The sequence below is a fragment of the Erigeron canadensis genome, chromosome 8, assembly GCF_010389155.1.
Source record: "Erigeron canadensis isolate Cc75 chromosome 8, C_canadensis_v1, whole genome shotgun sequence".
Taxonomy (NCBI): domain Eukaryota; kingdom Viridiplantae; phylum Streptophyta; class Magnoliopsida; order Asterales; family Asteraceae; genus Erigeron; species Erigeron canadensis.
In genome coordinates this window covers 48,765,642-48,837,730 of record NC_057768.1, presented here as the reverse complement: position 1 = coordinate 48,837,730, position 72,089 = coordinate 48,765,642, and the positions used below count along the sequence as shown (strand labels likewise).

The 72,089-nt window shown below is 31.6% G+C and overlaps 5 protein-coding genes, 1 non-coding gene and 1 pseudogene across 9 annotated transcripts; 5 read left to right on the top strand and 2 right to left on the bottom strand.

The window, feature by feature from the left end:
• Positions 1-8,607: 8,607 nt before the first annotated feature.
• LOC122580286 (DET1- and DDB1-associated protein 1) lies at positions 8,608-12,822 on the bottom strand. Of its 2 annotated transcripts, XM_043752563.1 has the most exons (5): positions 12,577-12,822; positions 10,594-10,654; positions 10,375-10,473; positions 9,274-9,335; positions 8,608-9,015 (listed from the first exon to the last, which is right to left on the bottom strand). In XM_043752563.1, exons 1-5 carry the CDS (start codon positions 12,667-12,669, stop codon positions 8,917-8,919), a joined length of 414 nt encoding a protein of 137 aa, XP_043608498.1. In that variant the 5' UTR covers positions 12,670-12,822; the 3' UTR covers positions 8,608-8,916. The 2 variants fall into 2 exon arrangements, with proteins under 2 accessions (XP_043608498.1, XP_043608499.1); XM_043752564.1 differs by lacking the exon at positions 10,375-10,473 and having other exon boundaries at positions 12,577-12,812.
• Positions 12,823-13,924: 1,102 nt separating this feature from the next.
• On the top strand, positions 13,925-17,574 carry LOC122578850 (annotated as a pseudogene).
• Positions 17,575-30,645: 13,071 nt separating this feature from the next.
• On the top strand, positions 30,646-32,584 carry LOC122579781 (probable WRKY transcription factor 27). The gene is made up of 3 exons (XM_043752016.1): positions 30,646-31,195; positions 31,436-31,549; positions 31,934-32,584. Exons 1-3 carry the CDS (start codon positions 30,714-30,716, stop codon positions 32,454-32,456), a joined length of 1,119 nt encoding a protein of 372 aa, XP_043607951.1. The 5' UTR covers positions 30,646-30,713; the 3' UTR covers positions 32,457-32,584.
• A 13,034-nt stretch (positions 32,585-45,618) lies between these two features.
• LOC122611034 (probable WRKY transcription factor 56) lies at positions 45,619-48,616 on the top strand. The gene is made up of 2 exons (XM_043783986.1): positions 45,619-46,133; positions 48,382-48,616. The coding sequence occupies exons 1-2, from the start codon at positions 45,619-45,621 to the stop codon at positions 48,557-48,559; spliced, it is 693 nt and encodes a 230-aa protein (XP_043639921.1). The 3' UTR covers positions 48,560-48,616.
• Positions 48,617-49,324: 708 nt separating this feature from the next.
• Positions 49,325-57,745, bottom strand: LOC122579849 (E4 SUMO-protein ligase PIAL2). 2 transcript variants are annotated; one of them, XM_043752100.1, is made up of 17 exons: positions 57,457-57,745; positions 56,771-56,843; positions 55,242-55,307; positions 55,089-55,154; positions 54,909-55,009; positions 54,708-54,759; positions 54,554-54,625; positions 54,267-54,334; positions 54,119-54,167; positions 53,948-54,032; positions 53,759-53,860; positions 53,595-53,646; positions 53,470-53,521; positions 53,273-53,389; positions 51,193-51,780; positions 50,762-51,125; positions 49,325-49,942 (listed from the first exon to the last, which is right to left on the bottom strand). In XM_043752100.1, the coding sequence occupies exons 1-17, from the start codon at positions 57,654-57,656 to the stop codon at positions 49,659-49,661; spliced, it is 2,391 nt and encodes a 796-aa protein (XP_043608035.1). In that variant the 5' UTR covers positions 57,657-57,745; the 3' UTR covers positions 49,325-49,658. The 2 variants fall into 2 exon arrangements, with proteins under 2 accessions (XP_043608035.1, XP_043608036.1); XM_043752101.1 differs by having other exon boundaries at positions 50,762-51,119.
• A 3,669-nt stretch (positions 57,746-61,414) lies between these two features.
• Positions 61,415-66,453, top strand: LOC122579647. Of its 2 annotated transcripts, none has more exons than XM_043751856.1 (7): positions 61,415-61,611; positions 62,825-63,112; positions 63,254-63,394; positions 63,487-63,815; positions 64,297-64,456; positions 64,544-64,888; positions 65,691-66,453. In XM_043751856.1, exons 1-7 carry the CDS (start codon positions 61,521-61,523, stop codon positions 66,200-66,202), a joined length of 1,866 nt encoding a protein of 621 aa, XP_043607791.1. In that variant the 5' UTR covers positions 61,415-61,520; the 3' UTR covers positions 66,203-66,453. The 2 variants fall into 2 exon arrangements, with proteins under 2 accessions (XP_043607791.1, XP_043607790.1); XM_043751855.1 differs by having other exon boundaries at positions 64,541-64,888.
• Positions 66,454-66,961: 508 nt separating this feature from the next.
• TRNAA-AGC lies at positions 66,962-67,034 on the top strand. Its single transcript has one exon. It is a non-coding gene; the product is annotated as a tRNA-Ala (tRNA).
• The last annotated feature ends 5,055 nt before the right edge of the window (positions 67,035-72,089 follow it).

Here is a 72,089-nt window from a genome sequence, read left to right as displayed (position 1 = left end):
TTTAATTTATAGTTATTACAATTTGTAGTCATCAACTTGAAAATATCTTTTTAAATTTTTCATTATTTAATTAATTATAATTAAAAAGTATCAACATATATTATAACTCTTCTTTTCCTAAAATATTATAACTAAATATATATGTTAACTTACAATATATATATATATATAGTACTCAGGCTCGTCTATTGTACGGGTAGTCTCAAGCTATATAAATTTTATAGTAATTGTAAAACAAAAAGTGTATGTCCAATATCATAACTTAATGAATACGAAAACTAAAGAATAAACATATGAAAATTAACTCTATATAAATATTGATTCCAGTTTATCTTTTTTTTCAACTTTTAGTTAAATGAAAAGAGAAACAAAAAATGTATAACCAATATCACAACTTAATCAATACGAAAGCTAAAGAAGAAACATACGAAAATTAACTCCATATAAATATTGATTCCAGTTTACCCTTTTTTTTCAACTTTAGGTAAATAAAATGAGAAACAAAAAGTGTATGACCAATATAACAACTTAATCAATACGAAAACTAAAGAAGAAACATATGAAAATTAACTCCACATAAATATTGATTTCAGTTTACCTTTTTTTTTTCAACTTTAGTTAAATAAAAAGAGAAACAAAAAGTGTATGACTAATATCACAACTTAATCAATACGAAAGCTAAAGAAGAAACATATGAAAATTAACTCCATATAAATATTGATTTCAGTTTACCTTTTTTTTCAACTTTAGTTAAATAAAAAAAGAAACAAAAAACCTTTTTGGTAGTCGATTATACCTTCTTATTTTTGCCGTAGGTTTTTTAATAATAAAGATTTTTTTATAAGATTTTTATTAAAGATCGGACGTTTTTTATTAAATATATATTAAAAAATAGAGGATTAATAAGGATGTAATATTAGGCTAAATGAGAGAGATTAGGGGTGCCAAGTGTACCCCCAACTATGGATGTGCAAATGGCCCGACCAGCGAAAACCCGGCCCGGCCCGCGACCCGCCAATGCATGAAAATAGGAACCGTGACCCGGCCTGTGAAGGTTCGGGTCAGGTTTGGGCGGGTCACGGGTTTCCTTCACCTTTTTTTCTGTTTTTGGCTTGACCCGACCTGACCCGACCCGCGCAACCCATGACCCGACCCGTTAGCCCTACGGGTAGGTCAGTTCCGAGTCGGGTCGCGGGTCACGAATCTTTTCTCATCCCTACCCTCAACCCCCTCTTTTAGTTATATTATATATATACAGCTATAGGAAACTTAATTTGAGTACACATTAAAAATAGAGTATAAAAGTACACTCCACAGCCGTTGGATCAAAGTTTTAGACAGATTAGATCAAGTCTTCTTCCTCATTCTCCGTCCAACAGTCTGCTTCTTCTCCAGCGAGACTGTCGCCGCCAACCACCACCTCCTTCTCCGGCGAGACAACTACCACCAACCACCATCATCTCCGACCACCCCAACCACGGCGCCGACACCAAGGGCTTCGCCCTTACAGTAGGAAACCGTCACAATCTCTTGGATCGTCGTCCATCAAATCCATACGATTCCCATATGCGTCCCTTGACAACCAGTTTAGAACTGATGAGGGCCACTGGCCCGTACCGTATTTACCCGAAAACGAACCTGATTCTCGTCGGAGATGTCATCGGAGGTGGTGGCAGTGGTTGTTCGCCGGAGAAAATGGAAGAAGGAGGAGGTGTGGCGGTGGCCGGAGAAGAAGGAAGAAAGTTGTACTTTGTGTACCTTTTTTTCCTCTTGTACTTAAAATAACTCACCCCTATATATATAAATATTAAGATCTAATAACTAAATTAAATAAATAATTGTATAACACTGTTTACAGTCATTTGAATATATAGTACATTAAAAAATGTAAAATATTCATCTAGTTCATATGAATTTTAAAATGAAATATCAACTTTTATAATGTTTTTAAAATATAATATTTTATATATGTACACCATACAAAAATCTAGTATCACTCTTAAGATTCAAAAATACTAACCATTATCCTATGACTCCTATCAAATATCGTTATGCTGTTTTCTTCAACCAATATTTTTGTAATGGTATTGTTACCACACTAAAGTGGTAGTGACATATCATCTCCACACCATTACCACACTACAACCACATCACTTTTATAACAATAACCTCTAAAATTATATTTTACAATACCTCAATAAGCAATAAAAAAAATGAAAAACAATTAAAAAATACACTTATATCAAACCACACCATATATATCTTAAGGTGGATACAACCACCTTGTTCACCTCCAACTTGTCCACCCCACCACCACACCATCCACCTAAATGGTTAACACTACAATATGGTCTTTCACCTTATCTACACAACCACCATTACACACCCTCTTAACAATTTTAATTTTATAACTTACAATATTAATATTCATTTAACTACATTATATGGACATCATGCTAGAATGTTCATGCTAATAATGATTTTCGCATGGAATGTGAGAAAATATATTATACTCGTACAAATGTATATCGTATATATATATAATATATATATATATATATATATAGTTTTATTAGTGGAGAATAAGAGTCGGATTAAATAATCATATATAACGTTAAAAAGAGTTGTACAAACAAAAAGTTGAGATACGACTTTGTGAACTTGTGATTTGGATATGATCGAGATAAAAAATGTATGATGCATGCACATGCAATGTAACAATATCAACTGCTGCCAACCTCTGTTTTTATATTAATTTTATTTATGTTTTGCAAACGTGTTATACATTACAAAAGGGCTCATACAAACGTTTTTGATATGGTGAAATCTAAGTACTTTTAACTTTGTAAAATTCTTCTAATCTAAATCTACATATAATATAAAATGCATCAATGATTTATATATTGGATATAACCGACTTTTTACATATACACATTGTGATACAATGTATAATCTTCTATACATATAATAATTTATACATAACTTTAAAAGCTATATTTATCATTTCTATAAAATAGATTAAGCAATGTAGAAACATTTGTATATGTTAATATAAAATTAAAAAAATAGTAATTTTAAATGAGGTCCACGAACATATTTTGAACATCTGACTCAAAAAACTTTGATTTTAAAAGGTACAAAGATACTACACCAAAAAAATACAATTAAATAAAGGTTATAGTAAAATAAAACAGCTATTAAACTAAAACAAATAAAACAATAGATTTCTCTTTATTGAAAATCACCGTACATCATGAAAATCTTTATGCATCCATATATATATATATATATATATATTTGTGTTTTGTGAATATTCGTGCATCAATTTTATCATGATCTAAAGGTCAAGATTTTGTCTTATTTGTTTTACTTTTATACTTATTTCATACTAACCAACCCCATTAAATAAATATTCAATTATGATACAACGAAGTTATTAGACATATATATAATTTGAATCATATTAAAACATTATTAAAATATAAATAGCATAAAAACATTTAAAAACTTTATATTTTTATGCATTTTTAGTTCATTAAATTAATATGGTGCAAAATTATATTAATTATTCCAGTTGTTTAATGTTTAACAATATATCGATCTATTAAATCGAAAAAATCATAATTTTTTTGTTTTGTATAATCTATAATATAACTAAAAGAGGAGGTTGGGGGTACATTTGACACCCCTAATCCCTCTCCTTTAGCCTAATACCCCTTCCTTATTTAATCTTCTATTTTTTTTAACATATATTTAACAAATGGCCGACCTTTAATAAAAAAATTTATAAAAAAAATCTTTATTATTATTATTATATACCACTTAGAAAAAAACTTTCACATATTCTCAACAAAAAAAAAACCTACGCCAAAAAAAACACACCTACGATCGACTACCAAAAATGTTTTTTTATTTATATACTTTGTTCATATTTAATCATTATTATTATCAATTAGCATTGAATTCTTATATTATTGTTATTATTATCTCTTTTAATTTAGTTTGTTGTTCATTATGACTTATTCTTCAACAACAATAAATAAGACCACATTAGTCCATCTTGAAGATTTAAGCCAACACATGTTAACAATCATCCACGACTCTGTGTTGTGCATGTATGGACTGTTTCAGAGTGGAATACCCCGAAGAAAATCAAAAGGTTTGAGATGGTCTTTGTTGATGAATTGGTATGTATTTTTCAAATTATATACTGTACACTTTTTGTTTCTCTTTTTATTTAACAAAAGTTGAAAAAAAAATGGTAAACTGGAATCCATATTTATATGGAGTTAATTTTCATATGTTTCTTCTTTAGCTTTCGTATTGATTAAGTTGTGATATTGGTCATATTGATGGTTGCTCGAATCATACCGTTACTGTGTAAATTTTTAATTCATCTATATTTGATGGAAACCAAAAGAAATTATTGTTTGTTCGCTAGCTTTTCGTTGCATAAGAAAAGCACTCTTGAATTAGCTTTCACTAAAGGAACATCAAAAATTGTCATCAAGAATCAATTTACTAAGAATATATATAGAGATTTATGAAGCAGAAACTTGTCCATCAAGAATTAGTATTTGATCTTCGTGCACAATGCAACTTCATTATTTATTAATTTTTAATATATGTTTATGTTGGGGTTGGGTATTATAAAACAACTATTAAAGTAAAACAAATAAGATAAGATCTTGACCCTTAGATCATAGTTAATTTGATGCACGAAGATTCACGAATCAATTGATGTACGATGATTTTTATGATGCACGGTGATTTTCACTTATGTAAAGCCTATTATTTTATTTGTTTTACTTTAATACTTGTTTTATTTTACCTCAAACCTGTTTATGTTTATTGATTGATATATAGTTTAATATAAAAGCAAGCTTTGTTTCGACGATAGGTTCATTATTAATAATACATAGAAACTTTATAAGAGAACTTACCAGATTTTTCCTTTTTTTTTTTTTTGCTATTTGCAGGACATGACCATACATGGCTTGGTCAATGGTGAATGAGCGGAACATTTTAGGAGTATTTTTGACCGGTGGAGTAGCTATTTAGCTAGCAAATTTCCAAGTTGATAGAAGCGTTGGAACCTGCCGTTACTCAGATCATACATATAAGATCACCTTTCAACCCGACACTCTGGTCAAAGTTCTTGACAACTATTTCGGTCTTATGCACCATTTTGATTTCAGAACTTTGAAGAAATCATTGAGCACACCCTATCAAACAATCAGATCATTGGTATGCTAACCATGTATATTTGACATGTATTCTTGGACATTATTGGTTTGGTTGCCGCTGTCGGATTTGAGATCCCAAGTTTTACACCCACAAACAAGGCTAACAAACGAAGATTTCTTTGCTTGGAGGATACAAACTACCTGTCTTCTTTTAACCTATATACGTATTCAATGTTTTTACCTGTATACGTACATTAACATGATATTAATAATTTGTTTACTTTTTCTCTTATTTTCTATAGGGGAAGGCAAATTGATTGCACTTTATGGGATGCCTTTGTTGAACAATTTAACAAATTTTTGGAAGCTCAAAATGGCGATAAACTCATTGTCATAATTGTTCAGTTCGGGAAGGTAAAAGGCTATAATAAAGGTACATTATCGTTTGGGACATCCTTGTATGCAACTAAGTTGTACATCAACGACGACATCCCGACTATTTAAGATTTTATGGATAGGTATTTGTATATTATAAATATAAATCATTTTACATTTTCTCATCTCTATTTTAAAAATTAGTGTTAACAGTATTTGTTTTTAATCATTGACTCAATAGGATGAAAGAAAACAGGAAAATGGATCCTCTTCTTTAAAGGTGTCTACCGTTTCAACTAACACAACATTGAGTTCCCCCGTCTGCGTTTTATAAAGAATGTTTTCCTATAAATTTGAATGAGCTGCCTCGAATTCTGATAATGTGTATGATCCCGATATGTATGATAGGTCTTCCCCGAAAGATTAGTTTATCACGTATTACTTCTTCAACTTTTTGCCTTATTTAAATCGTTTTATGTTTTATTTTTAGGTATTTTAACTTTATTCGGTATCTATTTAGTATACTTTAATTTCAATTTTTTAGCTTTTATTAATATATTTTGAGACTAGCCGTCCATTGGACATGAACACTAGTTTAGTATATAAGTTTGGTTTATATCTTGTTAACATAACTTTTAATCATTGTGTATAACTGCTACCTAATTAATCCCTTAAGAGTTATACATAACAAAACGTTTCGAATAAATATAAAAGATCACGAATGGCAACCGTCTGGATAACCTTCGATTATGTTTTGGCCTTTTGGGGTATAGTTGGATGACCAATTAAAGACAAATATAGCTTTGACTAAGATTTGCTCATCTGTAACTTCTTCTACTTTCAACTTTATTCCCCAAAGTAATGGCCTTAAACACTTTCGTCCCCTCCCACCAAGTTTTATACAACTCAAAGTCTCAAACCAAGTTACCGAATCACTTTGTTTCACGTAAAATAGACTAAACATCATCCAAAAAGTTTAGTTCCTAAGGTGTTTACGTCAAAGATGAACTACTTTATAGGATTATTTATGGAATTAAAAATAATAATCAAACATAACAAAACAACATCAAAGATGAACTAAACATCATCCACAAAGTTTTAATACATCCTATGAAATTGATCAATTGAAAAGATTCATCATTTTACTAAACTAAAATATACATTTGTCTCGTCTTCTAAACAACCAAACATTCGGCACCTATAATAGTGATCATTATGTCAAGAGTAAAATTAGGTCCGGAGGGACCAGAGTTTAGTATAGCAAGTCAAAGTGATATTAATACTTAGAATAAAACGAAGGTTGCCCTGTTATTCCATGTGCCAAAATACAGTTTGAATTTAAGTCAACAGGCTGCTAAGTGGAAGGATTTTATTTCATGTCACATGTCGGGGTTGCGGGAGGTTTTGGATAATAAGAGAAAAGTAAAGGGTCAAAGATGTAAGTTGGTCAGAGATGTCATTGTATAATTTTCAAGGTCAAATAGTCTTCATATATTTTAGACCGTTGAATATCCTAATTAGTAATTAGCCTTAAAAATATCAATGGAATGTTTTATTTGATTTGAAGTGGTCCAATGTATAAATTATCACTGGTGGCTTTCTGTACACATATATAAATCTCAGGACTAAAATATTTAAATTAGAGCTTTCAATAGTAGAAACAAACTTTTCTATGAACCTATATAAGTATATATATATATTAATGAACTAGAAGAAATCATCTTTTGCATAGATTAAAGTTAAGCTGTTCAACAAGTCTTCCATATGTGAACAATAATATCATGTATTCCTGGTCCAACTAGTGATAGATATAATAAACCTCTTCCAATGTACAAATTTTACTAGTCACAAACTTATTTATTTTTTTATTCATAAACCCGAAAACTTTGATTTATAGTGATTGTTATTGGAAATGATAAAGTTGTCACAAGGTTTAATTCGTATAGCGCAACAATGGATTAATAGGTTGTACATAGTGAAAACCGATGGCTCGACCTCTGTTTGGTGAGGGTTTTTCTCGTATCTCGGTAATTCGTGCGAGTTTTTTTTACTCTTTTTGTAACCCTCGCAATTCTAGTCTCAAGATGTATCTAGGATCAAGTGGTTTATTTGTTACATCCTAAATATTGTAATTGTACTTGTATTGTATATGTTTTGTACCCGTTTTTAAGGTCTTCTAATACTTTGCTAGAAGCCGTTTGTTATTTTTTGAAATTTATCATCACCCGATTGGTAAGCTTGGAATTGATGTAGCGGCGGACATATATCACTGATGTGGAATGGGATGATGGATCGATGTAACATCTCAATCTCCTAACATTAAATTTATTTATTTATTATAATTTTTTTTTAAACGGCAATTTAGCACATGCCAATCGGGTCAGTTTGATGTCGTTGACTACTCGGTCGCTATCTCCAATGCCTTAGACCACCCATATCTCCAACCTTTTTGATAGATGGGTCACTGAAAATATTTTTTTAAAAATGAAAAAGTCACTTAAAATAACAACTTGGTTTAAGGAGTCACCTAACTTTTACCACTTGTCATTATACGATTAGTTAAGATTTATTTATAAACCTTATTGGTTTGTCTTTTAATTGAGTTGTGAATGTGAGTAAAAGGTTGAGTTAGGTTAGGTTCTTTAGGTGGAAGAAAGATAAATTAATTTTTTATTAAAGGTTTGATTGATGTAGGTTGGAAGCGTGGATGGTCTTATGACTATGATCAATGGTAACCAACAATAGAACTACTTAAATATAACATAAAGTATATATGAAAAAAGTGAAAAAAATGTGACTTTGTTAGATATAGTAAAATGAATTTCAAAGAAGGCTTATCAACAAAAAGAAACTGTGTTTATCTAAAAACCGGCGATACACCCAAGGGATTAAACTATTCCAAAATAAAAATTACCCTTCGTAATTTCGGCCCACAAGAGTAATCCCGGTCCCGCCTCTTCTGGTATCTCAATACATTAGTTAAGAAACTTCTCGTATTTTATATGCTAGAATTAGAATCAATGTTTTATAAAAATAAACTCCAAGATTCACAGAACATTGTGTTTTACTAAATCCAATGTTCCACGTTCCAACACATAACAAAATATAGTAGAACATTAACCCAACGCCTGCTGACCTACAGCATATCAATGAAAACACAAGCCGAGCATTTTGTTTTCCATATGCAACTATCTGGCTATATATAAATGCAAGTGTACATGTCTGTATGTAGCTGAATTGCACACCAGGAAGCAAACAATTTGCTCTACCATAACTTACACAATGCCACAGAACATAAAATGATATTTACATCAATATGCAGAAATCTCAAGGAAGGGTGCCTACCCAAGAAGCCTCATAGTGGAGGTTCCGAGGACGAGGGATCAGAAGCTCTTGGATGCTTGTACTCTTGTTTGGGTGCCAAATTCTCCGAGGCAGCTCTCTTTGGTCTCAACTGCAAATAGATTCGCCTAATCATTGGTGTGCGTTTGCTAATAAACAAAAGAACTGGTCTTTGTGCATTGGTTTATGTATTTGTGGCATAAATATACCAACACATCATGTCTTATGAATTGGTGAATGTACTCATAGTCTAAATGGTAAATTAAAGGAATGCGCATTTTGGGGTTATCAACTTCTTAGTTGAAAAAAATGGTGGGAATAAATGCTTTATATATAGATATAGATATCGATATATATAATAGAATCTTACCTTCTCGTCACCACGCTGATAGAATTGCCTCAGTAGTATGTTTTTGGCTTCCGAGGAAATAACTGCAAAACAGCTTTCATATCAAGAACACACTGACGGCAGGCTTCTTGAACAAAATTAATTGTGGTCTTTTTTCATAAAAGTGATTATTAGCAACTTTTGCCTAACTAGTAAACTAGATAAACTTTAGGTCATCCAACCAACTTTTATTGACCCCTAAGATATTGATAAACCCCCATAATAAAAAATAATCTGAATTTTAAACTCAAAGTTACTAATTTACAAATTAAAATTTAGAAAGTTTTTGATAACTTTCCACATGTCCAATTGTTGTCCCCTGAAACTTAAAATACATCTCATCTCCAGATACATTTTCACATACATGTTGATGTCTTCATGTTCATATTAGGTGGTCTTCATGATTATAATTACAAATCCTTTGTCATACTAACGCTTTCGATTTGTGTCGAGTACATTTAAAGTTTCTTCCTTAACAACAAACCGAGTAAAAGATTCCATATGAGTACGGAATGAAGCAAGTACCTACGAACAGCCACCTGATTATGCACACACACACACACATGCACACATAAAACTTTCACATTAAATTTACGTGGAAAACATGATATGCTCTTGAATCATACAGCTTCAAAGGTCATTCGAAGATGTGGCAATTTCAACAAAAATTAGATAAATTGGGCTGATTTGGGTTCTATTTAACCTCTAGCAGGTTAAACTAGATATTTTTTCAACTAAAAAATAAAATTGGTCAGATGGGCTCAAAGTTGCCCAAAGTGTACTGAAATACGTAAATCTCCCAATCCATGACTACTATTGTAATGATAGTATTTTTATACAACGCCAAACTCACAAATGACAACCCCATCTATTCTACACCTTTATCCCAGTTGGAATTTGAACTCTCCACCACTTGGCTGAGGATACATAAAATTGAAACATTGTAAAAATTTTATCGTGTGTTTGATACGCACAAAGCTCATGTGCAATTTCATAAGAAATATAGCTTTAAAGAGGCTAATTCTTGAGACGTAGATTATGAGAAAAAACAGGTAAGGTTAGATAAGAAGCAGGATACCGCACCATGAGGCAGCGGTGGTAATGAAGAGAGCGATGATGGTACTTTCTGGTGGTTTTTGACAATTTCCTGTTTTTGGCATTTCCAGCTGTTATAAGCATTTTCTGGTAGCGGTGGTGGTGAGGGTGTCACATTTAATTAGATCTCCTAAATCTTAAAATGAGGAAAAAAGGAGGGAGGGGTAATGCTTTATATAAGAATATAAAGAAGCATAGATTATTTACCTTGGTCAGGTGGTGGAAGAGTTCGGTCATGAGTTGGATGATATGTAATTGGTGCCTTCTTCTGTATAACAAAAAAATAAAAATCCAGTAATAGATGAAAAGATTGTATTCATGTAAAAACAGTATGACATAAAAAACTTATTGTTAATTCAGAGTGTGCTCAATGAGGTTCATAAATTAAAAACGAATTACAACTCTACCTAAAAAAAATGAAACCCTGATACTGCTTAAAGACCAAAAGGATACCTTAACACAAACATCTAATTAAGGATGGAAAAATTTAGTAACCAGTCCTAAACCAGCGTAACCTCTGTAACCTACAGAAAACTGATTGTAAACCACTTCCCCCCAAAATGAAATGCTAACTAAGACATACATGAAATCATCATGAAATTATTCTTGTGAACCTCTTCAACATGTGTTATGGACCGTTAATGAGATTTTATGCCAGCTAATACAGTTGTAATAATAGTTTGGCTGTCTGCCTGTCTTATTGTTTTTCTGTCTGAGTGTTACTTTTATGCAATAATTTGTATGTAATTACAATACTAAGCAATTTTAAAAAGATCCGCAAGATATATAAAATAGACTATGACTAAAATACTATAACGACCTATCAATTGCACTATGACGACTCAACCTAGTATCTCTACTCTCGATCAACAAAATGAAACAAACTACCTAGTTCTTTGTATGTATGATTCATCAATAATCCTAGCAACAATGACAAACGTAAGCATATTTTTTAGCCATATAAATACTCAGTTTAGTTTTTTGGTTCCTGCAGCTGTACTTGTGTGTGTTATGTGATTACCAATATGGACAAAAATAGAAAGAAAAAAACATCAACTGAATAACAATATGTATCAAAGAGGGACTTTAAAGACATCGCCTGAATGTGAAATGTAGCAGAATTGCCTTATTATACAAATTTCTGTAAATTAAGAGGTTTTAAAAAGTAAACTTTATTTATTATCTAAGACCATCTCCAATGGTTTGGTTAAGGATATCCTAAGAAATCTTTAGATATCCATACCATTGAAGTAAAGCCTTTATCAAATATATCCTTAGAAATCCTTACGCCTGCTTTTTGTTTGTATATGAGATATGTGTTGTGATGTGAGAATGTAAGGATATTTAAGAATGTTTGTCTACTTGGAGGTAAATTTAAGGATTTGTAAGAATTTTAAGGTTTTGTAAGGATATGACGTGGTAGCAGAAGGATGCCTAAAAATGGCCACACCATCGGAGATGGTCTAACAATATAAAAACTGTTCATCTCACCGCAGGGTATACATATATTTTCACAGCGCCTTGTTCCCCTAAGTAGAAGACTAGAAGCTTGCATTTGATAATCATAATCACCCTTTTCTAAGCTATGGTCTCCTCCTAATAATTACATATTCATCAGCGTTGTTTGTGCATCGGGCAAGGTAATAGAGACAAGTTATACTGTACAATTTACTTAAAGAGTGGATCCAAAGCCCGAAGAATCTCACATAACATGACTAGCTTGAAGGGAAATTGAAAATAAATAAACTGAGGAGCTGGTTCAAGCTAGATGAGCAAATGGGCCTGGCTTGAGGACTAGGCATCAGTGCCGGCTTAAGGTTTTCGGAGGCCTTAAATGAGATCAACTTTGCAGGCCAAGTTCATTAGCCTGTAAATTGAGGTAAACAAAAAAAGCAAAAAAATCTCCCGAAAGTATAGTATACAAATTATTTAGGGCTAGATCTTTAGGGGCCTGAAGCGATCGCCTAGTCCCATAATACCTAGACTAAAGTGAATGGCAATTTAAGACTTATTCTTTAGCATATAAATCTCCGGAAAATTCCAAAACGAAATCCGAAATTTCAAAAGAGAAAAAAAAAAAGGGGAACTTAAATAGTATATGAATCTTGATGATAAGAATAAATTTAGAGCAAATATGAAGAAAAGAGATAGGGATATGGAGGGAGGGAGGGAATGTGATGATTAACTTACGGAAGGAGCAGAAGGATCGTTGGGACGAAGTTGGGTGAAGTTGTGGGGGTCATAAGATGGCCACCGATTCCCAACGCTACTCCACGAATCCATTCACTCCCAATCCCAATCCGATCGCTGAGATATATATAAATATTTAATTGATTGATTGATGATTTCTTTGCGGGTTGTTCCTCCTCTTCTCTTCTGTGAGTGTGTGTTCTGTATGTTTCCGGGGGTGTTAAATGACACCCACCGACACCGACACATTTACACTATTTGCCCTTTGCTACATACACATTCTATTTGAGAAAAAAAAAAAAAATTTAAACAAAGCCATAAGTATTTCACTTAACGTGTATAAAAAGATTGTACATTTTTATATTAAAAGTCCACCTCTGAATTTTATGTTAAGTGGCAAAACTCTAATTAGAAATACAATCACTTAACTGCACTTCGTGTTAAATAATCATTTTAAATAATAAATATTCAATCTAAGAAAATTAGAAAATGATAAACATATAACCCGAAGGTTATATTTAACTGCTAGGACATGCTTTAAAATATTGTACATTGAATATAATCACCTCCTATAAATATGCATATATGTTGATGTACAACAAATTAATGCACGTCTAAACATATAAGTCATAACATCCAGACTACGTTTATCATTTCCTTCAATTTAAACCTTTCGATAACAAATTTTTATCACCCAAATATCTAAAAGACAAAACTTACTCAAAACCACCATATATTGAAATTAAATACTTTGGAAATTTAGGATAAAGATATAGGAATAAAATAAATATTTTACGAGGCTCTGATTATATTTTATAAGAAAGACAATTAGGATTTGTGAGGGTAGGAGGTTTAGGGTAGTTTCCTTAGTAGGCGGCTTAGGTTACTTTTGTATAAGCCTAAAACCGCCATTTAATTTGATTTAATTTTAATAAATTGAACTAATTTGTTGTACATTGATATATATGCATGTTTAAGCCTACAACCGACATTTAATTTGATAATTTAGAGAAATTAGGAATTTTGATTGATCAATAAAAGTCTGTTCAGTTATCTTTAATATATATAAAGATAAAGATTACGTTCTTTCTTGGACTTTATGTTTATTATGTTCGTACTCCGTATTTACTTAAAAGTATGTATGGTTAGATGATGTGATACTTATATATTCATTTGACATACTTGTGAGTTGTGACTTTAGTCATATGACTTACATGCTTAATAATGCTATTTTATGTTTATGTTTTAATATGCGTCTACGTTTTGTATTCTATTATGATGTGATACTCTTTTAACATGTTTTGGTTGGAGGTTCTATTAAAAACAACATTCCTACCTTTATAGTAATAGAGATGAGCCATATCCTATACTTGAACCTCTTAAGTGGATATCGTTGTTGCCTCTTTTCTTCCAAATAATGGACCATATATATTGATAATTGACAATGTTGGGTAAACCTAAAGGGTTATTAGTAAAACTATCAAAGTAAAGGTGTGAAAAGGGAAAATATTGGTTTGGTGAAACCAAAACGGCGCGTGTTGTTCACACCAATACTTTTCGCTGGTTGTTCTGCAGAGAGAGTAAACAAGTGATATTCGCCGGAATCACATACCGGTGGAATCATGGCCTCCACTCCTCTATGCTATTTCGACGTTTTCAAGAAATCAGGATATCCTTGGTAAATAACTCTTCTTTTCTACTTTACTTTGTGGGTGTATATATATATATTTCGATCGTTTGAAGTTATAGTGGTAGTAATTATTACATTGATATTTGATATGAAGTGATGTATGTCGATATATGGTTTAACTTGAAAATGCCAAAAAAATAAAAATAAAAATAAAACAGGTGTTGGTTTGGAGAAGCCCAACGTGTGGGCATTTGATACTACACAGTTTGATAATATTTTCAAGAAATTGAAAGTCGTAAGGGTGCCTTTAGTTGGGGAAACACCTCTTGTTTTCCATTTTTGTTTTCCAACAAAACATGGAAACCAAAATGTGCATCACAAACTGGTTTCGTGCATTGAGTAACTTATTATAAATATATGATTTAATGAAAAGATTTTGTAATGCACCAAGCCAGCAACGGCACTTTTGAGACCTTCTCATCATGTTCGGGGACTTTTTATAGTAGTGTAACACTATATAATACGTATATTATTGATCAAATTTTACTATCAATACTTTAACAGCAAGCAGCAGAGATAAAAGTAGATGAAGGTAAGGCCGAAGGTAACTATTTTGTTATGAAAATGATGATGTAGTGTTTTTGTTAACTTGTGATTCTTTGATTTTCTGCTGATCTTATAGTTGCTGAAGAGGATGGAGATGAAAAAATGAGTTCCCTAAAGGTCGAGGGTGGAACAACCATCAAAGCCACACGACCTCAAGGAAAGTCTGTCTTTTTTCACAATCAAGTTCAATTATCATGATACTTGAGTATTGATACCTATTTGCGATATATAATATTTGATTATCAGATACAAAAGAAGAGAGAAAGAAAAAGCTTGTCAATGGATACTTGGCGCAGGATCTTGAAGGAATCCTTGTATGTTTTCTTGTTTCTGACTTTCTGTGTGCTAACCGTTACTCTTCCTTTTTATGGGTGCTTATACATAATTAGAAATCTGGATACTTAAAAGCTGTTTTGAGATGGGATTCATTTGTAAGGTTTTATTTTTAAATACATCTGTGGATTCACGAAATCTGGATACTAAAAATCTGGATACTAGAAATCTGGTACTTGAATCATCTTATCTCGTATAAACCCCTAATTAAAGTTGTTTTTAGTATTGTTTTATGTTTAATGTTTTGGTTCATGCTTTCAACACAACATAACTTATTTGATGTTCAAATTACAAGAATTTTGACCTAAACTGGCCTTAAGTTTTGACCGGTTCATCTTGGACCATCAATCCGGCTTATTTTTAACCTTTCATATTTTGAATTCTATATGGAGGCAACAGAAATATAGATCATTTTCAAACGTTCTTGTCGATTCTAGATTTCTTACCTGATTCTGTTGTACTTTTCTATATCTTCCCTTCAATTTTTGTTTTGATATTCTGCAGGTCAAAAGGTTGATGATAGTCCAGAGTGTTTTCTGTCAGGATGGAGACCTAGAGCGGGTAGAAGCATCTGATAATTCCAAAGCAGAAGGTAATTTTTTAGATCCAAATATATATGCAATATATCATTATGCACCGTTTGAGAATTATCTTATGGGGTAAAGTTGGATTGTTGACACCTTTTTGTTGCAGATATATAGTCTGACTTTCTCAGGTATTTTATCAAGCTATTGCATAAAGTAGTAGCTTGCTTACCTGTATGCTTTCTTGGTATCAACTATTAAAACAACGCCTCTGTTTGCAGTTGAATATGAGAAAGAAGTTTCCCCAGAGTGGCGGGGAAACAAATATGGATTTGTATCTGGAGGATTACTTGGAGCTCAATCCCAAAGAAACAAGTCTCGCAAAGTGGATGTTGCTATATATTTTAACGAGAGAACTGCATTTTATGAGAATGATCAAGAGAACCTTTACAAACTTGTACAAGTATGTACCTAATAGGTTGTAAATTACATCTCAGTTCTTAGGTTTGCTTGTACTTCAAATATCAATGTTAAAAGTGTTTTTTATTCAAAGGTCACAGTTCCATTATTAGTATTTGTTATAAATTAGGTTTTTGTAGGATAAAGCGACGTCTTTGAAACAGGGTCTTGGTATTAAGGATCGTCCAAGGAAAGTAGCTGGGGTGCACTTCCAAGGTAAAAAAACGTCTTTCATTGATAGTGAGATGGAGACATCCAAGTCTGAAGACGATAATTCTTCAGCAAAGCGTAGATTCATTAATATATCAGAATCAGGAAAGCACAATGAATCAAAAGTCAAGCTAAAAAAGCCGTGCAGAAGACTTCTTCACCAAGTATCGATCAGTCACTGAAGAAGAGGTCCAATGACACTTTCTTTGTGCTAAACCGCTAATCAACTTTTTTATGGCAGGCACCTGAAAAGTCGTTGAAGCCTAAACAACTTAAAGTTCTTGTCAATGAACATTCATCGGTATTTTTCAGCTTCTCTCAAAACATGAGTCTCTTTCATATTTGAAAAAGAAGGTACGAGCTTATACATAATACTTTTAAATTTATCTGCAAATGAAATTAGTCAAACGGGTTAGTTATATCTTTAAAAACCAGTTTAAATGGTATTAATATTTTTAAGTTGGCTTAAGATGCATTAATTTTAAATTTTTCATATTGATATTGATATGGATGTCGATATTGATAATTGTGTTAAACGGGGATAAGTTATGTCCACATTTCGTTTCACTGTGGGTTCAGTAAGCATACATTTAAAAAGGCAAAGGAAAAAGTGTGGTAAAATGTTTAGGACAAGGTATAAAAATTATTCAAAGCTCGCACGCGTGAAAGAATGTTTTAATTTGAGAGGGTTCACCTTAATCTGGCCCCCTCTATCGCATGGGGACGATCCCGTTTATGAACAGTAAAACTCTCTTGCCTACTGTATACCTATCACTTGTGGGGAAAACCTGCTTGTAAGCAATAAAAGTCCCTGGCCTAATGTATATAGACAATGTGTATAAAGTTCAATAAAAGTAGAATTATGGACAACTGCAGACAGATCAATTCACCCCATCTTGACCTAGTTTATCGCGAACCGTTTTTGGTGTTCTCTCCGATCTGTGCATATCTAATATGTGTTTCTCACTGCAGCTTGAAAATAGAGAAAAGTTCACGGTAGAAGGAAAGAGAGTCCGCCTCTCACGGAAGTAGTTTAAGATCTTTTTGACCAAGTTGAGTGTAGAGTTTGCAGGATACATGAGAGTTTGTCTCTTATCAAGAAGAACGGGTGGGAATTTGTTATAAATTTAGAGATTACATGATTTGAAGGTAACTAACTTTCTTTATGATTAGTTGATCTGAATAAATATATTAAAATTCTATAAAGACATGCCAAAGATTTGAGTGATGCCATGATAATTCGCCGCCTTTGCCATTAATAGTATCCCTATACTTAACACTACTGCTGGGGTGTGTATTATTTTTATGAGACATTGGTTTCTATGCTAGTCATTGTTTAGGTGTATCGTCGTCTGCTTGTTTCTTGGTAACTGTCCGATCGAGTGATGTTGCAATGGGGTGTTTTGTGTTCAGTCTAACAATAGCAGACTTTGTTTTGCTGTTGTGGATTTAAGGTTATGCAAGTAGGAGGTAGGATACCAAAAAAAAATTAAAAAAATTTCTCAGAAATTATTGATGAACACCCTAAATTCCAATTCACTGCACAAACGGTATCTTGTGTCATATGTTTCATTCTATATCATAATAAAATGATTAATTTAAAAACAAATCATTTCGAAAATAATTGAAATCAACTTTATCTAATGTTTTCTGATACTCTGATGAATTCATTTCTAATGGAAGGGTGGCATTGGCGTAACAAGAAATGCTGCCACAAGCAAATGTGTAATGTCATCATAAGCAAGCCCAATGTAAGTATTAAACCAGGATTAGTAAATAATTAAAGTTTGCTGGTATGGGTCGCTAAAACTGACAAACTTGTGCGGGTAAAAGATTGAGATATAAAAGAGCTTAAGACAATATGGCAAACAGTTGTTACCAAATCCAATAGCAAAGAAAGGTAACTTGTTCTCCAGTTGTAAAGGACAACTTTGGGGTGGGTTGAGTAATCATCGGTATCAATATTCCAATGCTGATCCCATTTGGATGATGTTCAAGGTAACTTAGTCCAATACTTATTCTAATAAGCTTTATAGATAATGTTTCGGCTAACAGCTTGATAATTTTTTACTCTTTCATACAAAGCTAAGGCTCTATTTTCTCTTAGTAAAAATAGTTTGTAAGGTAATATTGCTATCATGTTTTTCAGCCAAATGTTAGTCACGGATTCAAAACCTTTGAAAGGCGTATTGGGAAGTCTTTGCCAATGAGGTAGAGCATGGGTTTTTTTTTTTTCTAGCATTAGCTAGTTTCCTCCAGGACGGTAGTGAGACTTCCACCGCCAGTCATGCCCTCGGATTAACTTTGCTTGTGACGTGGTCGATCTCTACCGGACGATGAAAAGGCATGTCGCCGAGTCCAATCACCACTGTTGTTCAAATATATATCTATATATCTATATAATTATTAAAACAATAACAAACCGAACGATTCTAAAGCATCTAAAAACTCAAACCTATTTTATAATATTGACACATAGGAATATAACCTATGTGGCATTCTCATACATTTTTTTCAATATTTTAGTTATAATTATATATTAGAAAAACTAAAAAAACTTAAACAAACCATGGAATATAGTACAAAACGGCAAAAAATTGTTCCGCATTGTTAGACATTATAGGTATCTTCTTTTTTAATTTTACCAATAATAATAATCATAAAATATTAATATAAATAATATAATTCTAATTACATAGATACATATTCATATATACGAGTATGGTACCCACACAATGCGGCGACAGTAGTGGGAAAGGCGGTCTGTTTTATTAGAGATTTTGGGTAGTTACGGAAAGAAAAAAAACAAAAAAGTCTAAGGGCAAATCCGGTAATTTAAAGGTAGAATTACCTAATATAAAAATAAGTCATTTTTTTTGTAAGATATTATAGATATAGATAAATATGGATGAAAAAGAATATCGGTTTTTTTTATGTCAATAATTGTCTACTTTGGCAATAGCAGATTTTTCTATGTCACTCAATGCTTTAGTTCATATGTGTTTCACATAGTTGTTTCTTACATGAAGCTGATATAACTATTGCCAGCGGTGATTGTGGACTAATCGACGTGATTTCAATAAGACAATAAATGTTATTTTTTCTTGGTCTATCACTCTAAAAGAGAGAGGAGTCATGACTCCCAAATTTTCATTCTTTTCAAATTTCACCAATCAAATACTTTCAACACAAAATATATTACTTTAATTTGCATAAGTGGTTGAAAAATGAATAAGTGTTCCTTGGAGTTATCTTTTGTGTCTTGCAATTACTCATTATATATGGCACGTGTTATATGTGATATTGATTAACCTTTACGTACGGTATATATAATTCTTATAGTGTAAATGACTTATACATCATCACTATGACCTTGATAATTTTGTATATTCTTCCATTCCAGTTTAATTGTATACATATGATATTTGAGTGACCTTTACCATTTGGTTTATAGTTGGTTTCATTTGATAATCGTTGTCCAGGATCAATGGTAGCTGCTCATGAATAGGTTCACCGTTCATGTTGATTTTAGTAGTTGCTCATGAGGTCAATATTTTGTTGTCTTCTCATTCATGGTTCTTCCTAATTAAAACTGCTCTAATTTTGTTTTGCTATTGTAAATAATTAATCTTAATTACTTAGGGTTTAATTAAAATCAAATTAACTTTGGGTATGCATGACTCATTGTAAAGATAAAAAAAAAAAAAAAAAAAAAAAAAAGCCTACAATCGACTATCAAAAAGGGTTTTTTTTTTATTTATATACAGTGTTCATATTTAATCATATTATTATTATTATTTAACTTAATTCTTATGTTATTGACATATTATCTCTTTTAATTTAGTTTGTTTCTCATTATAGGTTCGTTATAGCTTCTTCTTCAATAAGAAAAAATAATACCATATTAGTTCACTTGAAGATCTTAAGCCAACATATGTTAGCATCATCTACGACTACGTGTTGTGTATGTATGGACTATTTCGGAGTGGAACAAACCGAAGAAAATCAAAACGTTCGAAATGGTCTTTGTTTATGAATTAGTATGTATTTTTCAAATTATATACTTCGCTGCAAATTTTCTATTCAACTAAATTTGAAAAAAAATAGTAAACTTGAATCAATATTTATATGAAGTTAATTTTCATATGTTTCTTCTTTAGTTTTCGTATTGATTAAGTTGTGATATTGGTCATATTGATGGTTGCTCGAATCATATTAGCTTTGATTAATATATTTTAAAACTACCCGTCCATTAGACGGGTCTGAACACTAGTACATAATAAAACAGTAGTAATCCTAGCTTTATAAATCTATCAACGTCAACTCAAACCTATCTTTAAACTTTGCCACGTAGGATTTAGTCTACGTGTCATCCCACGTCAACTCAAACCTATCTTTAAACTTTGCCACGTAGGATTTAGTCTACGTGTCATCTGCAGGTTTTTTTCACAATATTTATCTATCTTATTTATAATAAAATTAAGTTAAGAAAATAATAAAGATTTCCAATTGATTTTGTTTCTATGTTATCTATTTCGTCATATGGATATCATATGATCATATTTATTGTTCCAAAACAATAAAATTCTTAATTAACTACATAATATCTAATATGTATTTTTGTACGTTCAAAAAAAATATGTACTTCTATATGTGATTTTGAGTTTTAAAAATTTATGTAAGTTGATTTTGTTAATTGTTTTTTTATATTTAATTTTCAAGACATGAGTTTAAAATAGCTTCAACTATTTCAAAAATTTTGATATTTTTCTCAAGATTGGATTCAACATTAATTTGATTATAAGGATGTTCTCTTTAAATTATTGTAATATTAATTTGGTTTCTGGTTATGTAACCTATTATATTTTAATTCTTATTCCATTAAATAAGGATTTATTGTTTTTTTTTTTACATGATACATCTTTTTATATATGCATGATAAGTTATTTCTTACTTACTGTGAATATTATTGTAACCATATGACGTGTAGCTGTAATTATCTTCTTAACTATCTGTTTTCGTTATGTACGATTATATATTCAAGGTTACAATAATTTCATAAAAATTATGCCTTTGTTTCATTTGAAGTTTTTCTTATACTGGCTTTTGTTGACTTATTTGTTATAAATTAATATTAGTGCGTGCAACGCACTATAAAAATATATAAATAATAAGATTAGATTGCTATAAATAATACTCCATATCAAATCTTATAAAGTTTGGCAATATATACACAAATATCTAGATATAAAAATAAAATAAAACTATCTTAACTAAGTTAAATATTAAAACATGAAAAAAAAATTACTATCATAGTAGATAGATGAAATCATAAGTCTCATGATTATATGATTTCAAATATCCTCTACATAATATGTTACCTTTTACGTTTTTTACAATTATTATGGTGTTTATTTATATTATATTTCGGTTTATATTATTGCTTTTTTATAGCTTTATTAGTAATTTAGGATGTTATTTCTTTCAACAATTTCTATCATATTTATAAAATGTGTTTTGACAGGTAATGTAAAAATTTTTGTAAGATGATTTTTTTTTGGGAGATGGGTTCAAAATTAACTTGAATAGCGGTTTCTTTTTATTAATTTATTTTATACTTTATTATATTCAAAGCTTCTTACCTATTTACAAATTTTATTTTCTAGATGAAGTTAAATCTTTTATGCAATGAATATGGTGAAATTATAGAGATCATATATAAGTTTGCATAAACAATGTTAATAGTAAATTATTTAGAAGTTGTCATGTTCTTAATGCAATTACTAATTATAACAATCCGCACATCGCGTGGGTAAAAGATCCTAGTATATATATATATATATATATATATTGCTATCGATTGGAGTAAAAAACTTTAATAAATACAGAAATAAAAGAAACTAATGGTTGAGTATTTGTTGAGGGAATGCTAAGAGTGTTAGGTGAGGGTTAGATAAAGTAAAATTTTTTTATTTGGTTTTTCTGTTTATTATTATTATTATTATTATTATTATTATTAATATTATTGTTATTATAAAATTGTCACTTTCATTAAAAATTAATAGGATTTACAAGAATTTAGTGGGAACCTGAAATACTATCTGGGTCCCCACTCCTCTAGCTATAACAAAATTAATCCTACTAAATATATGTGGAGCAATACGTGCTCCAATGTCCTGTGTAGCGGAGAACTTCTTGATTCGCTTGAGTAGGGCCACTGCATCTTTCTCAAGTTCTCCAAAGGAAGAGAATGATAAAACCATATCCAATATTTGCACACTTAGCCTTATACTTATCCCGTTTGCGTAGTGCAGTCTCAATCACTGCACGATCAGGCACAAAGTCAGTCATACCAGTCTGCGTCAAAGGCGATGACTCTGTCAAATCAATACATACATCAAGCCTTTCATCCCATGAGTAAAGCAATATATCAGCTAGATGTAAGGGGTTGTCTTTATCTCCAATAAGCCCAATATCAACTTCTTTTATCTCCAATAAACCCAATATTATTATTATTATTATTATTATTATTATTATTATTATTATTATTATTATTATGTTTGATATATATATATATATTATATATATATATATATATATATATATATTGCAGTGATAGATCTCTCACCCAAAGCTACTGAATTTAATTTGTTCGTTGTCAAAGATGCCCGGTAACGGACTCTATATTGGGAGAAAGCTAGTAAACTGAAAACATATATAAGCCCAATCCAGAAAATAAAAAGAAATCATCAAAATCATAATTTGTTATTTTGTTGTCTAATCCATCCATTAGATAGATAAGAAACCCATACCAGAGATAGAAAACTAGGCACGGAAACAAGTGGTTGGTGGTCCATGGCGTCACGCCAAGTACACTACACCTTATTTTCCATCATCTTTGAAAAAAACTTCATTCCACCGTCACCACCGTCATCTTGACTAGATTTCTTATTTTATTTGATTTTTTACTCTTATTAATAGTCTGAATTTTATATGTATAAAAAGTACAGTTATATCGCAAGTAAATAGGTTGTTCCTACAGCTATCTTTTGGATTAGGGGGTTCGAGCTGTTTTAATTTCACTTTTTGTCTAATAACTCGCTTTAGTTTATGTTATGACTTTTGACTTGATTCATTTACTAGGAACAAGCTGGCATAACCGTATATATATTGTATATATTTTATAGCGTAAAACAATTAGCTAGGATAGTGGTATGATATGGACTACCAATAGTAGTGCTCCGTATGTGAAGGCAGGCAAGTTGTAAGTAGGAATAGGATAGAATAGAATCGGTCAATATACTATGTATGTAGGATGGGGCTTATTGGGCAACAAGCAAGAAAAACATAAAGTGGTTATTTGGAGTTATATGAATTTTTAGTTCGATACCGACTAAACTTTCAATACGAACTCAACAAGTTGCTCATAGTCTTCGTGAGGCTGCAAAACACGTCAATCTTGTTATTTTGATCATTTATAGTTCTGTATATGATGTTACAACGTTCTTTGGGTGGCCATTTCTTCTAATGATCCGTTTACTATTGTGTTTTCTATGTTTTTTAGTTACACAAAAGTGAAAATTAAATAATGTAGTGTATATATGTCAGTAACACAATCACTTTTACACATTTATCACTTAAGTCTGTAATGTTCTGTTATACGATACGATTCGTAATTATGCTTTTTTGTGGAGTTGAAATAGGCCGGAGTAACAGAGTCAAAATGAAGTGGGATGAGTGGTTAAAAACAAACATATGTTATGTAATTTGTAATCGTTTGTAAGTCAAGGGGAAAAAAAAAAACATGTTTACTCACTAAAATATGTGAGAATATTTTGTTATTTTTGCATAGCTATCTAAAAGACCAGAAGTATAAATAGAGTGTTTAGTGTCATAATTTTCATAGCACAATACGTGGATCTTACAACTTATCCATTACATTATTATACTAATGAAGTAATAACGCCAAGAGCCCAAGAATATTAAAAAATTGAAAAGTTTAAAACAGCTATTATTAAATTACATATACTGAGAAGACAATTATTTGATAATTTTATTTGAATCACACCATGGCTTACGTATACGTGTGTACCGATATAATAGTATGCGATTTATGACATAACTGATGCGGGATATATTTCTTAACAAGAATTGCAACGTAAAGAAGATATAATTTATACATATTTTAACTCATTAATTTGATTTTTTCATTCGTTTATATAACTTTTCCTTTTATAAATATGTATTTAAAAATAAAAAATGGAATTTATATAATTGCAAATTCACCTAAACTGTTTTAATCGAACTACCTGTTTAATAAAGTTAATATGTCAACGAATCGTTTGAAATAATTATACGACAACCATTATCAAAATGTTACCATCAATGGAAATAATTTACTAAATTGCATCGTGCAGACATTTAACATAGTATTTAATATGTTTGTGCACAACTTTTCTCTATAATTAGTTGATCGGTGATGATTGATTTAAGTTATTTTGTAATAGTTAAGTTCAAACACTAGTTTATTAAAAATGCATAATGTATTATTAAGTTTGCAATCCACATGTTGTATGATAACTACCTATGAATCTAAGCGTCCTGATCTTAGCCTAATCAATAATCAATAGGATAAGATGCATGTTCTTGCTTGCTTGATTTTAACTAAAAGGCTGGAATGAAAATTTTGTTCGATTTTAAAAACATAGATTATATAGTTTAATCAAATATATATTTTTTTTAAAAAAATTAAGTGACCCATTGGTAAGGTCCAAAAAGGCTTGAATAAAAATTTTGTTCGCTTTAAAAACATAGATTATAGAGTTTAATCGAATATATATATATATATATATATATGGAAGGGAATATGAGGCTGTTAGACATCTAAGTTGGGTGAAAAACAACTCACATATCTTTTTTTAAGCCATAAAAATTATGGGGGCCAATCATTTATTCAAAAACTAAAATATTGGTATGTGAGGGGTTTTTCGCCCAAATTGGATGCATAACAGTCTCATACTCACTTTTCTCATATATTAAAAGAGAAATTTTAAGTGACCCATTGGTAAAGTCCAAGACCTTAGGAAAATCCACCAAGGTTCGAATCCGACTTCCAACATTTGTAGGAGTAGATTATTCGGGGAGTTTTCGAGAGTTTTAGGTTTCATCCCAGACATGCATGGTTCGAGATCCGTCTACTGCCTAATTGAATATCACTATGGTATCTTGAATGCTAAAACTATATTATAACTCGTAATTCAAAAGTAAAAGAATTTCTTATTTGTTTACATCTCTAAGTATGTACAATTGTACATACATATATCTACCTATGGGGAGCCTTATTTTGAGAATCATTTTTTTGTAAGAACCTTGAGAACTTTTAAATTATGTATTGGATCTTATGTTTTTTTTTTGTTCATTCACATGTGAAACGTTACAAAAATACATGTTGTAGAAGAAAGATTTTTTCAAAACCTTATATATACCCATTTGTTAACATGTGAACGAAAACGTGAACATATTTATTCACAAGTTCTCAAAAAACTATTTTGAAGGTTTTTTAAAAAAGTTTATTATACAACATACTTTTTTGTATCATTTCAAATGTGAATGAATAAAAAAAACATGTGAACAAATATATTATCTAAGAGTTCTCATGGTTATTAAAAAAAATGGTTCTCAAAAAAATGGTTATTAATAAGGAGTTTTCGTCCTCTCATTGTGATATTCGTTCTGTACCTATAAAAAAAAAGTTATATCCTGTTTTGAAATTCAAACAAATATAAATAGGGTATATTGATAAAACTAATTCGTTTTTTTCTTTTTTAGACTCTCTCTCTCTCGCATGTCTTTGAATCCAATTATGTTTTAATATACCTGGCTTTTGATTTACTCGATTATGTTAGTTAACTATAAACAATGTTAAATATGAACACAAAGTTAAATGGAAAACATAAACATATGTATGCGGGAATGTCAAACAAGGAAGTAAATAAGTATAACAAGTGCACAAATGGAAAATCCAATCTTATCGAAATCATAGGTTGGTCCAAAAAGCGATTTTGACAAAAAGACACGGTCGTAACAATTTGCGCACGCATGACGTACATCTAACCAACATATTATTATTGCTGATATCTATATTCAAAGGAAGTGATATTCGTACCACTATCTTTGATTAATGTATCATAATGTACATATTGTATAGCTGACAGTAGAAGTCAGAAATGCACAGTTGTGGTACATCAATCAAAATAAATGGTACGAATATCACTTCCCATATCTAAATATATTTATACATGGGGATGACAATATAAGGTTGTCGGGTATCTAAGCTTATGTGTGGAACACTCACATATTGTTTTTTTTAATCCATAAAAATTATGGGGGCCCATGCATTTATTCATTAAAAAAGAAATAATAAAAATATTAGTATGTGAGGGGTTCCACATCTAAGCTTAGATGCCAGACAGCCTTATATTCCATTTTCTTTTTATATATATATATAAGGGGACAATCAAATAAGAACAGTCTTAAAATAAGAACACGGTGAGAACACTTAAAAAACTACATTTTGATGCATTAAAAGTCCATAAAACTAACATAGTGCTAATTATCATTATTTAAGTGTTTAACAACACATTAGTCTGTCAAAATCGAGAAAATCGTGTTTTTTGTTTTATGCATATATGTTGGATGCATATTTATCAAAATGATAAATTAAAAAAAATGTATTACCCTATATATATATATAATAAAAAATAGTGATCCTGGCTTTTTAAAACCATCCACCTCAAATCAAAATTATCATTAGAATTTGCCAAATAGGATTTTTGATGACCATTTCAAAAAATGTGTTATGTAAATACATATATCCTATTTAGGTAAAACAAGTATGGTACCCGCAAAATGCGGCGGCGGTAATGGGTACGACGGTCTAGTATTGTCGATAACGGTATTATTTCTGGTGGTGGTCTAGTTTCAAACGGTGCAGGTTGATGTATTTAAAAAGATGATGACTTAAATTGTTAATTATTAAAATAAATGTCAAGGGCAATTATGGTATTTCAAAGACAGAAAATACCAAAAATAAAAAAGGTTCTTTTGCTTTATAAAAGAGTAAAGATAATCATCATGTGTTTTTGCAAGATATCTGTCTATTAATTTTTATAAAAGGATTGCATAATATTAAGATGATACTCGATCGGATATGTATACAAAGGGAACAATTTAGGATACTCGATCATGGTTGTAATTTATCAAAGATTTTATGTGTCTGAACTTTACCATTCTTTAATTTTCCCCAATTAAATTACAAATCTATCCTAAAATAAACTTGTCTCATTCAAAATTTTGATCTATCATCAAGGCAAGATCGATCTACTCATCAAACTTGAATCTATATCACTATATCTTCCTAAATCATGCCGGATTAAATAATCGATCAGTAATGATCATAATATAGAAGAACAAGAAACTGATCATGGGAGTTCAAATGCAAGATCCACACTTCCTCATCACAAGCCCGTCGCATTCCAGAAAGAGTTATACCAATGCACCAACCGATGAAGAAGTGCCAATGTTTGGTAGTGCTCCAATTGGCAACCGACGACCCCATTGGGAAAGCTTTAATCAGACTAATTACCTATACTACTATATTAAACGATCTTCGCCTGATTTACCTAAAATATTATCCATCTTTATTCACTACTCGTATATTAGAATCTCACTTAATATACCTATAATACTCAATAATATTAGTAACTAATTATACTATCTATCCCTTAACTCCTAAAATAAATACATTATCCCTTTTTACATATATAATAATCCAAAAACCTACCCTACTAGCCGTCGCCACCATCACGTACCATCACCACACGCCACTACCATAATCGCAGCTACGTTGCTATGCATCCGTCTAATTAGAAAATAATGTTGATAGCAACGTCACAACTCAATATTAATAATTCTAATTATGAAATTAGAAATTAATTCAGGAGTTTAAAGAGAAGATCTAAAAGTCGACATTTTAAAAGCATAATATGTTTTGAAATTGAAATTGAAACATTAAACTAGTTATAATCTAGTAATCGAAAATAAAAGCTTATAAATACATATTATTGATAGTCAGCTAAAACCAACAGATAGTCTATTATGTATATTGATCCACAACGTACATACATCTATATCTATATCTATATCTATACTCATTTATAAAAAGAATAACACTCGCTTTCTTAAAAGTTGAATGTTATACATGGCAAAATTACACTTATACATTCCTTATTTCTTACTCCTTGAACACACACAAACGTTAACTCACCCCTTGAACACACACAATCCACACCTTGTTAGTATATGTATAGCATTGTGATTTAAACATGCTTTATTTGGAGAAAAAATAGGTATACATCGGATGATTTTGTAACATCAATTGTATCCGCCGCAACATGCGTGAATCATGCTAGTTATATATAAGAGGATAGGGGACGGGCCGACCATCTTAATTTTCACATTTGCTAGAGCTTTTACACATCATATACATAATTATTATACATAGTAATAAATTACTATAACGACATGTAATAAATAAAATTGATTACCCGATGATTTTTTTCTTATATAACTATAAATGCAAAACTTGAAAAAACTAACTAGCTTTTGTTGAATGTCCAACATTACTAACACTAATTGAATAATTTTACATGATACTATTCCTGCTACTAATAAAATCCAGCCGTTTTTTATGTGTTTGTTGTAGGCCACCGTTTTTTTTTTGTTTTTTTAAGATGAATTTCGTTTGAAACTTCGTGTCGCGATTCGACAGCGAGAGGTCTAGCATATGTTGTCTTACCGGGTTCGCGCTAGAGAGCTCTCTCGAAATAGAAATGTCTATTTCAAACCAATTGGGGGAAAACCCCCTACTAATCCGTCGAGGTACGGCAATTAATAGGGGTAACTCTGTTCTCTCAGACCTAAAGTCAAACCCTCATAGAGGGACTATTTATATCTCAAAGTTGGTGGAATAAGGATTTGAACCTGAGATCTATAACCCACCAGTTCTTGATCATTTCTTTATTGATATTGCTAATTCCTTTTTTATATTTAATGTTTACTAGCGTTTCTTCTTTTTTTTCTTTTTTTACTTTTCATTAAACTCGGTGGTTGAACACCAGATTTACATACTGGAAGTCTCGAGTTCAATACATAGAATAGCCATCTAAAGGAATTTCACAAATGAAGTCTTCAAGTGAAACAGGTTTGAGTCCCGCAGATGATGCAAAGTTTTATCCTAATTAAATGTCGTGACTTTGAATGGTTTAATTGGGGGTTTCTCCTCCTACTAGGTATTAAGGGTGAGGAGAGTCTATAGTACGAACCCGGTTAAGATAAGCTAGATTTTTTGTTGCGAACAAATAATCTACATCCTTTAAAAAGGAAAAAAACTAACTTTTTTTTTGTTATTATTATTACCTCTATTTTTATTCAATTCATTAAACCTAACTGTTGTATACTTGTATCAGTACATGCATGAAGGTTCTATTTATTTGCTATTTTTATATATTAATTTATACAATTTAATTGTGAATTGTGGACATTGTTGATAAATATCATATTGCAAAAATGAATATAAGGTTATTTCTTATCTAAATTTAGATTGAAATCCTTCACATAAAAATATATTAATATTTTTTTTGTATATTAAATAAATATTTAAGCCACCATAATATTTATGATTAAAAAATCAAGATGTAAGTTGTTTTCTATTTAAGCTTAGATAGAAGACAATCTCATATCCATTTTCTCAATATGGCATATCGTCATACAATATAATAGAGATTGCTAAGTCTGTTAGTTTATCTATATCGGCTTAAACTTCCTAAACTTGTTTAATTAAGAAAATAATAAAGTCGTATATATGGTATACTAATAATTTATATTAAAGCAATTAATTAATTTTAATGTGAGTATTTGATAGAAAATGGAAAGCAAAAAAACATTGTAGTATGCAAAAGTCGGGTCAAGCTTGAGATTTAGAAGCGAGTAAAAGCCACACTATATGCCGTGTTACCCTAAAACCCCCCATTTGACTTGCCACCAAAGTCAATATCCCACTTGCATACTATATACACACTTGCCATTATTATTTTAAATTATTATATACTACTCTATCTCAAATAATAATAATGTAGCTAGCTATAGACCAAGCTTCTGAGATATTTCTGATACACAAAATAAATATATTGAAATATAATTATATATAAAAAGGTCAGCTCCGCCTTTCGATCTCTACATTTTATCTTCTTCATCATCTAAAATTCTTATTTATAATAATTCTCTGAAGCTTTCTCTTCAAGAAATCAAATCCAAAAATGGAAAATACATCATGGAGTTTACAAGCTATGATCAGTAGACGACCCAATAATAAAGAGCAACATGATGATGGTTATGGATGCATCGATATCAAGAAAGAATATGATCAAGCCCTTCTCTTTTGCTATCCACACCTCAGCGACTTTGATAGTCATGATGACCATAATAATGCAACCATAAGCATAAAAAATGAAGTAGTTAATAATATTAATGGATCTCCATCTGATGAATTTTTATTATTGGACCAACTTTACAAGCCTGCCGCAGCATATTATAATTTCCCGGTTGGTTACGGTACTGGTACCGAGAGCGAGTATTCGCCTCCTGCTGCTCCTACTCCACCAGCTGCTGACCTTCATCATCATCAGGAATATTCTGATGATCAAGAAGTAATTCAACAACAAGATATCAACAACTTTTGTGGGTCTACTGCTGCTTCAAACAATTATATCTCTCAAGTTGCACCAAAGCTCAAAAAAAGGTATGTTGTACGTGCTTTTAAATTCATTAATTTATTACCGACTGTTTAATTTGCTTTGTGTGTGTGTGTGTGTTTTTCTCTTAGCTTGTCTTGAAATATGTTTATACATACAACCCGATCGATACATGTGAAAAATGGAATTAATAAATAAAATGTTATTCTTCTTCTAATACATAACTGCGCGCGTGACACTAATTAATAAGTTTTTTGTGTGGGTGTGAACGAACTATATATATATAGGAAGAATCAACAAAAGAGGGTGGTGGTTCAAGTAACAGCTGATGGTTTATCCTCGGATCCATGGGCTTGGCGTAAATATGGTCAAAAACCCATCAAAGGCTCCATCTATCCTAGGTATATATATATATATATATATAGTACCTCTCTTTTGATATATGCATGTTTCGATTTACTTTTAATTTCAAATTAACTGATGAAACATATTAATGGTCACCATATATATATATATATAATCAGTTTTTTGCCTTCCGATCGAGTTACACTTGAATTGTTCACTGCATGTGTTATTTTGTTCAATTTAATAATGTTAATGAATTAGATTCAGCCAAATTAAGCGCAACCATGCATATCTAGCTAGCTTTGAATAAATTTAATGTTATTTTGTACCTTCAATTTTTTGTTCATCTTATTATAACTAATTAAATTTTAGCTTGGTTAATAATTCTAATCATCAATAGAGTACGTACTTAATTGATTGATTTCAAATTATACGTACAGAAGCTATTACAGATGTAGCACTTCAAAAGGATGCTTGGCAAGGAGACAAGTGGAGCAAAGTTGTGATGATTCAAACATCTACATTTTAACCTACACTGCCGACCACAACCACGCCCAACCAACTCGTCGCAACTCTTTGGCTGGCATCAACCGCAACCGGTTCAAAGCCCCCACTCCAAAGAGTCCCGCCAGCATCCCAAATTCTAAAGACTCGCCGTCTCATTCCCCAACTGCAACCCATAATTCATCAGCTAATTCATCTATTGACGATGAAGTAGTGCTCCTCCAACAATCCAGCATCAAACAAGAGACGACGACGACATTTTACAACAATAATTACGACGACGGCTATCAGATGATGGAAGCAGGAATCAACAATGACGATTGTATGTTCTTCAGCGATGATTTCTTCGAGGGCTTGGAGGACTTGGGAGGGTATAAAATGGAGTCCTCATCGTCATCTAATTATAATAATTTCTCATCATCAAATAACAAGCAGCAATTTCCTTGTTTGTTTTCATAGCTAGCTACCAACCAGTTAATTTCTAGTTAATTGGACTAGCTAGATCCATGCTGTTTTTATTTTTAATTTTCCTTTCTTGTAAATTTTATAGAAGAGTTATATAATGTTAGAATAAAAATTTTGTTCTACAGTATATATTATGTTTTTAAACTTTTACGTTCGGAGTACGTAATTAAATATGAAAATTAACTATAGCAAATTTTCGAAAAAAGAATGTAGATTATAGCAAATGTAAAACAAATAAATTCAAACAAGTGTAATGAAAAAGTTATAAGGTCTCTCCTTATAAGGACTGGAGTCCTGGAGAGTCCTGACTGCCACGTCAGCAGGACTCCCCCAGGACTCTCTCTGCCTATAAGACAGCTTCTTCAGGACTTCTTCGCCACATCATCAATTCTTTTATCATTTATTTAATTAACAAAACACCATTCAAATATAATAAAAAAAACACATTTTATTAATAACACACAAATTACATTACTTAAAAATAAAAGACAACACAAAATTAATAAAACATAGTACTAGATAAAAAAAAAACACGAAATACATAATCATTAGTGTAATTTACCTTTGAATGTTCGCTTATGATATTAACCATTTCATATGCTTGTATCCAACACCTGCATAACAAAAGATCTTCGGATGTAGTCTATACTTGTTTTGCCATTTCAAAATTAAATGGTTTGAGGAGGATAAAAATGAGTTTGAATTGAATGGTTTGGAGAAATAAGTTAAAATGGTGTTTTGTTGTTGATTGATTGTTGTAAAATGATAAGGTTTAAATAGAAAAAAAAAATTTAATTCCTAAAACTAGCCGTTGGAAACAAATTTTTTAAAAAAAGGTTTTTTTTTCCTTCGTCCGCTCCCTCGGTCCCACGCCTGGTCGTCTTCAAGAGTCCTCGTGAGGACTGAAACCTGGGACGCAGCAAATTGGACGCTCGCTGCCTATGGTGTCCTGCGTCTTCGGCTCCAAGGACGCTCTAAGGACTCCCCTATAAGCAGGGGCCTAATATAGTACAAAAAAGTTAATTTAATTAAGGACATCTTAAATAAGGCACCATTATGGACACTTCTCAATCATTTATTTTTCATCATCTCCGACCACTACCACCACCATCACCATCACCACCATCATCTCTGACCACCACCATGATCCCAAGGTGACGACGACCACCGCCACCACGACTCACACATGTGTAAGTTACATGTCCCCAATGATTCCTAATTTAAGATGTCCCTAAATTAACTCACCCCTAATATAGTGTATATATAAATATAAATATAAATATAATTATATATATATACATATATCTTTAAGAAATACTAAAAGAGAACCTTTAATTCAAAAATGGATTAATCTTGACCTTTTATTAAATTTATTTCTTATTTCTTTACCCTTAGATCAAGATGATGACATCATCATTAACTCAATCTTTAATCAAATACTTTTTTAGTACTTCAACTATGGATTAAACGTTCCAACAATACATATTATTAATTAATATTCTCCTAATCATGTCAAAATTAATATGTCTAAGTTTTTTATATCCTTTTTGATTCACATCATCATCTATTTTTTCTTTTAATTTTATTTTGATGATCCATCTTCCATTATAGTTTATTTTTCGTATTTGATTTTCTTACAAATAATTAATAACAAATAATTTTGTATTGGATTATGGTTTAAATTAACCTTATGTTATGAAGTATAACTATACACATTTGATTATATATGATTAAGGTTGAAAAATAGGGTTGTTATTGTTTATAGTGTATCATTTGAATAAGCTCATAGAAGATTTTGTGACAAAGAGTCATTATCGTGATATGAAAAATGTATGAATATTATACATCAACTACGCATTAGCATAAAAAAATACATATTTGCTTCCATATCACTATATACAATATCATGGCAGGTCAAGTTGTGTTCGCTAGAATGACTGACATCGATGCATCCAAGGAATCTTAGAACATCCAGGTTAAAGTTGTCTTACTTTGGAAGCAAACGTATAAGTACAACCCAAAAATTCTCCCATTCGAGTGTCTCTTTAATGAAGGGGGCGTTTAGGGAAATCAATAACTTTGCTATAGCTTCAATAAAGGAGATGGAGATTACATGCTTGTGGATCATAGGGCTTCTAAGAAACCACTACTATTTGTGTATCAAATTATTTTATGGATACCGTGAATCCTTATAACTTTTTATGCTATACGTATTTAACTGGGAAAAAGCGTACGTTGTAATCTTCAAAAATATAATCATTTGTGATACTTCATAAAACTAAAAAACACTTGTCAGGTGGATGAGAAACCACTGTCAAACCTTAGTCTTTGAAATTATATTTATACCATGGTTGATTTATGAAAAAAATAATTGGTTTAGTTTCATTATTCTTATTTCATTTATTATTCTGTCATTTTTAATAGCTTTTAAGTATTTATTTTACAACTGTGCTAGTTTTTTATACGTACAAGTGTAGTTTTTTTATAGGTTTTTTTCGCGTTTCACGCGTGTTATAATCTAGTATATATATATACCGGAATGTTATATATATATATATATATAGTAACATTCCGGTAAGAACTGTCTTAAAATAAGAACGGTGGGAACACTTAAAAACATCATTTTGATACATTAAAAGTCCATAAAATTAACATAGTGCATAACTAATTGTCATTATTTAAGTTTTTAACAACACAATGATATGTCAAAATCAAAAAATCATGTTTTTTGTTAGATGCATCATTTTAATTAATATGCATCCAAGATGGATGCACAAAACAAAAAACATGATTTCTCAATTTTGACAGATCAATGTGTTGTTAAACATTTAAATAATTAATGATAATTAGTTATACACTATATTAGTTTTATGGACATTTAATGCATCAAAATGTAGGCTTTAAGTGTTCTCACCGTGTTCTTATTTTAAGACTGCATATATTTAGATTAGGGTTAGTGTGGGTTGAAATTATTATGGGTATTTTGGGTATATTTAATGGATAATTGAGGAAAAAGGTTAAGGATCGGAGTTGGGTTTGTTTTATAAGGGATTATAGATGATAGATGTTCATAAGCAAACCACGGCTAAGTTGAAAACCAAGATAAGTTTCAGTCACACATTTTCTTTTTCTTCTCTTTATTCTTTTCTTCCCGTCATTGAATCCACGTCACAACCAACACCACTACCACCATCCGTTGTGCTGCCCACGCCACCACCATTCACAAGTCAGTCCATAGGAGAGCCATGGCGGCTAAAGACAACATGTGTTAGGTAGCTCACATCTATGACCTATCACCCTTTGTGACCAATCATTACACCAATACCGTTTAATAATACCCTTAAGGCCGGGTGGAGTCCAATCGAATCACAATTTCTAGTGGCGAAGGCAGTGTTGGTGGGACGGTAGTAGCAGCAAAGAAGGTCAGTGGTGGTATAACGACGAGTAAGAATGGTGTTAGTTGGTGGTGTTTGACGGAATAAAGGACACATTTATCTTTTCAAATAATACGTACTAATAATATGTAAAGGGAAATGATATTTCTACCACGAATTCTGATGTATGTACCATAATGTATAAGTTTTACAGCTGACTGTACAAACCAGTATTGCATACTTGTGGTGAATCTATCAAAGTGAGTGGTACTAATATCACTTCCCATATGTAAAATGTAGCTAGTAATTTCCGGACAAACATATATAATATCCTATATATGTTTTTTATTAATAAACTAGCTAGCTAGGCCCTTTAATATTGTTAGTTTAAGTACAGGCAAAGTCTTAGACCGATTCAACTCTAATTAATTAAGTTAATTAACTAACAAGTGATTAGATGTTTTAGCCTTTTAATATATATGAATATATTCTATTGAATCGTGATTAGAAATTTAGAATAACCCTCTATATCATATCTTATAATAATACTATAATTAAAGAAAACAAAATAGAACATTTCGTTTACCAAAAAAATTGTTTTGGATTCTTTATTTTTCCTATAATTTGTTTATCAAATTGTAAATATACTTTTAATTTATTTATTATTTTTAAGTATGATATTTAACTGCGACATTGACAGTACATTTATAACTGAGAGATCTCTTTAAAGTAACGGGGGTCGGCCCCTTCCGATTTTTCAGTCGATAGTGTTTGAGTAATGCTACAATTACAAACAAAATTTTAATAACAAAGTTTAAAAACATATGTGGCATCAATAACAAACAATATAATTATATGGTTTTTCTCTTTCTTGATTCACTCTTTTTTTTTCTATTGGTCTACATGAATTTGTAAATATTGTTAGTAAACTTTTGTTTGTAACTACATCATTTCTCATAGTGATTTTTTTCGTTTTTGTTCAAAAAATAATTACATTCTAAAACATGACTTTTGGCCCATTCTGTTTTTTACTTCAAGATCCGCCACTAAAACACCTCTAAATTCCCTTAATCTCCTAATATTAATTGTCTTACACTTGTGTACTCTCAAAATGATCTTTCTTTTTATGTTTTCTTCACCATTCACATTGTTTTCTTCCTAAAGAAACTAAAGTAAAAGATCAAAATGCATATATATATATATATATATATATGATACAATCTCCTACCAATCAAGAAAGACATTAATTAGGAAGGTTCCTAACATGTGACACTTAATTTAACATGATATAAAAACCAGATTACCAATATCTTGTTTGTATGAACTACGTAAAGGGTCGTAAGTCTTCATCGTTTTTATCAAGTCCTCTCATTATTTGCTTTTGACATATGGTCATATCAATAATAAAATAAACAGATTATACTTTGAGGGTATATATATTTCGTATTATTATATTAAAAAATAAAATTTTATAACGGAAAACCCTAAGCAATATTGCATGAATAACAAACTTATTTCTTGATGGGAACACAATTTTTTGAATGGGTAAACGTCTATAAATGTGGCTTTGAAGATTTATTACATGTTTTATACATATGAAGTTATGACTTATGAGTCATTAACTTGATTTTACTAGAAAGGTCAAATTGTTTTAATAGATCAATTAATATATATATAATGCTGATTTTAATATATATGAAGAATATATAATATTAAAAATATCAAGAATTATTGGTGGAAATGATGTAAGAAATTTAAACAATAATGAAGATGGGCATATGGGAATTTTTAAATGTGAAAGTGTATGCTAGCTTGGGGACGCCGAATTTTGCGCTCACGCTTTCGATCGCAATTGAAAGAGATGGTCAAAATTATTTTAATAATTTTTGAATTGATAAAATTATGTTATATATTAAAAAAATAAATGTAGTTGCAAATATATATATTTATTTATCCAAAGCCTACAACGTGAAATATTTGGTATAGTTATTTTGTATCAGTGTGCGTACGTGTTTTTGGTTTTTTGTCTTTACCTAACGTAACTGAAATAGAAAATAGATGAACTTTTATATATTTTGAATGAACAGTGATGCGTATATTATTAATTAAGTTTTTTATATATACATCATTAAAATGATTAATTTGACTAGTTCGGAATTTCGAATCTAAGAATTTTGACGGTAGACGGGCACAAAAGACCACCATAAGAAATCATTTAGACAATGACCAAAACAAAGCAAAAAACATAGCCTTAAAACACTAATAAAAAAACAAACAGTATATCAAATTTTCATCTTTTACCACTCATAATTCAAATACTACTTATGTTGTAAATTGTAATGAACTTTAATTAAAAAAAAAAAAAGTTAGAGTTTATAAAATTTACCTTTAAACTCAAGGTTGTAATGAAGAGAGGGGATCCAAAATTGTGAATTGAAATCAAACTTTCATGATACACTTTAATCTTGAGTTGAAAGGGGAAATCAGAAATGATATATATCTTATTAAAAATTAACCTAAAAATCTTTCTAAAACCACAATATGGTGACACGTTTTTTTAATATGATCCCTTAAATTTAACACTTGTCATTATTTTATAGCTCAAATAATTTTTAAGTTATTTAGTGATGAGAATATATTGTGCATTGAAATTGGTAGCAACATTCGAGAATTTCGAAATTTGTCAATTGTGGGCTTAAGCTAACTTGGGTTGGGGAAAGATAAAAATTTACTTGGGCGTTTTGTTTGAGACTGGGCCAAGGCCCCTCATGATAATATTGTGCATCCGCCACTCCTGACTCCGCCAGTAGCCCAGTAGTATTTAATCCAGTAGTATTTAATCCTTTATACAAAAGGAGGAGTTCAATAAACTAACATAAACTCAATGGAATACGTTAGTTCTTTCAAATCAACTTTGTTGCTCCGGGATGTATGAAAAAAGAAGTCGGTAATATATGAAGGGAAATGTTAAAGAGTTGAATTTAACTTGCATAAAATAATTTGTAATTTTCATATTAAAAGTTCACCCCCTCATTTTCATAATAAATGTACAAATAATTTATGTACCTTAAACACAGCCCTAAGAGCTGTATTTAGCAAACCCGTATATGAATCACAACTAGCTAGCTATTTAGAATTCATTACTTTTATGGATTTCTCTTAAATCATCAAAAGAATCGATAAAGTTTAGTTATTATAGTAAAATAACATGACTCTTTGGATTTATTTTTTTTTTTTTAAATTTGTTTAAACAATAAAATCTTTATTTTTAAATAACAACATGACTTCTCAACAAAATACTTTCAAAATTGAATACATAAAACAAATGCGGTAATTAACCGATCCTCCGTAATCCTAGATCCGCCTCTAACCTAAAATACTAAAATACGACTGAAGGTTTATGAATCCTAACAAATTGATATCATGATATTCACAAATGTATAATATAATTTTCGAGTAGCTAAATTATATAACAAGAAACGAAATGTATAAGAAGACTTATCTTAATATATATATTATAAGATAGTTAAATTAATGACTTATCAACCAATTAAATCGCTCAATTTCATCAAATTGACTCTCGCTTATGTTATCATTTAGATTAACTATAAATTAAAAACTCTAATAATCATTATCAAAATATATTATTATATTATTATTTATATTAATTTGTAGCAAAAAATCTCATTAATATATACTTTTTTGTTTTTCATCAATAATTTACATTTTTTAGCCTTCAATACTTAATTTATATTTATTTTTAGCATCAAATTGAGGAGATTTTTTTAAAAAGTTACAAAAGGTATTTATATTTAACTTTTTAAAGTTTCAATTGTCACTCAAATCAACAATCCTATTTGTTATCAAAGAATGTGAAAGCAATCATAATTATTATCTAATTATCTTAGGACATGTGATTAAAAGTAAACCTATTCGTGTTATGAGTCTGCATCATGATCAAAATTCAAATACATATATACTTGAATGTCAAGTACAGGATCACAAGTATGTTTATATTTTAATTCCTAATTATCTTTAATAATAATATCAAATTATGAGTACAACTGGTTTCAAAAATTCTATGATAGAGAAATTATTGTAGCATGTGTCTTTTAGAATAACTACGATAAACAATTCCATCAATATGTCTCAGTTAATAATGACAGTGACAAACTTGTGATTATTATACTACAACTTGCAAAGTATAACACTTAAAATCGTATACGTTCAAAATTATAAGCTTTTATGAATTAAATGTATGAAAATCTAATATCAATAATATCGTAAACCCCGTGTCCGTCTAAAATTTAGTATCAAACTAAAATATAATGCTTAAATTTGCTATTCTTAAATTATTTAACACGTTATTACCTGCACATAGATATATACTATGCGTAAAAAGGTATAAACGCGATATAAAAAAGCTGAACCACGTCAGCAAAGATTTGTTCTATGGGCTTGGAGTCCACATGAGGCCCAAGATTATCATCAAGAAACGCAGCCACTGATCCCACAAATGCAGCATTCATATAAGTTGTAGGTTCCAAATGAAGAGAGTCAGATCTGGTGTCGCCCAACCCATCATTTGAGTTTGGCCCTCCAACAATCGCCCCACGTGGACATTAGGATTGGGTTTACTAGAAGAAAAGTAGCTCGAGCAGCCATCATTGCACCCAACCTTCGCCGGGTGGACATTTATCGAGTCAATGGATGCACCACGATGATGCAACTGTGTAGGATATTTGCTACCATAGCCGACCATGTATGACATCTTTAGAGGGTTGATTCCCAAAATATAATCCACCTGAAGAAATTGAAGTAAACATATTAAGTGGTTTCCAAAAAATTTAGCTCATTACTTTCTTTGAATTTTAACCTGGGATTTAGCAAAAGATTTGATCTGAGCAGGAGTGAACTTGCCGCTCTGGTAAGTATGTTGGAGTAGCCAAGTAATACCATGGAAGCACTTGATGCATACTGTAAATTGCTACTATCTCTAGTGTACAAAAGTCCACACATATATATATATATATATATATATTGTGAAAACTAATAAATTGTCGAACTAATTATATCCGTTGGATTAAGTAAATCAAGGGTCTAGAAGCATTAATGGCACTTTAGTAAATAAATTCATTCATTCAGATAGTTGGAACGTGTAAAAGGTTAGAATTGACATAATGAAAATTAAATTAAATTAAAATATAACAATCAAATAGATTATTGAATACGCAATTTATCCGCAATTCAATTGTTCCATCCAGTTAGCTCAAATGGTTTTGCAAAATTTGAGCATCTTTCTTTCGAAAAAAGAGCATACATATCTTTTTATTACTATTATTAATATTATTGATTAATAATTGATAGGTTATTTTTTTATATATATTTTTCATAAAATAGGATTAAAACGTGAGATCTATTTAACTTATGAATTTCTGAATTACTAAATATAAAATACTTTAAAAACATAAATTTGTCTATGGTACACATGTGAACCCTATTCAAAAAAAAAAAAAAATTCAACAAAATTCAAAATGTATAATAAATAAATCTTATATCAAATACGTTTGTGAATGACCCTATATACAAGTGTGCAGATTCTCTTTTTTATAACAAAGTCCAGAATTGTATATAAGAACAATCGTATAATAAATGCGCTCACATGTATTCACAATTGTACATGTGTGTTCGAGTGTACACATAAAACGGGTGTTCTAGTGTACACATAACACGTGTGTCACGGTGTGAATGTGTTTATTTTAAGATCAAAAGGAATATGTGTGTTTCAATTCAGTGTACACTTATGTTACGATATGAATGCGTTTAGATGCTTCGTATGTCGTATTGGGATATGGTCATTTGCGTATTTCGGTGTACACGTGTATTTATAGGTTTTTAACTTTTTTTATGTATAAATAATAAAATAATTTTTTTATGTAAAAATAATAAAACAATTTAATAGTTTTTGTAATGTATAAATAATTTACTATTTATATATTAAAAAAATTGGTTTATAAAAATGTCACGATGAAAGTGATATGTGCCAATTTCTCAAACAGAAAAAAAAAGTTCTAAAACTATGAGCCTGTGAGCTTTACGATTTATATAGGTTATACTTAAAGTTAAATTGGTTGATCAATATGAAAATGTCAAAGCTATTTTAATTAATTTACCTTGTAACCGTTCCAAGGGAATTTATGATTTAAATTTTTATTATTAAAATTATCACTTATTATATTATAATAGTACCCTCATTTATCTTAATAAAATAATAGTTACCATGGTTCTCGACATTTTTTTAGTTGACGTTTTAACTTTTTACTATATATATATATATATATAAAAGACTTCTTACATAAATTTTTTTATTGTTGTTTGCCTTTTTACACGTTGTTATTATGCGGATCGGAATTTTTATGTTTTACTTTAACTTTAATTATACAGTTATACGTGAGTCACAAATTTGACAAAGTTTAACAATAATTGAGTGTGACAAATATCAACTTTTTAACAGGCCCGACCTAGAGCATGTGCAAGTGGCTCAATTGTGCTGGGCACCAAAAATTTATGGGTACCAAAAGTTATACCATATGTTTATACATGTTTGTTTGGAAATAAATAATTAAGCCCAACTATATATCTTAAATTTTATGCATCAAATACTATTTGTTCAAAAAATGAAGTATCAAGTACTATATCATCAGTAGTTTATATACAATACATGAAAATAAAATCATTTAAATATATACTATATTAGTTGCTTAGTTTACAATTTATTATGCAAGATAATAATAACTCATACCAATAATATAGGAGTATATTTTTTGACATTAATTTACGGAGCAAGTCGCAAAGAGCCAAGTTGCAAATCATTGTTACAACATATGATTTACTACATTATTGTCATTGTTGTTTTGATGCTTTTAAAAATAAGTACTTGTTGGCTAATTTATTTATATGAAAATTTTTGGCGTTTATTAGGACACTATTCATATTCTTGAGCAGGGTACCTAAAATCCATGGGACGGGCTTGCTTTTTAAAAATGATAAAAAAAAAAAAAAGTCTGAAATAACCTTAGATCATGTACGTACTTAATAAGTGCTTATAATCTTCTTTAATTTGTTACTACTAAATTAAAGAATGTACGTGCGAAACTGAAAATACTTATGATTAGACTCAAATTGAAACTACGTATATCGAAAGATGAAACAATATTGATCGAGAGAAGTTTAAGAACCACACGCAAATCACATTTAGTACTATACTCATGGGAGGCCCGGAGGAAGGGCAAGCAAGACATCCGTCCGGGGCACAATTTTGAGAGGGGTACAAAAATTTCAAAAAATTTCAAAAAATTTCTATATATATTATATATGTAAAGGTTTTAAGTAGAATAAAATAACCAATTTGCTATGAAAAATGTTAGTAGAGCTTCTCGAATCATTGGTTAACTAATTTGATATGTAAATCTAATACTATTATTTAATTGTTGTTATAATGTCTCAATTATATCAAAATATTTTGCTTATATAGTTGAATTCCTAAGAGTTAGGGGCACTTTTTTTCTCGCCTCAGACTGGGCATTCTCATAAAAAATGCATGACTCGTAGATTTCAATTACTTGCCGGATTTGAATTTTTCATATATGGCAACTTATAAGGTTTGTTTTAATCAGAAAACTATTTTCGTTTAATTACATGATGATATTTGAATGTTTATTCCATTCGACATTAGATGGTCGTACTACAATAGTTCAAGGGAAATTTTTAATTTTTGGAACGAATTTAAACAAAGATCCAAAATAAGTGTTCAACTATTTCTGACAATATAAGATGGGCTCGATTGGGCTAAGCCCAGTAGTCGATTACTATCATTAGTTCAATACTGAAAGTGATCTGCAATAGAAAATGTCACAACGTGCCGGAAATGAAATTGAACAAGTTAATAGTATGACAGTGTGTTAAATATTGATATTGTGAAAAGAAAGCTAATGGCATGAAACGCATGCCTGCCTGCCTAAATTTTTTACAGAATACGGAAAAATTTAATGATAAATATAAAATTGACCTAGATATCTTGAAGGATCTTAAGTCTTGACTAACTATCTCTAACAAGAGTAGTATGCTTGAAGCATGGATTTATTTTGAATTTTGAATAATATAACCCAAATTTTTTTTGTTTTTGCATACGTGTTCATATACGCATTTATAGTTTAAAATATCTACCAATAAACTAAAACAGGATTAAGATATTCTTTAAACAACACGTGGCGTAATTGTTGATCGATACGTGTGTTTTTCATTGATTTATTTTATTAAATTAGTTTTCTTAATCGTATATAGATTCAATTTTCTTATTAGAATTATAATTAAACTCTAACTCTTAACTTATAAATAAAAAACGCATTATAACCTTATTTGATTAATCGTTTTCTTATTAATAAAATTGTCTCTTTAGCTTTTGCATATAATATATTTATCATTACTTTTTATTATAATTTAGAGTCGATTATCGTTTTACTTTAATTACAATTTATTTCATATAAATGAATCATGTATGTAGCATATTAGAATTGTTTTATAATACAATTTATATAATTACCGTATATCGTACGGGTATTAAGACTAGTATAATATAAAAATTGTGCCTTTGAATCCTTTAGAAAACGTACATGCAATTTAATTATTTAAAAGCTCCCCCGTCGCATATAATTTGTCATCCTTTCCCCTTCTTTTTTTTCTAGATTTATTGTTGACTACTAAAAATAATCATCAATAATGCTGACTGTCTATTGAATTTAGAGTAAATTTTGGGAGGATAAAGGTAGTACGAGTATTAATTTGTTTGTTAAAAATAACATGTGTTTTTTCAACAAATAACAATTAATTAAACTGAACCATTAGTCCTATACACCAAATTTGTAGGTACAGTTGATGTAAATGTACGTAAAATAAACATGGTACGTACATACATTGCTAAAAGATATTTCTGATATCGACCTATATATGTTTTGTCCAAATAAGTAAAGTGTAAAATGATTTTTGATTGATTATTATTCTTTTAAAGTATATGTGAGAAGTTATTCTCTTAGAATGTAGCGGATATATTTATATGTTATAATTATAATATAATTAAATGCTCCGTACGTAATCCACACATATAAATGCAACAGGTGTGAATGTCACTTTTCCAAACTACCCCCAACGACGATTGATGTGTGTTATCTTCACTACTCATAAAAAATTGGATTATTAGTTGTTTAACAACATCATCTATAGCTTAATTATAAGTGAGTGTATCCATGTATGTGTCAATGTGTGTGAGAGAGAGATAGGACGCTATAGACGATAAATGTTAAAAAAAAAAAAATTAAACTATATATATTCACCCCGTAGTGCATGTATTGAAAATATATAAAAGTAGTATATATATGCATGAATTGACAAGGCATTAATTACACTTGGGTTTGAAAGGTGGCTCTTAGCTTAGCTACATGTTTTAACAACGTATATAGTTGAACAAAATTAGGTAATATTTAGTTGGTTTTCTTCAAGTTACACAAGCTAGCTTTCCCTAGATTTCTCCATCACTACTCCCTCTCTATACACATATATAACAAAGTGTGTGGGACAGACGAACCTCTTCCATCTACCAAAAAACCTTCAACTTTTACATTCATCTTAATTAATTTGTGTCTAGCTAGCGCTTCTTTATCAATTAAGAGTAGTTACTATATATCTTTCTTTCTCTTTCTTGATCAATATATACTACTATTAATCCTATGGAAGGAGATGAACATACTTCACAAGCGCCCCAAGTTCCTCCCAACGACAACAACGCTAACATGAACAACCTAATTAATCCGTATCTGTTGGATTACATGAGTATGAATACCGGCCCTTTGCTTAATAATAATCCGATGTTTCAATATCATCCTTCATCGTCTACTTCTCCAATTCTACCTCAGTTACCGGTAACGTTGGGTGATCATTTGGATAACAATATCACCTTGGAGAGCAGTAATGTGGACTGGGTTAGCCTTCTTTCGGGTTTTGTGAACGTGGATCATCAGGGATCCGCGATGGGGAGGGGGTTGTTGGGTGAAGGAGATCATCATGAGAAAAATAATGGGGTGATGAGAAATAATAATGGCAAGTCCATGAAAAGTGGGAGAGGTAAAAAAGTAACCCCGTCTAGAGTTGCATTTCACACTAGAAGTAGTGAGGATATTCTTGATGACGGTTATAAATGGAGAAAATATGGTCAGAAATCTGTCAAGAATAGTCATCATCCAAGGTACTACTTCTAATTATCTAGCTAGGCATATATATATATATATACACACATCCCTCTACATATAAACTATATATAACTTATCAAGATTAATTGTCTGAGGAGTATACACTCACTAGAAAAAGAAAAAAAAAAGAGATTTGTATGGATATATAGTAGTACATGGACGAGGAGTTTTAATTAAATGATAATTAATGTAAAGATTTTTTAAACAAAACTAATTACACGACATACATGCATATAGATGATATATCAAAGCTTATATGAAATTTCTGGTTGATCGGTATATTATAATTAAGTACTCTTTTCCACAATTAGCTAGCTAGATTGATTAGTTTGTAAAAGTTGGATCAATATAGGAGTAAATTAACTTAATTGATTTACTGATCAAGAATAGCTAGCTCAAGGGAGGAACTACATTAAAGGACATGTTCGTTCAACATATGTTGTGCAAATTTTTTTCGAAATACGTTGATTTTTCTATATATTGGTGCTACGGGTAAACGAGATTTAGGATACCGGTCAACATGGATAACTTTAAACTTTTAAAAGATTTTTATCGCAACAAACTAATAGAGATGTATTTTAGTAATTAAATTGGAAATAATAAGTAACAAAAGTGCTAAAACTCTTATAAGATGTTAAAAATAGCAAAAAATCGTTAAAAATGTTTGAAAATTGTAACAATCTAATAATTATTCGTTACTTTACATGAAATATAAGGCTAATGTTAAAAATTTTGTGCTACGGGTAATTTGAAATCTTGACTAATGTTAAAAATTTTGTGCTACGGGTCATTTGAAATCAAACTCAACCAAACGATAAAATCTCATTTCACATTTTATCGCATTAATTTTATTTATCACATTTATATTAATAATATAAATGCATGGTTATGTAAAAGTGTCTAAAGATATGACAACACTACTTGATGTTTATAATAATGTATAATATATTTAAAACTCTATCATAAATTTTTTCTATTAAAATAAATCTTTTTAAATTTTAAAGATATATAATATTTTTAAAGCTCTTCCAATAAAATTTTATATATACATGTTAAATTTTTATTAATTATCCTTCTTCCTATATTTAATAAACAAATCAAGTTAAGTAAATTTATCTAAAAAAAATAGCAGTAGTTTTTTGGAGTTTTTTTCTTTCTTTTTTGTTATAATAACGGTGACAAAAACTGGTTACGAAAGCGAATGTATGAATAAGCAAAAGCTGTTAGCTACGTAAAACGACTTGTAGTTTATCGAATTACGTTTCTTTACACATGGCTTCATCTTGAATGACTACGTATCAACGTACTCTTTTATATATGTGTCCCATTAATTAGGATAAGACTATACCTAGAACCTAGTAACATCCCAACCAGAGCCTATTCGGAATCGGTCGGGTATTCCTCCCTCGAAACCGGTTTCAAACCGAATTGGACATGGGTCGGGTCCAGATCGGGCCCAAAACCGATTTTTGCCCACGGCTATGTAGCTAGTTAAATTAAAAAAAAAAAACTCGAACTGCTTTAGACTATTATATTAGGATTGGTTAATTTATGCACATTTTAAGTAATTTACCTACCTCACCCAGACTATTTTTCGTTACTATGTTGAAATAGTGATTAAAAACATGACGGATGAACATTTTAATTCATTAAAAGTATTCTCCTTTTTGACCTATGTCTCTCTTTGGTGAGCAAGAAAGAGTAAATAAGTTGACCTAACATGTCTTCCCTAACTACTATTGAAAGCGCACATATTTCATCGAAGGTAGCTTATATTTTAGGGAACTTTTAATATTGGCTCCTCTTACCTAGTCTTTGGAAAAACGAGTGCAAGTTTGATTTATGTTAAAAAATTTCAAACTCGCTAAACTATTCTTAATAAAATCAAAATATTAACCAGATCGCGTTATTTTTCACACTGTTAATTTATATGCGACAAACATCATCACAAAGTTTGGACATCACTAATAAAATAAAAAGAATTACGGCCGCTTCATTGTGCAGCCATATGCTAGCTAGTAATTAAAAAATGTTTGTGCCACAATTTGGTATGGTAATTCTGCAAATTTTTAAGATATATACTTGCAACATCCTCTCCACATATATTGTGTGCATGGTAAATGTGCAAGTTTTCTTTAATTTTTCCGGTATTCACTTGTGTTGTCTATATTGATAGTATTAATTTACCAGTCAAGATGTTAACAATACGTTTTCTTTTTTGTTGGTGGTGTAAAATAATGAAAGGAGTTACTATAGGTGCACTCATCATACATGCAATGTGAAGAAGCAAATCCAAAGGCTGTCAAAAGACAATTCCATTGTGGTGACAACTTATGAAGGCATTCACAACCATCCTTGTGAAAAGCTCATGGAGACTTTGACTCCACTTCTCAAGCAACTCCAGTTTCTCTCCAGATTCTAAATCGATCAAGTAGTCCAACAAAACCACCACTTACTTTTAGTTTGTACATTTCTTGGATCTAGCTACTACCATTGACAAATGACAGTCGTTAAGTTTCTCCCTTGATCCAGGTTCCTAATTGTCAACAGAAACGCCATGGTATGGAAGTGGCATTAAGAGAGAAATGGAAAAGTGTATGTATAATGTATAACCCTTTTATCTTTTATATTAATGGAATCAATAGGACAAACTTTTCTGATTGTCTTGATATTGTTGATCCCTCCAGAGTAGCAAGGCAGACAATCTATAGTCAACTACGCCTACCTAGCTACCACATAGAAATACCAAAATGGTGCCAAACTCCACAACCGCATATATGTGAATACATAAGGTTTAGGTGTGTTACATCCATATCATATGGTCACAATATTGGTCTGAACTTGCAGATTCCATTTTTTCGGGTTAGTGCCCTAATTAGTACTCTCGTTTTTTTTGATAAAAAAAAAAATACCCACTATTAGCGAGACCAAAAAAGGCAAAATGGACATAGCAATTCTAGATTTTCAATAGAGGCATTAACGTGGAAAACAACTAATAAACTGATACTCTAATAGTCTAATATACCAAAATCACCATTATTATATCAAGTAACGATTACTAAGTGGTATAGAATAAACTTCTTTTGGATAGGTATAAACTATACAGACACATCGACACATCTGGGTCAGTCAAATTGTTGATAACATACACAAACAATAATATAACGATACAAATATACAGATAATCTACAGCTGGGTAAGTTTGTAAATTTTTAAAAATGTAAACAAAAGGTTTGTTTATAATAAGCGTCTAGCATCTCTCTACTGACGCCATACTCTATAAATATATCAAAATAACTCGACTATTACAAAATCCTAAACGGGTCAAGATAGAAGATACATCACTAGGGTAATAGTATTATCAAAAATTAGATTGTAAACTACGATCACCCAAATAATGCTTCAATGCATATATGCATATTGGATGATCCCTACAACTTTTATGTTATAGAAACATACGGATTAAAGCAAACTTTTCTTACAACAACAAAGATTTCACGGTACCTAGTGATAAACTTCACTTACTTTTCTGGCAAAACACCAGCAACACCTCCAGCCATGCTACTATCTGAACGTGGACCACTTCCACCGGCTTCAGGAGTCTGACCTCTCACGTTATTTGCCATTAGGGCTTGTAGATGAGGTGGTATGAACGGCCTGGGAGTGTTCAAAATTGGTGGTGGTCTAGCAGCTTGAACCGGTTCGCTTGGCTGAATAATGTTCAGATCTTCTGAGAGCTGCCGGCCGGACAAACTTCCTCGCATGCGGCCCGTTGGCCTCCAGTTTTCCTCTGCTAATGCATCTACTGCACTCCCAGAATTCTCAGTGATCAGAAGCAGTTCAACTACTCGAACTAATTGGTTTAAGGGGATTAAACACAACAAACAACCTCTGATATAGAAAAGAAGACCACAATACCAGGCAAAGTTCTACACAAACATACCTACTTGTTTGCCCATCATTCATAGGGAAGGAGTGAGAATGCATCTACCAAGTAATGACACCTTAGTTTGGTCTAAAAAGACCTACACGTCATTTATCTTTTGGGCAAATCAGAAAAATTAGGATGTGGTTTTTTGCCTTTTTGTACATTATCACACAGTTAAGGTGTGAGAATGAAATAAATAATGAATATTTCACCTGTCTCAAAGATACATACAGTATCTCTCTTTTTGGTGAAGATCCAATCTGAAATTCTTTGATGATGTTTTTGGTCTGCAAAATGCCTTTATGTTGTACCAGAATAGGTAATGAGTCAAAATTGGGTACTTTTAGCATGAGTTGGGACTTGGGATGACCTGTAAACTCTTTTTTGTCCATATTATAGTGAATTCCCTAGTAACTAATATGTTATGCACAATTGCAGAAATTATATAATTATTATACAAAAATAAAGTTTGAATGGAATGATTTATAATATATGCTTAGAAAATATACTTTCGACCCATTCTTTTATAGCTAACTCATTATTCGACCTGTGCAAATAATATATAACCCAAATCAGTCCACTCAAGAGCAAACACATTGAAATTGCCATCACCTCAACTAATAGTCAAACACCATCATCAAAATTCACAATTGACAATAGAAAACGTGTAATAATACAAAGTATGTTTTATGTTACCTCTTTGAGAGACGGATGATCCAGGAGTCTGTACTGGAGGTGGATTAGAGGGCGGCTGGCTTATACTCTGTTGACGGGTAGCTCGTTCAATAGCAGCCAATGAATACTGCGGGGTTACGCTACTTGCAACATTAGGCCTTAGACCTACACTTCCTAGGCGCACATGAGGAGATGGTTGACCAGATGAACGAACAGGAAGTGGATTCCTTTGATTCAGGGGTTGATGTTGATGTGCACTAAAACGGTTTTCTGAAAGAGGTGAAGCATATCGCCCGCCATTTATATGTTGAGGTGAAGCTGAACGCCCACCGATTTGTGGGGCTGTTTGACTTGAAAGAAGCGAGTGATCATGTTGACCCTGATTCTACAAGAAAAAAAAATCAGAGAAGCTATAAAATTAGAAAGGAAAGAAAATCCGAAAATACTCTTACCTGAGAATTCATGTGTTGTGCCTGATGCTGATTCAGATGAGATCTTGACAAAGTTTGCTGTGTGTTTCCATCAAGCACTCTTGCTGAATTTTGAGCCGGAAGTGCTTGAATGGCATTGGGTATTCTTGTTACCCATGTGTGGTGCCTCATATTATTCGAGTTGCCATGCTGTTGTGGCAGCGTATTATTGGAATTAGATGTTTGACTTTGACCCTGGTTCAACGAATTGAAAAGTTGATTGTTCCTTTGTACAATCTCACTAATGGCAGATTCACCAGCTGCAAGTCCCGATGAATAGAAGTCTCTCCAAAACCCGTCTTCCATATGTGGTGCAACACTTTTATTAATGACGTTAGATTCACCAGCTGGAGAAGGTTTTCTATCATGATCATTATCATTTGTATCCACTTCGTTATCAACTCCAGTAAGGTCCATTATATCATCCACATCTTGGATGTTAGTTTTTTGGTCTGAAGGTGGTGCCTCCTGTAGTTTCTCTGTGTGTTCATTGCTTTCAGTGTCAGGTTCCCATGACCCATTGGCAGAGATTTTCACATAAGAAATCTCTTCTCCTACTTCTTTCAAGACCTAAAAAGCGAATGAACTGATTATGATATACAAATGTAAATGAACAAAAGAAAACAAAACGATGAATCTTAGTAATTTGATTAGGGAGCATTGTGTAAGCAAATTGGTATTCTTAGTAATTTTGTGAATGATAATATGATTGCTACTCCCCAATTTAGTTATAAAGCTAGTGTTGCTGATTTGACCTAAACAAAGGGTGGGGAGTGGGTTTGGGCTAAGGAATAGTATAGCAAAATTCCTAACTTGTGCAAATTTGATGTTCCTGTTATTGATGAGCAAAGGGCGGATAGAGTTGTCTGGATTAGTAATAAATGGACTGAACTGAAATTTAGTGTTAGTAATGTGTGGAATCATGGTTGTAAATCTCGGTTATCTCGGCCGATATATCCCCGATATATCGCTTATCGGTGGTCGACCGAGATGATATATTACCGATATATCCCCGATAAATCCGATATATCCCCGATAAATCCCCGATATATCGCTTATCGGTGGTCGACCGAGACGATACCGAAAAGCGATATTTACAACCTTGTGTGGAATGACACTAGAATGTATGGTAGGAAAATAGATTGGGTCAATCTGATTTGGCTAGCCAATGTATTCCTAGTCATGCATTTATTATATGGTTAGCTGTAACAATTAGATTGCACACTCAGGATAGACTGGCAAAATGGTCTCCTCTGAGGCAGCTCAGATGTGCTGATGTGCATTATGTGATGGTCAAGAAGATTGTTGAGCACTTATTTTTTACTTGTGAGTACTCAAAGTGGCTGTGGCAGGAAATTAGGGAGAAAACAAAGGGTCAAGAAATGCCTGATCAATGGGGGAAGATTGTTAACTGGTTTACTGCCACTAAATTCCCCAAAACTGTATGAAATATTGTACAGAGAATTTCACTTGATGCTAGTGTTTTTTGGATATGGAAGAGGTTATTCAAACAAATTAGCAGCCCAAAGGAAAAGTTAAAGATCCAATTGATGAAATGCATTGAATTTAGGTTGTTGAAACTCAAGTTTAAAATTGTGCTGCATACAATGAGCTGAAGGTGAAATGGAACTATGAGAGACCAGTGAGTGGTATATTGGGTCTATGGAGGGCCTGATTCTGGATGGTGGTGTTATAATGTGTATAAATCTGAAGGGGAATTACTATATGTAATTAAATGTATGTGCAGGTAATGTGCTTGTATGGCAAAGTTTTGGCAGTATGGAAGGATAATGGGCTGATCTAAGTAATCTATTTTGGGAGTGTTGATTGCTGCTAAGGTTTGATGAAGCTGTAAGAAACGTGCATTGTAAATAACTGGATATGTGATAGTATAGTATAAAGTGAAAGAGGTAGATTATAGTTTACTTAAATTGTGTCAATAATGGGCACGTCCATTGGTTGACGGTTATTGAAGTTGTATACTTTAAATGTTATTGATAATGTAAATGAAGTTAAAAAATATATAACAAATTTAGAGAAATAACGATGAATCTTGACTTGCCTTAACCATACTCTGGTCAATTCGAATATCATGGAAGCAGACGGGCTGTCTACAATGGGGACAGCGCCAATGTGGTCTTCTCGAGTTAATGCCAACATAATTGTTGAAATCGAAACACTGCCAATATATTATCAAAATCCATATTATTTATATCATATAAGCATTTCCTGAACAGTAATGAAGAAAAGAGAGCCGACCTGAAGGTGTTTACATGAATGTCCTTTAACAGGGATTTTGATACGACTGAAACTGTAAATATATAACAAACCGAATTTATTGACAGGGATTCCGTAATCAGTAAGTGCTTGTTTATATTTTCTACCTTATGGGACACTTCAGTGATATTCTGGATGGCCCTTCAACTATCTCGTTATCTATTATAAGAAAAAAAAAAATTATGAGCTTAGAAAGAGATTAGTTCATCAAATTGACGAATAAAAATGGATTTAACCAAAAAAAAACCCACTGATACATATGTCTATTCACCTGAATCAGATGGAGCAGCAACTGGTGGAGTATAGTCGGCAATGATGGGAAAGCTAGGGTTTGAGACAACACTCATAAAGGCGATTGCTATAATATACTTCCCTAAATAATATCATGACCATATCAGATGGTGGAGACATGTAAAATATTTTAGGATCGTGATTCGTGTATATTAATGTAAGAATTTACCATTAAATTGCCCGACTACTTGAAGAAGATTGCTTCCATATTTAAGCATATGTGTCACAGGTGTCGGCATCTGAGGTCCAGGATCCTGATGGGGAAATTTGGAAACCACAAAAATGTTAGTGTTCACCAAGACAAGATTATAGGATGAATCTTGGAGCAAGAAACACAAACCTTGTGAATACAAGTCCTTCTGTCTACTCCCTCACCATTCAGTAAAAAACTACAAATTAAAGACAAATAAACAGTGAGCTGCCAACTTCAAAACTTGAAACACATACATAGGTAAGAACAGGGTTAGGTATTCAATTTGAGTGCATACTTGACTTGCTGGGGACTTATGATGCATGATGAGGTCTCAAAATTATCTGCTTGAGCAACAAATAAATACTGCATGGAAGTTAAATTCAGTTAAAAACTTAAAATAAATGAAACATAATCATGTAGGAGAAATATGGATTCATTAGTAAGGGACTAAGGGCACATCATACTTCATAAAAGCTAACATTTCCCTTTCGAATCAAATATCAACCAATAAGTAACCCACATGAGAATGTAAAGATATAATTCATATGGTAGAAGAATGACATGACAAAAAACAATGCTTACTATTTTCTCATCAGGAGAAGTTCTAGAGCGTTTTGATATATGCAGATCGGTCACATATGAATCATAACCAGGCTATAATATAAATAAAACGAAAATTAGATTACAGCGCTGCAAGATAAGTTCTTTTTTTTTCCAAAAATATGAACATCATTACCGTGGTCTCAAGAACAGATAGTATATCCCCCATCTTCATTCCTGGGTAGAACCTGAAAGTAAACTTACGATGTAAACATATAACTTAGGAACCAAAACTTCAGCAAATGGACAACAAATTTTCTTCAGATCGTAAAATTGAGCACAAAGCTAAGAAACCACATAAAATGAAGAATGATACACAGAAAGAGAAGATAAGAACCGTGACATGATCGTGGAGATGGTGGAACGTAAGTTGCTCTCATTGTTCTTCATAGTAGAATTCATATCTTTAACATTAACACTGCAAAAACTGCTTTGCATCTACAATATGCAGACAGACCTTTTTAGAATTATATTATGAAAAGATGAAAGAAGATCGTTGTTAAAACCACCCACAAACCTCATCTGAAAGAACAAGAAGTTCATCCTTCTCCTTCTCACCGAACCAACCATTAGTACATGCACTCTATAAAAAAGAATCAAGCAAACAAGATCATGTATATAGCGAGGAGCTGCAAAAAACGCACTAGTCATTTGGTGGCAGAACGAGTACCTTTACAGAGATCATGAGTACCATCACAGCTGCTTGTGATGCGAGATCATTTTTTCGCTGACATACCTAAGCATATAGTAGTGACATCAGAATTTTGTGTCTTATAGAATATTTTGTTGCAGGTGCCCAGCAATAAATTATCAACAATAAGCAGGTTAGATTAGTGCTTGAAGGCTAGTTAATCACTTAATCCAACAGTAGAAAGCAAGTAAGAATTTAAGGTTAAAAACAGTGAAGAATTCTGAACTTCATTTCCAGATATGTCTGACTTTTGCAGAGATCAAGAGACATGACCTTATCGGGTCATGTAGAAATTATACACAGTTTAAGAAATCATCATCTGATAAGAAATGGTGATACTCATGTCTACTAAAACAAAACTACAGTACAAATTTTGAGAAAAGATACTCAAGGCGCTAAGGTCCCCGAAACGAGGCGAAGTGTGTGCCTCAAGCACTTGAGGTACACAATTTTTACAAAATGCCTATAAATTACTTGTGCATTACAAATGTATGACTTGTAAATGCTTAAACACCAATATGAGCTCTTATAACAAAGATCAGCTTGGAGGCTGAAGCTGATCCAAAATTTCCCCAAAATATATCTGAAGTGAAGAGCATTGATCAATAGATATATTATAAAAATGTCAAAATCCAGTTGTGTTTTTGTGTCTACTCTATTTCTTTAATTTTTCTAACTTTATAACCTATCCTGAACATATTGGTTCCTGTCAGTAGCAATTTATAGGCATAAGTGTACTAAGGTTCTACAAAGCAAGAATTTAAGCTCAAGAATCCACCTGCTTATTATCCTTTTCCTTTTTTGAATTTGTGTCTTGCAAGAAGAGATTTTAAAAGGCACTTGTAAAAATGAACAGGCAATAAGAGATCAAGATGTGTGCCTCATGGAGGTCTCTACGCCCAAGGTACCCAGAGACGAGTTGATAATTGCCTCGTGCAAAGTGTCTCATGCACTGGTGGATTCAACATGTTAAAGGTATGATCAGTGGATCCCAGTCCAAATCAGCCCAGCAATGATAAATTTGATACACTTTTTACTTTGACCCGAACCCAAGAAAAATATGACCCAACTAGCCCATCGAAATTGGAAAAACAACCTGACATGTTAATAAAATGTAAAAAGAAAAACCATTGTGAAATGCGGCTTATGAAGACCTAATGTTTCATGTATATCAACTTTACATCTTTATAATATACCTGTTGAATGTTGATCAATGTTCTTGAAAAGTTTTACACCTTTATAATTGATGTTTGTATGATATTTAATATTATTAAATGGATAGCTTAAATGGCGGATAGATGTTATTTTTGGCACTTTTCATAATTTTATTTTTGCCCCCGTCGACATAGTTTTCTGGATCCACCACTGGCCTCAAGCTTGAATTTTAATACGAGAGGCGACTTAAAAGACCATAATGCCGTACAATATATCAAATTACCCATGCGTAAAAACAACGAACTTCTCAAACAGAGCTTTTACAGTAAATATTCAAAGGATGAAGTGGTAACCTGCTTTAACAGATTGGGTAAATCTGGAGCTCTGCCTGGGACATCTTTACTAGCAACAGCATAGTCAATACCCCTGTAGTTGTCAATGTGCAATTAGAACATCTTCACTATCTTGGGTTTAAGGACGGTCATGGGGATACGGATACCCGGTTAGGCCGATCACATCTAAGTCACAAACTCGCCCTTCCTGGGTAACCTTTATTAGAAAACCACCCCTGATTACATTTATTTATTGTAGGTGTGACTTACCTTAATACTGGTAGTGTTGACCTTAAAAAAAAAAACCCTAACAAAATATATACTTCAAAAAATATATTAAAAAACCGAAAGCGAAAAACACTATTCCCTTGACCCAACTACATTCTTTGAGCAAATTCAAGAACAGTTTTAAGTATATAAAACAATTAGACAGGATCTACAAAAATCTTGAAGTTACAAATCAAGAATGTAGGTCATTCTTAAATAATAAAATTACAGGATAAAGAGAAACATGCTATACCAATCTTGGGGGAAAAAAGGCCTTAAATTTAGTATCATATGTCAACTTTCTTGAAAATCTTGTTAGTCCAGACCATAATTCATCAGTTTCAAGAAACCAAATTAGGGTTATTCTTGCACTTTATTATAGAAAAACTAATAATAATTAATACAAAAAAGATACATATATTTATGAATTTAGGGAAAACCTGGCAAGAGAGAGGCAAAGATTGCAGAACTCAGTGTTATCAGTCTTTGCATCGCCGCCAAGGTGGGCAACTAAGCGGCTAGTGACGGCGGATATACGGAAAGAATTGACGTACAACGGCGATAAAGTTTGGCCACCGTTCGACATGTCCACCGGAGCGTCTGCAACCCCACCTGGCGGTCTCACCACCGTTCCGGTCATTCTCACAGGGTGGGGTAGGTGCTACTATATTGATATTTTTTTATATGGAATTATTTAATTTAATTTAATGATGATGATGATGATGATGATGAATTGATGTTGACAAAACTGGGATTAAGAAGAAATTTCTATATCTGTATCTTTGTTATTTACTTTGGGTTTTTATTTTCGGAATGTTATGGGGTAAAATTTATAAACCCCATATCACCCTATTAAATATTAACCACCACATATATAATCATCACCAACACTACTAAACACCACTATCATCACTACCTTCTACTACAAAATAGAACATTTTGTAAACTACTTTATACGAATAGAAAAAAGTATGAGGTTGTTATACATCTAATTTGGATAAAAAACCTCTCACATACTAATATTTTAATATTTTAAATAAATACATGGCCTCCATGATTTTTACCTTTAAAAAAGGTATGTGAGGAGTTTTTCATTCAACTTAGGAGCCTAACAGCCTTATATTCCCTTCCCCCTTATATGAATTATATATCGAACTTCAATTTGTAATAAACTTTCAAATCATGTGTATTGTATGTACTCGCGTATATATGGTAACCATATAGACCGTCACTTCTAAGTTTTTTATTAGTCGGATACATACAATGTACAGAATTTGAAAGTTCATTACATACAATGCACATGATTGAAGTTTGATACACACTATGACAATTCGTGTAAAGTTGATTGCATTCTAAAATACCAATCCTTTTTAGTCTGATTATTGCATAAAATTAAGATTATAAAATATCCAGAATACATCTCTTACATATTAGTCTATATATTGTGATCCTTTAAATTATTTATATTATGCCTCTTTTTACCATATCACATACAATACTTACAATACTCTCATATCTTAAGATACCTATAGTACACTCAACACCACCACGAATAGCCACTCACATCTCGCAACTGCTACCATCACACCGCCCATATTTTTGGGGTAACCCGTCAATTATATTAAAAGTGTGTGGTGAAAATATAGGGAACTCGAACGTGTTTTAAGTTGTTTTAAAAAAATGCACAATAAAAAAAGTGATGGCGATGACGCTCGATATCTATGATAGTTTTATTTTATAAGATATCAAAAGTAACTATAGTGTTATGTTACAAAGTTGATTTTTGATTTGCATGTTTTTCATTTTCAATGCTATGTAGACCTTTTACTTTATAATAATAGGGTTGTAATCAAATAAAAACTGAATTTTTTTTTAAAACATGGACAAACAAGAGACAAATCTCAGACACATATTTTTCCTTTCTTTTTCTTTCTCCTTATTCCCCCACCACAACCACCACCACCGTCAATGGAAATCCATGACTCAAAGCGGGTTCCACCCTTAGAGGCATTAATAGATGGTAGTTGGTAGGGGTGATAAATCATATAATTGACCAGATAAGGATATCTACTAATGGGATCTACCCTTAACCGTCATGGCTCTACCATGGACCGGGGGGGTAGTAGTGGTGGTGGTAACGACGACTGCAGATGGTGGTGGTGGTGTTGGCGCGCAACAGTGGGTGGTGAGAATAAGGAAAAAAAATAAAAAAACAAAAAATGTGTGGCTAAGTCTTTCGTTTTAATTTTGGTTATTTAAATGAACATGTACTAATACTCGTAATATTATTATTTAAATTTTGTTTTTAACAACAACAAAAAAAAATGTGTGGCTAAGATTTAGAATGACCATTGGCATTTGTATCCAAATAACCATATTTATCATCTATTTTCATTAACATTTTCCTTCACAATGTAATCCTTTTCAAGCATGTTCCAATGTAATGAAAAGGCTCACTTTTTAATCTATAAGAAATAGGCCGAGTAATATTACGACAATTAACATGCAATGTCTCTAATGAAGCATCATAGATAATTTTGTAAATATGTATACTTATATATGACAATTAAAGATTGCATACTTCAGGAATATCACAACCGAATACACCACAGATTATACCAAAACATTATCAAGATCATTAGATGTCGATAATTGTAAGTCCCAATTTCGTATAGATCGATCGTTAACAAAATTGTATGGTTATGTTGAAAGTGCGGAATCCCCTCAAGATAATTTTGATTATATTTGTTTAATCAATATTATCGAACATACAAATTATATAAACAAGAAAGCCTTCAAACAATTGCAGAGGTTGCACTTTGTGACTAGGCTATATGAAACATGTACACACTATCTCTCAGTCAAAAGTCACATGCATTATTTTTAGGGTTTTGTTGATATAGGATTTGATTAACTTCAATGGATTTTTAAGATTGTTGAAGTTAATCACTAAAACTTCAACAATCTTAAAAATCCATTGAAGTTAATCAAATCCTATATCAACTTTATTTAGAATGCACCATAAAATAATCATTAGAAATCTAACATCAAAGCATATACATCAAAGTATTAAGTTCATTGTTTACTTAAAACTTAATTGCAAAAACACAAAATTATATCAAATCAAAAATGATCATCTCAATAAAGTCCTAACAATTACACATAAACGAAACGACAAAATGACCAATCAAATTTATGTTGTTGTCATCACACCAAGTTGCATTTACACTAATGCTAACAAACATTGGTTGTATGCATTGGACATAGAACCATCTAATTCAACTATCGTGCTAAAAGTTGTATGTTCACACACATCCAATAATTATGTTCAAACAAACATAAACGAAGAACATTATATATGTTTATGTTAATTCACTCAACTAAACGAAAAGCTAAATTTTTACCGTTCACAAAATTTCTATTCACTTAGACCATCCCCATCCATGAAAATTTTCTCTAGTCGGTTGCCCCAAGTGGGGATATTTTGGTAGGTCCCATCAAATGCGTGACCAACTTGTTCGGTGTACTCAACACTGCTCGGATGTTAATTATAGGGAAATATGATACATATAGCAATATAGTGGCCATCATTTTATAGTTATATATTTTTTGGTAGTATTTTTGTTTTTTATATTTATAATTATTTGTATATAATACCATGAGTTATTTATATTCTTAAATGTTTAATAAAATCTGAATATTTTTTAAGATAAATTAATTTTTTTTTTAATGATGATAACTAACTTATTATTTTGAAACAAAATATTATTTTAACTTTTTAAATTAATTTAAATATAAAAAATATTAATTATAAGATATTAATGTATATGAAAATAATAGTTTGGTTGGGTTATTACTGGAAATATAAATTTAAGATTTTGTTAGATTGGATAAAAGTGAAAAAGATAAATTAGTTTTTTAATGAATAATATTATTTAGTTCGATTGTGAACGTGGATAGATTGTGAATGAGATGACCTTAGATCAAACTCATATACTCTTACTAAAACCGAGCTTATAATTCAAAGTCACCATTGCTCAGAGATTAAAAAAAAAAGTCACCATTGCTCAAAGATTAAAAAAAAAAAAAAGTCACACAAAACTACAAGTATATGCTTACACCAAAATGACATATACACCCCCAGTATCAAACGTATATGACATCATTTCCGTATATCTAACATGACCCCACACACACACACCGGAATATACATGACCGGCGAACCCCTTTTCCCGAAAACTATATATACATCTCATAATATCTTTACCCTAACACAGCCGCAACTACTTTCTCTCTCCCCACTTTCTAATTTTTCTCTCTCTCTCTTCAAATTTTTCTTTCATTTCATTTCATTTCTTCACACTCTAAATTATAATTGTATTATTATCATCATATGTTCAAATTATTTTCAAAATAAAAATCTCCAATATAATTTTGACTTTTCAGAATGGTCAAAATTGAGTATTTATTGAAATTAACAGATCGAAGATGATGATGTGAGTAGATGGATTCAGTGGAGTTACAACTTCCAGCTGCTGTTGTTACTACAATTATGAGATCTTCTGCTTGCAGTACTTCATTTCTTCCGGATAAAGGTCTCACTTTACTACTTTAGTCTTCTATTATTATTATTATTAATATATACTTTCTATGTGTATGTATATATGTGCATCTATAGGTTGTTAATTTGCTGTATGTTTATGTACTTTGAAATGTTGAGATCTGTTTTTTTTTGTTTGTTCTGCTAAAAAGTTGAGTTTTTTAATTTTTATTTTAATGTCCAATTTAGGGTTTTTGGATTGTGAAATTGATTTGGGTATTTGCTTTCAAGCTTAAATTTGGAAGCTTTTTTTAGGTTTTCCTTTTGTCTGGGAATTTGTGGTTGATTCTTCAGGTGGCTGATTAGGGCAAAATTGCATAAGTTGTGTAATGAGAGTAATAATGGACAAAAGGTGAAGATATATATGCTGTTAGGCCGAGAATAGACCTAAGGGAGAAGTTTTCTTTAGGAAAGGGCCGTGAAATGGAATTTGCTTCCGAGCGTACCACCTGTTGGGAAAAGCATGTGTGGCACGTTGCCTTCACTTTGATGCTTTATTGCTAACAGTATACATATTTGAACACATGCAAGCTTCATGGAAAACGAGCGTTGAGCAACCATGAACTGTTAAAGCCAACAATCTGATGTCTCTCTCTCTCTCTCTATATATATATATATATATATTTCTCAAGACATCGCCCTGTACATGCCGAGAAAAGGTCTTGCACATGGAGAAGAATGTGAAATGGAATATAGTACAAGCTGTTTGTTTTCTCTTATTAATTGTCATTCGAAAACAAGTGAACTCATCTAAATGGAGTGATAGTTTATTTGTTATGTTTCTGTTTCCCGTTTCATTAATTTGTTTGGTTTTGGATAAATAACATATGAATTTTTGTATTTATTGATTGATTTGTAACATAGCCTTCAGATTCACAGCAAACTGCATTTTAATGTTCTAATTTTGATTTCATTCCTTTCTATTTCTTGTTCTGTTACTGCCTTATTTGGTAGCCTGGTTTTAGTATTATGTAGCATACTTTCTTTGTATGACTAAAGCTAGTGTCAGTTTTGCACCTCTACGGTAATATTATTTCCTGTTAAGTGATTTGTTATGTATGTATGTATGTATGCACACATGATAGATGAACAACATATATGGGTAAGATTCTAGAATATTTTTTCTACATTGAAGATTTGACCCAATTCTATTTACATTATGCTACCGTACTAATGTGTATATGAATCATTGCATGTGGTCGTCACAGATGATAACTGTAATGTGAATGGTTCAAGACCAGCTTTCTGGAACAAGATCTCTGAGGAGGCTCTCTACAGGCAAGCGGGTCAAGCATTACTTGAACATGATCTGGGCTCTGGGCCTGAGGCTAAGCAATCACAATGGAAACTTGGGAAAGCAACTAGAAGTAATGGCAGTAGCTCTAGAAGATCACGAGTAGCACATATGGAAGCTTCCATGAATGTAGCGGGAGTAGTTGATGCGAATGATCTGCCAAAGGATCTAGGATCTTATTCTGCTAAATATATCATTGCAGGTAAAACATCTTACTTTATGCTGCGTTTTCAAGTTATTGTACCAGAAGAATGGAAACGAAGTGAAATATGAAAGCAGATTCTGTTATGTTCAGATGACTTACAAATATCTCTATATTTTGGTTGACTTTCTACTGCTACAGAGAAAAAGCAGAAGACATCTGTTTCTGGGAAGCGAAGTGATAAAAGAAATGGTAAAGTGCTTAAGAATAAATGTGATTCTTTCTCTGTGAAGGCTGGTTTGTCAAGTTTCAGTTCGGCTGCTAGTGGAAATAACATACTTGGTATGCCCTTTTCAAGCAATAAATTATTCCTCTTTGTAACCTGGCTCCGAGATTTTTATCCATTTGTGTTGTGTTCTTGGATTTGTGGTCAGGAGTGTATGGTTTGAAACACGATATATGTGATTTTGAAAAGCATGTGGATGAGGTATCACTGAATGAGCTCCTTGATGGTAGTTACAAGTGTCCCGAGTCTGTCAAAGAGAAGGAAAAGAAACCTGAAGTTTTAATTGGAAGTATTTTGCCATCAGTTAGGGAGGCTTGCTCAGTTCTTCAACTCCAGAAACATAATCAAACCCCAACCGTGGCTGCTGTAGATGGTACTTACAACCATAGCACTTCTTGTATACCAAAATCTGCAATATCTGGAGCTACCACCACTGATGAAAACAAAGGAGTTGCATCAGAACCATCATGTGACAAGGTCAGTTATATATATATATATATATATATTATATATATATATGTTGATCTCTTTTTGAAAGTTGAATAGTCTTCACAAGTGCTTTGATCTATTTTTTAGGAAAGAAGTTCGCAACAAGGCTTTGTTTGAGATTTACTATATGGCTTTGAGAATTTATTCTAATCTTGGGACTTTATTAACTTTCAGTCACATTGTAAAACACATACACATTTCAATATTTATTCAATATTGTTTTTCTTTAGTGAATATAATATTTTTTTAAGCTTATGTTGTGTTTTATTTGTAATCCCTAATATACATCAAGTAGCAGAGTTTAACAACGTTTAGGAAATTTGATTTAAATCTCGAAGATGGATGTTACTAGACCTGTTAATGTTGGTCTTGATTAAATTGTATCAAATTAAATTTGAATGAGTCTGGCAAATCAGATACGAGCATTATTTTTTCCCTTGACTCTTTTTTCATTGTTTGCTCATCTAAGGTGGAAGCTTCTTCCTCGGGTCCTGCTGATATTCATGCCAATATACTACAGTTTCCGTTGTTCGCACCAAAAGATGTTTTGGACCGCCTAGCTCTTCCTCCTCCCAAGGATCTTGATCTTATGCTTCTTGACAGTATGAAGCCTACATCAACATCAAAAGGTAAAATTATTATAATTAGCCATAATCAATGGCGAACATCCATATTACACACACTAATATTGTATTAACGCATCTTAATAATAGCAGTACAAAATGGAGGTAGTTTACCAACTTTTCCATGGTCACATGTCTCTGGACGAGATTTTAAAGCCAATCCAGATATGGTGAAGTCAACACCGAGCAAGAGTAGTTGTCAAGGTAGATGGGTCAGAATGGGGAAGTCATCCACTTCTTTAGGAGACACTACTACTGCCACTACTTATCTTGCAGATTTTCAGTCCCTGACATATAATCAGAGTCTAGTTCCATTAGGACTGCAACAGTCAGTCCCAACCGAGAAGGATAAGTCTCCTCTGTTATCTATCAGCAATACCACTATTGATCGAGGAATAACATCTTCCGATGCTCGTACCACGGCTTCTAAAGGTTCAGGTGAAAATTCTTTTCCCCCATTATTTTGTCAATGATAATGAATAAATCTACAATTTATGAATAGTCGTCCTGTGAAGATTGTATGAACTTGCTTTATGCAAGTAAGCTGTTTTTTTTGTGATAAGCGGAAGAATTTGGTTATCTATACATCACCTATTCACTGTTTCTGAAACTTTAATAATGGCCCTGGGATTCTGCAAACCCTTTTTTGTGCACTTTTTAAAAGTATTCAGTATTGTAAGTATTTAATGCGCCAAGTATGCACACATCAATGGAATGATTACAAATAATAAAGTATATGCTCAAATAAAACCATCAGAAGGTTGCATACATTACATACCCATTTTTGGCTACTTTTCAGCCCATCATATTAGCTTTTAGCTAATTTTTAATTTGACCTGATTGGCATAAAATACCCATTCTGCATTCACTAAGTAAATGTGTCGAAATAGCCCCCCCTATAAATATGTATTGTACACGAGAATGATTTATCACTCCCAATTTTTTTTTTTTTCATTTTACCACATCCCATGAACTTTCCATTTTTTAAATTGAATAGTTTTAGTGTAGTTTTTGATTACTTGTTAGATATATATAGACATGCCTTTAATAAAGAGTTCTTCAAGCTGGAATGAAGATAATGACCGAAGAGATTTTCCAATTCTTATATCTGAAAAGCAAAATTCTTTCAATTTCATGGGTTATTAACGTACTGGATTATATTTTCAGACATATTGTACAGCCATAAACGTTTACATCTAACCACCACCATTTCCATGACTTCATTTTTGTTCTTTCACAGCTGGGCATCCTTCAAGGGAATTGGCTGCTGCTCAAACACTATGCAACATTGCAGCTGAATACCGTAAGCAAGACCAAGAAGGGATGGCTAGATGGCAAAAGAAACCTTTTCAGAAATCCATAAGGACTAGCAAGTTGACATCAGACGAAAAACTCGAGAAAGCATTATTTGCCATCCCAATTTCAAAGTCTGGCGGACCTACCAAATTCTCATATGGTCCTGATGTTACAAAGAAACATAAACTGTCTGTTAATGAGAAAAGTAGTGATCTTAGCAATCCCACAAGAGGACCGTTCCATTGGCCAACTAATCAATCCAGCAGATTATCTTCAAGCAAAAATTTCAAGAATGTACTTATGGAAGCAAAACACCATGAAAGTAGTAGCAACCCCTTGAAGAGATCAATCGCAAGCCCACCTGCAAGATTACCAAACAAACCCCCAAAGCTCAGAAAACTTTTACCAATGGAATGGAAAAGCCGGGTTGACCATAAAGGTAACGGAAAGTACTAAAAGGTGGATTCTTGTGGTTAATTATGTTGTTAGTTCATTATATCTGCACCCTTTTTTATGAAGTGGTAGTTAATGTACATAATTTTAGGGTTTATGGGGTAGTAGTATCTGTAGTACAGAAAAAGTTTCCCTTGTCAGGGTGTAGATCATTGAAAGAGAACCTTTGTGGTGTCTCCTTTGGCTTCCATAATGCTTGTTGTAACCGTGTATGTAACAGGAGCGATAAAAAAGATTCGCCTTTTTCCTTCCAACTCATTTTCGCCAGTGTGTTATTCTTTTAGCGCTGAACTCAATATACAAGCATCATTCTAGCTGTTTCCTTGTTTACAAAATGTAACATTAGGAGTCACATGTGGATGTGTTTTCGAGTAGGAAATGCTGCATTTGATTTGTTTGTATGGCTGATTGTCATTTGCTTCTTGATCACATCCTCTTCGGTCCCTGGAAGTGAATGCGCAAATAATTTAAGCGAGTCTGGTTGAGGCTGTCAGGTAAAATTTGTATGGATCTTCATGGCACCTCCACCAAAAGGCTAGCAGTAACGTAGTGTGGTTTCCGCCAACTTATGACTCAACTGTGGTTTTTCATGTAGCAGCACTTCTAGCTGAGTAACTAACTTAAAGAGGTGTCTTTGTATCAGCTAAAACTGTATAATTTCGAAAATGTCAAGCTTGACATTTGAACTATACTATGTGACTGTTAATTTACAACAGATATGATACGGTATAACTAGCATTTTAAGCTATACATATCACTAATGGGGATGTAGCTCAGATGGTAGAGCGCTCGCTTAGCATGCGAGAGGTACGGGGATCGATACCCCGCATCTCCACTTTCAGTTTTTTAATTTTCATTCTTCAAGCATTTCTCTTTTGTTTGTTTCACGTTTTATTGTCCCATGACCAACCAATTATCCTGGAAAAAAGCGAACTTCTCATCATTAAGAGCTGGTTAGGATTTTCAAATGAGTTTTATTTGTAATTAGATTATCGTTCAAAGGTTTTATCAGATATATTCGATTTATTAAGATCCAGGTAAGAATTATACCCGAAAATACAAATGATATTCTATAAAGAAGTAGCTAGGTGACCTTCTAGATGATCCTTCTTCTTGTATATAGGTTCCTAACCCAAGTCAATATTTGACCAACTCCCAATAGAACTTTGCAAAGGATATGCATTTTAAATTAATGACAAGATATATAAAAAAGTATATTTAAAAGTTCCTGCTACCAAAAACTTGGCTCTTTAGTTATAGATTTCTAAAGCTGATAGTTTATTGTTTTGACTTTTGGAGCTACTGATTATATATACTTATTGTATGTACTGTGACTATGAGAGATCGATAAAAGAAATACCTAGTATGTTACAAATACACAGTTTAAAGTTAAGTACTCAATTTGAAGTTAATCAATATATAATAACATTTATATGGTTTTTTTTTTTTTTTCTAATATGCATGTAAAGTCTTTATCATTTAATCTTTTTTCACTTAGTATGGGGGGGCTAGGTTTTGATGTATATCCAAGATAAAGAAACTGATTATAAATTCCATCTAATATAAAAAAATCTTGGAACACTTTGAAGGAGTGAGGATCGAATACAGAATATGAAAATTAATAGAGAGTTAACTTGTCTATAGATATAAGAAATATGAAATGTCATTATCTTGATTTTAATTAAGACTATAGAATATGAATCTACAATACTGGAAGAAGGTGAAAAAAGGTGCGAACCAAAGTCAAGAGACTACCCAAGTTTTGTTATGTAGTCACTGTCTTACCAGTTACCTTTTCCAGAAGTAGAAAACTACATTGATCTTTTTTTATAAGATTACATATTAATCTTTAATTAGACTTATAATGTTCATGACTAATACAAATATAACATATCACCATCTTTAGTTTTAATGGAAAAATCAGGATTATATGTCATTAAGAGTAATTAAATTATATTGATGAACTAACCATTGAAGTGAAAACTTATGAGTAATATACTTATATGTTTGTAAGACGGAATCAAGCACCCTCCAGCTCCAACCATACTATTAACTCTACCTTGTCCAATCCCATTTGCTGGTCTATTATTGCTTATAAAACCTTAACTTGATGGGTTATTGTATTTGATTAAAACTAATACTATGGAAACATGATAAATGAAAACTAATATATGTCTAATATTGCTGAATATTAATTGCAAAGGGTTGTTAAAAAATGAAAAGGTCAAATTCTATTTATTCAATCACATTACGCTATACCATAGTGATATAATCTCCCCTCGTATATACATTGTGACGAGCTTACTTTTAATTACTTAAATATATCATATATATAGTAATATAGTAAAGTGCTTTAGTAAAATTGGGTCGCATTCAAACTGTTACCATTCTTTTGCATTCAAGTGGGACGGAGACTTCCACGTATTACATTATTACCAATAGTAGTTAATTTAATACTTAATTAGTTAGTAAGGGTGGTTCGTGATATGAAATTTGATTTAAATTTCTTTAAATTTGCTTCTTTTTCTTTTCTTGTGACATAAGTTACTTGGTTAGGTTGAAGATAAGATTTGGTAAACATTTTTTCTTTCCCATCTATAGTCAAAGTGGAAATGAGAATGAAATATGAGTTAAAGCCTCTTTGTTTGTTTTTTTTTTTTTTAATTGATATATAATGTATGTATGCATTAAGTTGATACAATTACTTTTGTTTAGTAAGTTAAACCCAAACATTGAATATATTAAGTATTTTTTTTATAATTAAATTCATTAAGTTTCAAACAAACAAAACTTTACTCTCATGAGTCATGACCATTTTCTTAAAATGTACTCATAACAAACTTTTGTTTATATACTTCTACGAACCATTATTTATCATGAATTGGCATATCTAGTTTGTTATCTCATTCCGAACAATTATATTGCCTCAACATCATAAAATTATTAATGTTTGAAAATTATATAATAGTTTGCAAAGCATCCCCAAGGGACTGGATAATGAATTAGGCGATCACCTAAAGAGAAGGGGTAGTCCGTTGGAAGAAGAGGCGGTATCGAAGGAGAGGGACAAGGGGGTTAATCTCCTCTTGAAATTTTAATTTTGACATTATGAAACTATAGATTTTGACGCCTCTTTGTTGTTTTATGATTTTTTAGTTGTGTCCTTTTTTAAATTTTTAAATTTTTTTCTGTTACCGCTTCTAGTTGAATGGATGGGTGGTGAAGTCGGTGGCAGAGACTTTGGTAGTGAGAAAGAAGACTGTTGGCAAACAAAAAGTTTTGATTGTTTTAATTTTCTTGTTTTACTTTTTCTTTTTTAATGTTTTCCGGCCAATTGATTTTTATTTAAAATTAACCACTAAAATGCTATCAATATATTATAATAATATTATTATGTCACCAGTAGTATCATCTGATTAATGTTAAAAAAGATGAACGAAGTCTAAATGTATGTATTATAAATCAACAAACATATGTCTCTTTTAATTATTTTGTCTTTTCATTCTAACATCTTTTCGTGTTATGATATATTGTGAGGTATTTTAAGAATATTAAATTAAAGATAAATGGCGTAAGAGAAAAGGAAGAAAGTACTGGTAATAATTATGAGAAAAATAATACTAAGTTAATATGAAAAAATATAAAAGGAAAATGTCACAAATGGTCACTGTGGTTTATCATATTCGTATTTTGCTCCTTATACTTTTTTTTTCATTGCAAACGGTCCCTGACTTTTTCATTCTCGTTAACAGTAGTCCCTAGCACTAACATTCGTTACTTTTAACCGTTTAAACCCCTCACGTGCTCACCATGTGAGGGCATAATCGTCCATTTAACAACCATATGGACTATTTACAATATTAACTAATTTTGTATTTAATATATATATATATATATATATATATCTTATCTATATAGATCTATACCCATTTCAATCTATATCTATAATCTATGCCAATTCTTTTATATCAAGTTACAACAAATCGATCTATATCAATCTGCTCATTCACCATGGCTTACCTCCTTCATCGAAAAAACGAGCCTTTCGTCTGCACCCTTTTCGGCCAAAGTCCGGCCAAACTAGCCGGTGGATGGCCCTCTTTTTTTGTGGGTTTACTTGGTTTTTCATCCTCTATCTAACTAGGGCACTCACTCGCCCTATATATGTGGAAAAACCAGGTAACTTTACCTTGATGGTGATGCCGTAAAAACCGAGCATGCGCTTTATTGGCCTATTTTATGGCGTAATAAGATTATTGATATATAGATTTAAAGCATGATTGCATTTTTGTAATAAGATTTGATGTTTTTGTATGTACAGAAGAATTGATAGATGGGAGAAGATGAGGTGGGTCTTGATTTTAATGCTTTATAAATTTGTTGGGTTACATCTGAATAGACGAAAACAAAAACATGAAAAAGTTTTATATATTTTGGTATTTTTTGTGATTACATTCTTGGCTTGATTATATTTAGTAGTTTGATCTTTAGATTTTAAAAACTGAAACTTTACGTGATGACTGATGAATATAAGTATGATTGGGAAGAGAGCTTTTTTAACGCACAAAACCATTTTGACTTGAAAAATATAAAACAATTTAAAAACTTATGATAAACAAATTGGACAATTTTATACTTAAAAAAAATATTGCAAATTTTCGTCGAAAATCAAAGTCATCAAAATTGAAAAATAACAAATGAAACCTTCTTAACATGTTAATATAAGTCTATTCTAAGAGTTTCAGGTCCCGGAAAAACTAAACGAAGCCTCGGTAAAATTTTGTAAAAGTTACAGAAGAGCACGACTCTTGTTTCTGCAAGAGCCGTCCTCAAAGGTCGTCCTCCTGCAGCTTCGTACTTTGACACTTTAATCAACTTTCGACATTTTCTACTCAATACCGAGCTTCGTACAAATGATAAACAACTTCATTTTGACATAACACAACATTTCTAAAAGTCTTTGTACCATCCATTGCTACCAAGCAAATTTACAAGACCAAACGGGTCATTTAACATAATGAATGACCTAATTTACAATGATATGACATATACAAACCAAATGACCACTTGTTTGACTTAACCACATATTTTCTACCAAAAAGAACCTTTTCATTCGAAAACAAAAGCTTGTATCATGAGCCATAATATACCAAGGGATTGTCTATGTCATTACCTAAGTTGCCAACCTTCCGAGATGGCTAAAATACCTTCAATAACAACTTTCACTTCAAATCTATCACTTGATCAAATCCTTTTCCTTGCTACTACCAATTCCTATAAAAAAAATTAAACAACTAAAACGTAAGCAATGCTTAGTGAATGCATATACCTATGATCATAATCTAGCTATATAATTTGAAGTGCATACAAGCAACTTTGAGCCATTCTTTCAATACTCAAAACAACAACAAAACAAATCATGATTATGCTAATTCTACTTGACCAAGGATGTTTGCTAGTAGGTATCTGATATGTCCATTTATATGCATATTTCCATATCGTTTCTAAGTCGTTTTAAGCTTAATAATGTGCAAATTATATGTATATTTGATGCTTTGATGGTATTGTTAGTGGTTGCAGGCTTAGAACAGGTGAAATGGTTAGAAACAGCTTTCGGATGACTAGAAGATGCATTAGGATGGTTCGTGGACGCATACGAGTGAAGACGGAATGAAAACTACAAATTTTGGCTGAAAACAGAGCAGGTGCGTCGCACCTGGTAGATTGGTGCGGAGCATTTTCTTCTCAGAAAGTTGGAAGAGGTTAGAAAGCAGGGAGGTGCGGCGCACCAACCCTGTGGTGCGTCGCATATCGGGCAGGAACATTTTTGGAAACAAGGCCAGGTGTGACGCACCAAGCCGCACTTGAAGCTTGGTGCGTCACACCTATA

Coding starts and splice junctions, on each gene's coding strand:
- LOC122580286 (XM_043752563.1), bottom strand. CDS start 12,669: ATGGATTCGTGGAGTAGCGTTGGGAATCGGTGGCCATCTTATGACCCC. Junction 9,336..10,374: donor ATTACCACCGCTGCCTCATG/GTGCGGTATCCT, acceptor GCTGTTTTGCAG/TTATTTCCTCGGAAGCCAAA. Junction 9,016..9,273: donor ATCAGCGTGGTGACGAGAAG/GTAAGATTCTAT, acceptor ATCTATTTGCAG/TTGAGACCAAAGAGAGCTGC.
- LOC122579781 (XM_043752016.1), top strand. CDS start 30,714: ATGGAAAATACATCATGGAGTTTACAAGCTATGATCAGTAGACGACCC. Junction 31,196..31,435: donor GCACCAAAGCTCAAAAAAAG/GTATGTTGTACG, acceptor ATATATATATAG/GAAGAATCAACAAAAGAGGG. Junction 31,550..31,933: donor AAAGGCTCCATCTATCCTAG/GTATATATATAT, acceptor TTATACGTACAG/AAGCTATTACAGATGTAGCA.
- LOC122611034 (XM_043783986.1), top strand. CDS start 45,619: ATGGAAGGAGATGAACATACTTCACAAGCGCCCCAAGTTCCTCCCAAC. Junction 46,134..48,381: donor AAGAATAGTCATCATCCAAG/GTACTACTTCTA, acceptor AAATAATGAAAG/GAGTTACTATAGGTGCACTC.
- LOC122579849 (XM_043752100.1), bottom strand. CDS start 57,656: ATGACCGGAACGGTGGTGAGACCGCCAGGTGGGGTTGCAGACGCTCCG. Junction 53,647..53,758: donor TGCTGCTCCATCTGATTCAG/GTGAATAGACAT, acceptor TTCTTATAATAG/ATAACGAGATAGTTGAAGGG. Junction 51,126..51,192: donor CACAACACATGAATTCTCAG/GTAAGAGTATTT, acceptor TTTTTCTTGTAG/AATCAGGGTCAACATGATCA.
- LOC122579647 (XM_043751855.1), top strand. CDS start 61,521: ATGGATTCAGTGGAGTTACAACTTCCAGCTGCTGTTGTTACTACAATT. Junction 63,395..63,486: donor TAGTGGAAATAACATACTTG/GTATGCCCTTTT, acceptor ATTTGTGGTCAG/GAGTGTATGGTTTGAAACAC. Junction 63,816..64,296: donor CAGAACCATCATGTGACAAG/GTCAGTTATATA, acceptor TGCTCATCTAAG/GTGGAAGCTTCTTCCTCGGG.